Source organism: Vanellus vanellus (genome assembly GCF_965231255.1).
Source record: "Vanellus vanellus genome assembly, chromosome: 4".
NCBI lineage: Eukaryota > Metazoa > Chordata > Aves > Charadriiformes > Charadriidae > Vanellus > Vanellus vanellus.
In genome coordinates, this window is record NC_138909.1 from 26,168,682 (window position 1) to 26,240,770 (window position 72,089).

Here is a 72,089-nt window from a genome sequence, read left to right on the forward strand (position 1 = left end):
AGGTGGCTGCTGCTACCACCCAAGAATGGCTCAGGGCTGATGTGGCAGCAGCTGTGGCTGGCAAGGAAGCGGGGCTGTCACCGTCAGCCAGACTGGGAGTGACATGCCTCTGTCCCCAGGATTTTGCACACAGGAACCCAGTTCCAGCCCATCCCATTTTCTCTTCCCTCCATCTGGCAAAGTGGGTTGCCTCTGTCTTTGTCTTCTTATCCCAGGAGAGGAAAACGGTGGTTTGCTACACAGCTGAGAAGCCTGAAGCTTCATGTGTGGGGAGAGGGGCCCAAAGAGCAGTACTGGCGTGCAGCCTTCAGCTCCTGGGATGGTGCCTATGTGATCAGGACTGGCAGCACTTTAGACTTCCACAGCTCACATACATGTCCCAGCGACGTCCCCAGCCCATGTTGGGTCAGGACCTTGCTGTGCAAAATTCCCCGCACCTAGCATGGAGCTGCAGGAGGCCCTGGGATGGAGACCTGAAGGCACACGGTTGCTCTGCTGCAATTCAACGTTGGCAGTTAGTAGCCTATATCTATACATGAGCAGTTTTACACCTATGCATGGAGATCGTGACTTGTGATAGCTAGAGAAGGGAGATGTGGGGAGCTGGAGTTTGAGGAGGCTTGTAATCATTGCCACCCAAATCTTGATGTGGGAAAGCAGGAGGCTGTCAGAAGTGTTGGCTCTAAGGGAACACTGAACAATACATTTTTCTGCAAAACATTTTCTTCAAACTCCATTTAGTCCAATAGAAATAATTGCTAGACTTGTTACGGGTAAATAATGCCAGTAGGACTTGTACCATGTAACAGTGAATACCCGAAGAATAAGAGTCACCTCTGAGGTATCCTAGTTTTGTGGAAACTTCTTGACTTTAGCATCTCTGTGCTCATTTCACCATGCTAAAAATGAAGACAATACTTTTCCTTTTTTTCTTCCCCAGGAAAATTTCATTTGCCTTATACCCTCAGGAAAATAGAGATAGGAACAAAAGAAAGGGAAAACAAAATAAGCAAACAGAATTAGATTATTTTTTTCTTAAAAACTTTGAACATTTTAAAAACCAAACATTTTTCACAAAAAGGCTCACATCTGTTATTTATAAAATTCCATTTTTATGTGATTTTTTTTTTTACTGGCTTCCATTCAGATACCAACAAAACAAATCAGGCACAAGTATTACATGTTGTACCAGTAAGTGCTAGAGTCCCTGAAAGAATATAGCAGTGATTATTTTTTTTTCTAAAGATTTGGCAAGGGACGTATGTTTGGAGGAGGGATAGAAGGAAAAGAGGTAGCTTGAGAACAAAGGGAAGGGTGATTAATAGAGTACAACCCTTTTTATCTTCTTTGTCTCCAGATACCAAAAATATTCAGGTGAGTAAGGAAAATGGCAAGTACGCGTTACATCCCTGATGAGAACCTCAGTCAAATGAAACAGACTTTCAGATAAATCCATTCTCTTCTTCAGATGAATATATTCAAAAAGGCACAAGCTTGTCAGCTTGGGCACTAGACTTATTTTTAAACATTTATCTAGTCAGCATGCCAAGCTCCTAGATATGCTCATAAGCAAAATTCTTAAGCCCAGTGCTTTATAACTGCAGAACGGCACTGTTGTCTTTCTTGGGAAACACATTATTTCGGTCAGGTCTGCACACGGAAGCTGTGTCGCTTCGACCACTTGGGCATAAGAGCACCAGCACAAACGTTTCCCCTCTCCTCTGCGTCGTGACTGCCATTATACCAACATAAAGACCTCATACCGATATTATTATTCCTCACCAGGAAAAGGAATGAATTACAAGCACCTTCCCGCCACTGTAAGTGAATTGATACCAGAAGCTGTAGAGGCAGTTAAAAGACCCCCCTCATGCTTCCCCCCCCAGGTCTCCCACGCAACCGACACAGCTACACTTGTACAAAATCTAGCTATAGAACAGGCTTTCATGGACCCGGAGTCTTTACCCTTTTTTAATCCACTTAGATTAACAGCAGTGCACTGCTAATTCACATGGCAAAGGGCAAAGGGGTTTTTGCAAGGCACAACTTTTTCTTGTAGCAAAAATAGATGGAACCCACTTTCCTCCAAAGAATTGATTACTGGATGTCTTTGTGGGTTTTGTACAGCGCTCTGGTTGTGTAAATTAGGCGTAGTTGGTGAATGCGAAAGTTTAACCCCCCTTCCTCTGGCCATATGTGGGGAAGGAAGGAATTTGTGTTTAAGTTTAGGATTGTAAAAAATACAACAGCTGTATATATTTTTTTAAATATAACATTTTTGGTTTTACATGTAATACCAAGAATTTTAAAAGAAGAGAAATACAGAGCCCTTTGAAGTTTTCCTAAAATGTTTGTCACACTAAGAATCTCAATCTCCATTAAACCAGCAACACATTTCACTGAAAACAAATAAAATCATAAATTTGTTGCATTAAGGGCTAACTTTGTCCTGTTAACATTGCTGCTAGTCCAAAGGAGCCTTGGTCCATAAAGAAGTTTCATATGAGATGGACAACTAAATATTATGGATTTATTAAATTTTAAAGGATTATGTGCACTTTACATACATAACTTGTTTCGATTGTTTTTTTGGCCACTCTGGATTTTCACTAATAGAAATCAGGCAATTCGGAATCCAGGTTATTGCTGCTGCCTCAGTTGGACTAAGCTGCTAAAGCAATTTTTAGATACAACATGGTCTCTGATGTACTTCCTACCATTTGGTTACATCAGCACGACTTGTCCTAATGTGGTAAAGACAGGTGCTGCAATAATTCTAAGAGAACAGAAATATATATATATACACACACAGTGGCAGGTGTCACCAGAAATGATCGTAAGCTGGAGGGGAGGCACATGAAGGCAATTCGTACACATGTTCATTTAATTTTTTAAAATCTTCTTTAGTATTCAGAATTTTCTTTCTGGAAATTTTCTAAAAGCAGTGGGAAATCCCTCAGAAATTAAATGAAGATGCAAATATTTTAAAATTTCTAACACCGAGCATAAGTATATGAACTAGTCAGTGACATTATTCACAGAGTTAAAGTTAGGCTGAGGCTTCAATACTTTGCTGAAAGTACCAAACAAATTTTTCCCTGCTCGCTCAGCAAAGGAGTTACATCGGCGTTAACAAAAAGACTTTCTGTATGAACTGGTTATTAGTCACATTCTGTCGGTCTGTCAGATTTCGCTTCCTCCTTGCATGATGCCGCATCTACTAAATCTCCATTCACCTGTAGAGTGAGGCAAGTACAATAAACCAGGACCTGTTTTTTTTTTTGTATAAAGTATTACCAGAAAATCTCAGTCTGGAACCAAAAATAAAAACCCTGGTGGATTAGTAGAGATTAGAACTACAATAAGGTATTTTCTCCCACTATTCAATCAAATTTGAAGGTAGCTTTAAATGTGAACTCGCTTGCACTTGCCATTCTTTAAAATCTTCCAGTGAAAACTGAGATTTGATTTTCTTGACACCAAAATGTCAGCAGCAGTATAAGAGAGGCTGTTCTTCTAGGCTGTGATGGAGATGAGGACTGCATGGCCTTTCTTTTCCTCTTCCCTTCATCGGGCTCTGTTTCAGTTTCTTACCCTGTGATAAATGGCACTTAGATCCAGGCGGATCCTGCTGTATCGCAAGCAAGGCTTCTTTAAGCATAACATCGTGCTCTCTGTACCAGCGTGCGGCCAGAGCCTAGGGTAGTGCAGAGTGCATACCTCCATCCAGCCTCCTGAAATGCAGAGAGGGTATCTGTCCTCTGTGTACGTCAGATCTGGAAAGTAAAAAATGTTTTTTTTTTTTATAAAGCATAGAGCCAACATCGTCACCAAACATAACTGTGATGCTGTTAATTTCTGCTAATAACGATAACTTTGGTCTGATACATATCTTGGGGGGTGGTGACGTTATCTTGCTTACTAGCATGTAAACCTTTTCAGCTCCCGCTCTGAAAATTATATCACACAGTTGGTGCTCCATAGAGAGAAAGCTCCTCTTTAGCAGACCAGATGGCAGGTTTAGGGCTTTTAAAGGCTGTATCCAAAACCCACTAGAGCAAACAGACTCGGTCATCTTGCATCCAGCGACTCTTTGCTGAGCACATGAGACAAAGAGCTGGCTTCTGCGCTCACATAGATGCACAAAGCTGATCGTTTCAGCTTTGTGAGGAGGGATTAATTCCTGGTGGCTGTGTCTCGCCTGTGGGACAGGGGTGCTCCATATTACCGCACCTCGCGGAGGTTGTCCTGGTTCCCTCCTAGCTCACAGACCCCCTTCCCCACCTCCAGACCAGGCAAGGCGCAAAGCAGAGTGGTTGCTTTCCCACATTTCATCCCAACACAGAGTTAAGACGTAGCTGAGGCAGACAGCAGGACCCAGGAGCTAAGCGGTACTCAGGGTCAGACTGCATAAACACAGTCAGTATTAAATCTGTATTATTTGCTTTCGCTGCAGTGCCTCGGGTCTCTGAGAACCTTACTGTGCCAGGCACTGTACAAGTCCAGAACAAACTTACCCCAATATAGACTTTGAATAAGGACAGTATTGAATCATGACAGATTTAGAACACTGCCTTTAAAGATATAATTAAAAATATTTTGAAACCCTGACTTTTTTGAGCAACACCACCCCCTACCCCTTTAGAGGGAAGACCTTGTCAGGCACTAAATAAATGTTTACGGAAAGGTGTTTATGACTCAAAATTAAATAATGGTTTAAGATGGAAATGTTGACAGAACCTGAGTGCTAGCAATACTAAGAATCTTGATGCATCTGGGAATTTATTTCCTTTTACAGCCCATGATAAAAAAGAGAATAGTTCTGTCCATGTTTTAAAATAAAAGAGAAAGTTCCCAACAAAGGCCAACCAAAATGATCTGTAATCCCTGAAAACAGGAATCTCTACTGGAAACAGGGACAAAACCTCTACTGTAGATGTTTCAGCAGGAAAAACAACATAAAAAATCATCTCCATATGTCACATAGATGCCTTTTTCTGGTTTTGTTTTTTTTTTTTTTTCCTGTTGTTTTTTTTTTTTTATTGTTTCAGAAGTTAGAATTTTTAACTACTGCTATCTTTTCATTTCTCTGTTATCCTTGTTTGGCTTTTTATCTTAAAATATGTATTTGCTTCAGAAAAGTCTTCTTAATTTTGACCCACTGGTGGCCCGGCAAAGCGCTGAGTTAATACTGACTAATATTTCAAAATAAATTGCTCCCCCTAGTGAGATCGCAGCAGTACTGATGTCTAGCAGATGTGACTGAAAACTGCTTGAATGTGTTTTTCCGTACCACTCGATTAAGTGGTTGGCTCGTTATGGATTTGATTCTGCACTCTTTACTCAGACAAAAATCCAGATGATCTCAAGAGGAGACTTGCCTGAGCCAGGAGTGTATGATAAGGCCTTCTGCATTTAAGATAATATTATTTACAAAGGCTTATACCTCCTACACCATTAAAACCTTCACTTAAACAATGCGCCAATTAACTAGCAGACCTTTGGAGAAGCATGCTAGCTTGCAGAATGCTAAAGCCTTTGCACTGAATAGGTTTCATACAAACAATACTCTTATCACCGTCTCCTTTGTTTCTTCCACTTGAAGATGTTTGAAAAAAAAAAAAAATCCAATTAAATGTAGACCTTGCTCCAAACGTGAACCTGATGCTTCAGGATGCTCCCCTACATCCAGCAGCTTTTAAAGTAAAAAAATATTCATATGGTATATTTTGTGGTGCCTTCAAAAGGCTCCTGAGCAAAAAGACATTAAAAAGGAACAGCATTAGCATTCTTTTCAGCACCTTCTACCATGTTGGCATGGTAGTATCAGAAGTGAAGCAGAAGTAAAGCACTCATTTAATAAGGAAATGGGTGCCCTTTCTCTTTTCAGTTAATAGACCTACTCTGGGAACACTCAGGAATAACTCCCGGAGAGGCAAGGACCAGGGCGCTGGGACGCTTCTCTGCTAATTCATGTGAGCTGCTCATTATCAGTGTTACCCTGAAGCTGGCTACGCAGTCACCGCAAGTGCTGCAGACACCACCTCCCTCCCCAAACATCCATGCCAGGCGGCCCAGGGAGGCCATCGCCTCGAGGAGGCCCAGCCCAGCCGGCCTCACCTCCCAGCACACACGGGCAGCAGCTCCCCAAGGAAAACCGTGCTGGTGGAGAAGAGGAAAACCAGTAATTGGTGTCTCATTATGAGCCATCCCGCTCTCTGCTCCCTGTCGGCTGCTGGGCAGGGCAGGGGCTGCTGCTGGCGGAGGGCTTTGAGCCCATGCTGGCGGAGTGGCTGGCAGCAGACCTACTGCCTGTCCCTACTGCCGGGAGTGGGTTTTGGGGGGCTCTCGGCAGAGGTGACCCTCCAGCAGGGCCGACCCCATGCCGAGCACGGCAGCGCTGCAAAGCGACCCTGGCCGCCACAGGGTGATTTCATTAGTGGTGCAGCCTGATTTCATTAGCGGCATGATTGGATTAGCGTCCGATGAGTGGCTGTAACGAGAGCGGCCCCGGCCACCCGCCCTGGCCCTCCCTGGCGTGCCAGTGGTGCGGGGGATGCGACCTGCCGAAGGTTTGGGGGCTGCCCATCCTCACGCAGGGGGGATGGGGCGCCGCAGACCGTGCAGTATGGCGGCAGGGCCTTTCTTTCTCCTTCCCGTGGCCTTGCTACATGGAGAAGACACAAACACTTGGCAGGCTCCCGGCCCTGCAAGTGAGGTCTCCCTCATGATGGCGGCCTCGGGACGTGTTGTGCCGGGAGGGGCCATCCTCTCCCTTGGGCTGAGCTCATGCCCAAGCGCTGCCGCCATCCCCTCTCCACCGTGGTGAGGAGGCAGAGCAGGCTGTGGGTGACCCTGCTGGGGAAAGCCCAGGAGGGGAGCTGAGGCAGCGATGTCTTTGGAGATTGTGAAGGGAACTCATTGCCTGATGTCTGGTGTGAGGTGAAGCCAGAGCCACCGCAGGTGCTTGTGAGGGCGCACACAGCTGCAGGAGGCTGCCATGCTGCAGCAGGGCCCAACTCAGCTGTCGCCCAGAGCCCAATGTCAGGGCCGAGCCCCACCCCGTGCTCTCAGGGTGAGGCTTTTTACTTTAAAAGAGAAAAACAGTGACTTGATTGGCCTGAGATGAATGTCTGGACTCAGACTGCATAAGAGCGAGGCCACCCCACCGGAGGAGGTAGGTGTGAGGGGAGGTGGGAGACATGCCTGAATACAGGGGTCTCGTGCTCCAAACACTCGTTTCTGTCAGGGTGAACTCTGCCCTGGCACTGGGCGCAAGGCTTTGTTGGCCATAGCCCATGGAAAGTCAGCTGTGCAAGGGAGGCCTGTCCCTCAGGTGGCTTCTCCTCCCGGCTCGCCTTCCCGGCTGCCTGGGGGAGAGGGGCTGCACCACCTGCGCCAGCCACCATGCTGCCACTGCTGAGGGGACAGGTGCCCGACGCCTGGCTGCTGTCCTGTCTGGGACACCATTTCCCAGCCTAGCTCTTGGTCTCCAGCCTCCCTTTTTAAGGCTGTGAAAGTGTCACTGAATCGCTGAGACTATGGACAGTCATGACCACGAGGCTGGGTCCGTTCTGTGTAAGCAAAGCTTGACTGGCTGGAGCAGTTCTCCGGAGGTCTGAGCACAGCCATGTCTGCGGGAGAGCAGCTGCCGCCGGCAGTGGTGGATGACTCGTTCTTCTGTAAATGAAGTAATGACTTAAAGGCAGGTGCTAAGATTTCTTAAACAAATATTTCCTAACTTCTTTTCAGCAAGGAATAAAAGAACATACGACTCCCAAAAGCAATGGATTAAAAAAACCAAACACAAACCCGTTTTCAAAATGTTGAGGGCTTTGTTGCGGGCTACTGGCAGGCCTGAGGGGGAGAGTGCCTCTGGGGAGAAGCGGCTCTGCACCAATGGCCCTGCCGTTCCCCACCACACCTCCGGCAGCGAGAACTCCTGCCGTGGGCCCTCAGCATTTTGCTGAGCGCAGCGAGTTGCCCTGGTGTGATCACGGGCAGATGCTTGTTTCCACAAACCCTCAAAGCACAAGTGTGTGTGTGTGTTTGTGAAGAAAGTCAAGTTTGCAAGAAGTAGCGTCTTTCTAACACCTCAGTTGCTATCGGTGAAGAAAGCTAACAAGTACCTGACTTAGGGTATTGTAAGGGAGTTTATAGGCATTTATAATTTCTACAAATTACACATGCCTGGTTTTGCTAGGAAGCTTTTTTTTTTTTAAGTTGCAGACAACTACTTGAGGTAAAATAGTCATCATGCCAGAGTCCAGTGCACCTGCTGTGTACAGGCGTGTATGCGACCTCGTCATGACTTTCTTGAGCTCTGAGTGTGTGCCTTCTTGGTCCTTTGTAGCAGTGCCCACTGCTTTTTGAAAGATAACTTGCATTTTCAGCAATTTCTGATGACTCAAATGGTTAAATGTAATCATGTCACATGTGACATGTGACATAGAAGCTTATTTTATGGGTTGGGCTTTTTTTATTTATTCCATGCTTACAAATTTTAGCCTTAATGATTGACATTTATTCTAGGTTAAGTAGTCTTCTGCGACGTAAGTCTGTGTGCTTAATGACTGATGCTGTTCATAAGATCTCTAAGGCAATTTTGTTTTTCTTTTTAAGATATATTACAGTTAGTTAAGGAAGTGTTTCCGTAAGCATGCACGCTGTGTTAAAGCGCGTGTAATTAAATGTAATGGCTACCAACTGTCACTAGAGGCTGCTCTTAATACACTGTGGAGAAATAAAAATAGGGAAAAACTTCACTGCACGTCCTCTGTCTCCCATAAAGGAGATTTTTTTTCTTTCTTTTACGAGAGGAAAAGAAGTTCATTACCATGATGCATCTGCATGGTTACCCTATTTATTTCCACTGCTAAACCATTCGTTTAGCCATAAAATCATTCTAGCTTTTACAACCCTGTGGGATTAGGCAATACATGGACAAACCACATTTCCCAGACCACCAATATTCATTTCTTAGTAGTGCACACAGAAAATAGATCAAAATGTTTGAGTTGCATTTTAAGAAGTATTTGAGCAATAGCTCCTAATTATAGTAGGAAGTTTATGTCTTACTTTAACATATGTTTCTGGAGTAATACATTTCCCACAGTAAAAACTTAATGATACTTCACTAATATGTTTTCTGATCCTTGCTGCTTTCTGTCCTTAATCTTCCCCATCTGACTTGCCTTTGACAGGTTGCATTCATCTCCTATGTAAGGAGTCCTAGCTAAAATAATAAAAATCCCTTCAATAATTTGCAAAGAACTCTTAAATATTGTGTGCAGAACAGTTTACATCTAAACCAGGTGTGTTTAAATCAAAAAAGCATAGGCTGTTTGTGTCACTAGGACATGCGCATCAACCTGCTTTGGCAACTTAACTGCCTCTCTGTTTACGTGTTCATTTGGACAGCCCAGAAGGTACACCAAAAATGTCTTTTTCCTGAGTAAACCCACCCATCCATTAAATCAGAATGACAAGTTTGTTTTGGCCAAATGAGGTGCTCTCCATTCTTTCAAAATGCAAAGATGGCGAAACATGTCTTTCTCTGCTCTGTTCTCTTCTAGCAGTGCACCTGCAGACATGAGTAGGGGACATGGGGAGCGGTCTGGCCCAGGTGCAGAGCAGAGCAGAGCAGAGGGCGCTGTATGTTAGCTTAGCATCATGCTTGTGTGAACGACATCCTTCATCCTAACCCTGACTTTTCTGACTGGGCCACTTGAGTGCCAGCTAAGATATGCTGTTTGGTGTCTTACCTGATTTCCTCCTCCTGCACTCTGATCTTAGCTGTGGCTGACCTTCCCCTCAGTTGTGTTGTTTCAATGCTAATTATGCGTTGTTGGCTCTGCTGGCTGTTCCGTTTTTGTAATACGTGGTGACTGACTCAATGTTCATTAAAACCAGTCCCTGCTTGCATCAGCCTTTCTCAAATTGTGCAATTGTGTGCTTCTGTTTTGTGGCTAGGGCGATACCTGAGGGCGTAGTTTGCTCCGGTTCACCTCCTAGTTTGTGCTGGTTCACTTTCATGCCTGGAGCTTGTCTTTCCTCTGTTGCAGTCTGGCTGGGGAGCTCAGCAGCCCGTATGCGCAGCCAACAGTAGTGTTATTTCGGGGCATTCACTGGGGGAGCACGTTTTTGTTTGTTTGTTTTTCTCCTGAACTAGGGAGGAGGGGAGCGAGTCTGTGCAGCTTGAATGAAGCTTTGTTTTCTGCTGAGGAAATGAAAAGCTGAAATCTTGTTTGGCCTGACACAGAAATGTTCCCTTTCACAGGACTGAGCCTTTTGGTTTGGAGTCCTTGAGGTGGTAAAGTAGAAGAAGGGCTGCATTTACAAGAGCACTGGAGGAGAGGAACGCCCCTTATGTGCAGCGGTTGGAGACCTTGTGCAGGAGGTGGAAGACTTGGCGAATTATTGTTTCTGCTGGAGAGAATTTTAAATCACAAGTCTGCCCTTACAGTGATTGCTCAAATCACTGGAATGGTGCTCCTCTAAATTTCTAATTACTTAGGTCCTATTAATGCAGATCTGAGCTTATTAGCAGCTTCTGTTGAAGACATCCATCTTTACTTAAAGTAATAATAAAATATAAAGGTCTGGCAGTCCTGTGTTCTTAGGTGCTTATGTGAAGCACCAGACTAGGAAGTTTGGTTCTAATCCTGGTTCTAATTTGGTTCTAACCCTGGCTATTATTTAAGTACCACAGGAGAATTTGGAAGACCCGGCCCAGTATAGTCATATAGAAGAGTTCACGTGCATTTCTGTGGAGAGGGCAGAACTGAGTGTTGATCTGCTTGCTTTCTTTGCAAGTGCTCCAGGCCAAGAAAAAGGGGGGTGATGACTTTTCATCAGTGATTTTGTAACTTCAGGTCCATAGTGTTTTCTCCAGCTGAAGTTGCTTAATGAACCTGGGTGGGCTGTAATTTCAGTTCACTGAAGGTGACTATTTGCTAAAATAAATGAATCAAATCAGTTTTTGGCTGCCCCCCAGACACCTGGAAAATCTGCTGCTTAGACTGCCATGGCAAGTTTTCTGGTTCATAAGAACTTGACCTACGGCTTAACGCCTTTTTTGCCATAACGTGCAACTTTTACTCTGGCTAATAGCTACATTGACTACCCTCCGGAGAGCATCCTGCAATTGTTTGGTTTCAGGCTCTCTCTTTGCAAAGACATAAAAAATACCCCCTAGTTGCAGACCTGCTACAGGTATGAGCTCTGTAGCTCTGTGTTATGCAGTTCTTGGCTGGAGAGGCTTTTTTGCCAACCTGTGGTGCATGAATGCATTTGACAGCAGGCAATACAGACCGGGAGCTCTGGAATGGCAGAATCTCATGATCTGCGCTTGGCGTTGTACTCCTTGGAAGAAACCAAATCGGTGACCAGTCTCTTGCTTACTGCAAACAATTAAAAAAAATTGGAGAGTGCTGGAAAGGATATTTAGAGGACACCTGGCCATTTCATCCATGTTCAAAGGAAAACTAACATTGATGGTTTAAGCTAGGGCAAAGGTTGTATGGTGGATATCACATATATAACTGCAACATCTATTTCAAATTAACTTTTGATTCTTTTTAAGAATAATGACCCTGTATCCCCTTCCTTCCTTTTGAAGAGTTAGGCTCCAGTCCTCTCTCATGTCTGGATCTCTTCCTTTCCCCAGCTGCCTGGTTCTTGAGACCATCCATACACATGCTTCAGCATCATTAAACCACCAGCAAGCAAATATCAGCTTGATAGCAGTCTCTGGACATCAATTTGTGAATAAGAGAGGATTGATATGGAAAGGTTTTCTCTGTGTGAGGGATTACTGAAACAACTAGTGAGTGCTACTTAAGAACTGTGTCTCTCATATACTATGTCATGATCATGTTTTTCAGGATTTTCTCTTCTCTCACAACTTTTTAGAATATACGCTGGGAAGCCAGAAAATCTCAGACTTGTCTGAACCAAGTATATTTCAGATGCTTTTATAACTAAATTTTTGTTTTTTTCCAAAGCACATTTTGGAAAAGTTCAGATGTCTGCGCAGCCATATGAGCCACCTTAGTACCTGTGAGCTGGAGAACATTTCCTTATTCTCATATAGCTATATCTTTCTGTACCAGTTTTCCACACACAGGCATACATTCAGCTGCCATAGGTGTAGATGTGAAGTTGGAATACCTCCAGGTGAACTGCCTAAACACTTGGGACAGCAAACACAACCTTGTTTGACTAACTTTCAGAATTGGATACATATAACACAATAGGAAGTTTTAATCTGGCAGTATGGTATTGCTGCTGACAGCGATGGGATGAGGTCCTATCCTTGTGACCCGGTTCAGCTAGTCTCTCCTGTGCCCGTCACAAGCTAACTTTTCCCCTTTCACCTTGAGTCCCAAAAGCAGCTGGAAGACATCATCACCCAAAATGATGGCAGCCAAGAAATGGCACTGGTCATTGTGGGAAGACTGGAGAGATACTTCCTAATCATGTCGTATTTCAACAGTGAGACATACCATACATATATTGTATTTTTTTTACATGTCTGCATGCTTTGTAGTGATCTTAACTGCTGTTTTAGAAACTGACTCAGTTGGGGAGTTGTAGACACCTTGGTATTTGCAGTGGTGCTATTCCATTTTTTGTTCTGTCCAGTAATACAATGTTTTCAGTTGTTTCTTCACCTGAATCATCAAGATAAAGCATTTTCATGCGGCTATCAGGTTTACAGCCTCCTGGGGCCCGTGGGCTCAGGCACTATAGGACGCACAGCTGTGGCTGATATGAGAAGGATTTGCAGAGCTAGTGTAAGGCAACACTGCAACAGTCACAAGTGGCCCCTCTTAAACTCCACCACATCGCAATTCGATTACTCAAAGAGTTTCTCCACCTTACTGCGTGCAATAGCTTTTGCTGTGGTACAATAGGAACAGCAGGCCCTCAAAAAGCTGTGTGGATCCAAGGGGCCAGCCGGTTCTGCACTGCCTCACATGGCTTTATCAGTGGAAATTCCTTCCTTGCTGATCGAATGACCGAGGGAAAATTATCTCTTTTTAAAACAGTTCACATTTCTTTGGATTCGGTTTCAAATTGGCATTCTTAAGCTTATCACAGACCATTTGTAAATGCTCTAGTTCCTGACCGAAAGATTTACCATGTACCAGATTTGTTATCCGTCTAGGACAAACAGTCTGAAAGAGGCACATGCCATACAGTACATTGTCCATGAACCATTTAAAGGTAGCAAGAGCACTGCATAATCTATAGAACATTATTTAAAATTGACAGAACCTTTACCCTACCGTAAAAGCAGCCTTCTTCTAGGCTTTTTGGATTCACTTCCATGTTCACCTACCCAATTAAGATCAGTGTAGAAATCCAGCTAACCTTTCTGTAGCATCAAAAGTATCCAAGTACTAGTCAAATACCTCTCTGATCCAGTGTGGCTCAGGCACAAAAGCTGCACATGGTCCCCTCTTTCTGAACAGAGCGAGAATTAAATGACAGGCAGCAATTGCTTGGTTCGCTATTTAAATCCCTTTCTCTTCTCCATTCATTCAGGGTCATGAGCCTAGTAGTTGTTCAGGCTTGTCCTTGGCTTCTTGCTCTCTCTTTGCCTTAGTGTTATTTTTCTGTTGTCTCTCTCTGATTGACCCTTTTAAATTTTTTCTACTACAGCAATACACGATGCTGCCAATATGTGCCCTGTCTTGAACAGTGATATGTCTGTGTGATTTGAATGAAGGCTGCTTTTGATATAGCTTTCCAGCACCACAGAAAAGCTTCATTACTTCTTACATTTTCCTTGATGAAAGCTGACTACTGTAGCCAACAAGGTTGGCCAGTCTAATCCCACTCAGTGGTAGTAGGGGCTACATGTAACAAAGGATAGAAATCTCTTAAAGTAACTACTTAATCTTGAGTCCTTCCCACAGTACTCATGCTTTTCTTTCTACAGAAAAGTGTGGCAGAAGCCTATGAATAGTTAGAGAATCAGTTCTTTCTGCCAAATTTCATTAAAACTTCTCTGAAAGGGAAAACAACTGAGCTATGTGCTTGAACATCTTCACATCAGTTTTGCATTGTTGCACATAATGGCTAGCTGGAGTTAAAAACTTCCAATTAAAACGTACAGCACTGGCAGCACACAGAAAATTTTTCTGAGCTACTTATACTACTGTATAGTCACAGTGATACAATACGTTGATAGTATTACAGTGTGGTGCTACCAAACCAGTTTGTGACCTTGAAACTAAGAGAGATGGTTTTTGGCTTCTACTTCTTCAGTTCACTCATCAAAACTGTAAAATTTTGAAGGCAAATTGGCATGTGTCCTACTGAGCAGGCAGCCTGCTCCCCATGCGCTGAGCTGCTGGTAGTTTGGGCGTGGGCAGCTGCTTCACTTTCCCTGTCCTCTGTGTGTGAACCTGAGCAAGAAGAAAAACTGGAAGAAACTGCCTGGCCCCTTGCCACTTCTTTACCTTAAAGAGCAGCTGGTATCTGTAGCAAGTTGTAACTACTGTCAGTCAAAATCCTGTCATGTTTTGTTTGCAGAAGGCAAATGACTGACATGTTCCTTTGACAGGGCAACTGACTTGGTCACCAGATTTGTCTGGGCTTGTTGCAGCTATTTGGGTATCTAGGGAGAGGCCCAAAACGGTACCAGTCCTGAATCTCCTGGGGGAGCGGGGTAAAGTGTTTCCACCTGGGAGTACACGAGCTTCTCTGGAGCCCCCTGTGCCCTACCAAGGCCCAGAGGCAGGCAGAGCTTGTACCCCAGGATTTCTGAACATTAGAGCCATCTCAACATCTCTAGCTTTCCCTTTGAATAGCGTTGCAGGATGAAGGGAAGAGAACTGCTTTTCCATGCTTCTGTCCTCCCATCCTGCTGCAGAGTTTCCTGACGTCTGTGCCTAATATCTCCCAGGGCTACCTACTGTGAGGTGCTCTGGGGTCCTGCTCCCAGGGAGTCCAGACAGAGACTGGCTTTAGCTGGTTCCCTTCTGTTGCGCCTTTCCTCTCAGGAGACCAGGGAGAAGGCAAGAAGGATGGGGCTGATGCTCACGTCTGCTATCTGTACGGTGTCAGGACACAGCACATGGAAACTTGAGAGCTCCAAGGCACCCCAGCTCGCAGCATGGAAGGGGCAGGCAGAGCGGTCCTGCTGCCTTCTCCAGCATCATAGTGGCACAGGGACTTAGGACCGAGAGTTGTTTCTCTGTACTGCCTGTACTTCTGCAGTAGACTGAATTGCAGCAGTGGGACTCATCTGCCCCCTCTGCCTCAATTTGCCTTTATTTTTTTTGTATTTTCTCAGAGGAGAGAATAGATTTTCCCCCCACAAAAGTCACTGAATCTATATGGATGGCATAGCTGGGCTATGTAACAGCTGCTTTTCTATATGCCAGGCAGTTTTACCACTTTATTAGAAAGAGACTGAGATTCCCAGGTAGATTTTTTAATTTTATTTTTCCCTAAGAAAACAGACAGTAAGTACTGTATGTCTTGTTTGCAGTGACAGCTGCCACAAGGTCTTCTTTTGAGAAGATTTAGAAGTAAGACAAAAATAACCAAGATGACCCCTACCCCAAGCTACAGAATCCCAACAAATAACATTGAAAAAGAAGCTGATAATATTGATCCCTTGTGTACTGGTACTCAAATGTCAAAAATCAATGGAAAGAGAAGCTTAACTGGCCTTTCTGTAGTATCAGAATGCAAAGCTACATCCCAAATGTAGTATTTTTACAGCTATAAATATAGGGGACAATTTTCAGACAATGTTAAAATTACTACTTAATTCCCTTTCCTTCAGGCGAAAGCTCCTATGAGGTGCACTTGGAAAGGAATCCCTGAGTGTACTACATATACTTCTGTGCTAACCGAGAAGTAGCTTTTCAGAGTGGTATGTGGAAGGAGTGAGACCAGCTTGATCAGCGAGGACCCCAGTTCTGTCATCACTTATGCCTTGAGTAACTTTAAACATTTGTCCTGTCTGTTCAGGCAGATTCATCTCTCAAAAAATAAAGCTATTCCTGCACACAAGTGCTGGCAGGATCTGGGAGCAGCAACTACACAAATATTGCTCTGGCATGGTCTCCTGAGTGTTTTGTAGAAAAATATTAGGCCTTGGTCCTCTAAGGTACCTAGGTGAGAAATCCACATTGCTAAATATCTCAGAGGATCTGAGTACCCAAAATGAGTGCCTGGTATTTTTAACAAAGTAAGACTTTAAGGGCCTGGCCGTGCTTCTAGCCATGTTCGTATTTCTTCTTTGTTTACTTTCAGCCATTCAATGTTGGTCTTCACCTGCTCAATTGACTGACTCCTGGGCAATTCTCCTGCACCAGCGTTAGGATATTTCTCAAAGAAATTTTGCATCTGGAAAAGAGAGAGAAAAAGAATTGATGTAAAGCAAATAATGCTGCTATCGGGCAAGTGGCTTCTTACAGTGACTTGGTCAAGGGCAGTTTTGGCTGCCCTTAAGTGCAGACTAGTAGCACTGGGATAGTTTTACAGTAACTCATACTGCTTTACACATTTAGAGGATTAAAAAGTCAAGTTTCCTGGCCAGTAGATTGTTAAATATATTGACTTAAAATGAAGAGAAGTGCTGTCACCATACCTGCCAAAGCTGGAGCTCAGTGTTGAAGGTTTGGGTAATAGTTACTATTCGACCAAGGTTTCTGTCATTGATAGTGAATCTAGAAAACAATTTAATAAATGATGTTTGATGCAAAACTGTTAAAAAAGAAAAGGCACAAGTAATTATCTGAAGCTTAAACTTCTAACTGTGCTACAATAAAACAGATGCACTCAGATTTCAGCATTTTTGGAAATACTGGAAAAATAGTGCTCCTATAAAATTTTTCTGCTGATCTCAAATACATTTACTAATGGAGTGATCTCTTCTGGGGGATTTTTTTTTTTTTTTTAAATTAATGACTTCTTGTCTCATGCTGGAAATCAGGTGTATTGCTGCTCAGCAATGGAAATGCTGTCCAGTTCACAACTCTTGGCTTGCGGGTGTGCCTTGCTTCCATGCCTTAACCAAGCATTTAGAAAGGAGAGGAAGGAGAGAAAAGTCACTCAAATAGGGAGGAGCAAAGCTAAAAGGTTTGCTATTACTCCATGGCTCATCTGTACAGCTGCTGCTTGCTGTTACCACTAGAAGGAATAAAAAAAAATTCTATACACTGTCTTCTTGTTATGAAAACAATAGAGTGGAGACACGAGTGACTAATTTCCATGCAATAACCAGACTTCTGTGGCCTTGGTAGAACTTTCTGTACTTTTAGTCACCATTTATTGGTAGCGATCATCTAGGGAAAGAATGGATTTCAAATTAGCAGCAAAGTACTTTCTCACAGCAGATGGATATAATTGTGTTGAATATGCTTTCAGCTTTTATTATGCAAAGGCTGGTGATTATAGCTGTATAGTGAAAATATAGAAAAGCATGGTGTATAACAAGATATACAGATGGATGTGGACCTAAAGTATCCAATGAGTTCATGAGCATACCTGTCCACTAAGTACTGCCAGTTAAGTCGTATCCAGTCCCAGGCCATTGTCTTCCCATAGATGTTATATGAGATGTATCTCAGGACTGTGAACACGTCTTGGGTTTTGATGAGGCTGGTGTTGTAAATATATTTCAGGTACCTAAGGGAAATGCCATAAGAATCAATGAGCACCTATCATGAAAGACCTTGGAAAGCAAATAATAAGTTAACACTTTCAGTGTAGAGTTAACTGATGATGATAAGAAATAATGCAATGCTAATGTCTACATTTCTCAAGTATTTGCCACCACAGTCTACAGCCCATTTCCAAGCAAAAATATTGTCTACAGCATTTTAAAGGTGAAGTACACTGATCTAAAACATAAGTATCTGTTGATAACTGTGTCAAGAGATAATTGTATTGAAAGAAATCTAAGCAGTTAGGCACCTTTTTTGAAAGTAAGTAGAGTTTATGTCTCTAAGTTACTTGAAAATAGCCAAAACCCTTTAGTATTTCTGTATTTCAATAAAGTAGTGAAAACAAGATTGGAGCAGTCAGTAGTCCAGCCCGTTGGGTAGCCAAGCGCCAAAAAAAGTAGTAGTTCAGGCTATAAAGATCTTATAGGGATCGGAGTACACACGTAGGTGACCTGCTCACACTGAAATCTGTGCTGTTTGTTCTGAAACTCTCACCCATACAAAATTAAAATTCATTTAGGCATAGTATGCCTGCAAGTGCTGCAGTTATACTTGCAGTTACAGCACAAATAGTTTTGACTGACAGAGTGGAGGGATCCCTCAGCATGCATGTTTGCAGGGACATGAGTAGCGTGGTCATGGCTTCACAGCAGCAGTTGCAGAAGAACACCCTTAAGCTGTTGTGTGCTGGAATTAAGGATTGTCTTCTTTTTTCCTATATATAAGGGACAATTTTCTCAATCTGTTTGCTCTTTCTCCATTCCTTGTTATTTTAATAGTAAATCAAGAGACAAGTTCTCCCTGCTTTAGGGGGGATTTTTTGATTGTCTGCAAATATAGGCTGATCTAGCTAATTAATTCACGTCTTAATCATGCCAGTGATTAGTTATCGAATGGCTTTAGATTATGGCTGTTGTGGTCACAAGAATTTAGGAATACAGCTGCCTCCTACCACTATTTTAATTACTCTTATATTTATCCTTCCTGAACCTCCTATATTTCCCTGTTTCATTTTGTTTAAACTTGGAAATCATCCAGGCAGAGACTGCTCCGTCTTATGATATTTAGATAGGGCTCTAACAAAGTGGTGAGCAGCCCCGGTGAAGATGTTTGCCGGCATCTCTGCCACATGATACAACTACATGCAAAGTTATTAGATAAGGTTGAAGGAGCCGGTGTGTCTGTGCAGAGCGGCAGCCTGGGGAGATGCTCGCCCAGTCTGACAGGTAGACCAGATTGGGGCAGTATCCAGACTCCTCATCACTGCCATGGTGGCATGAGTACATAGTTTCTGGTTCTAGCTCAAATACTTCTGCACAGCACTTCAGGGGGTATTGCAGCTTCACATGGATGCCTTCATAGGACTGTTAGTAACAATTGCTCAAAGTTATTTGCCTAATTTTGGCTACTTAGAAGGTACACATCTAGTCTAAGCAAACTCCCTCTGTAGCCAATCGAGGGTGACTGTCAACACCCAAAAGCAACTTTTCTAATTGATTTTAAGTCCCGTTCCTGCTCTGGGATAAACAGTGCTCTGGAGGTCCTGCCTCCCTTCACTGATTATAGAGGAAACATAGATGACTAATTTTCTCCTGAAGCTTAACTGTTAGGCAGCTAAAATTACACAGGGTGAAGGCACTGTGCAGAAACTGCCACATGTTTAGTTTTTTTCCACTAAAGGAGCAAGGCTTTTTTTCTACTATAGTGCAATCTCAAAGACAGGGTGTTAGATAACTGGTCTTGAAAATGTGTTGCATTCCTCATGCTGTACTCTGACAAAAATGACAACACAGGATAGAGGAGAGGGGAATGAGCAAACTGTGACCAGCTGCTTCTGTACTGAAAAAAAAAATAAAATTGTGTGTTTAAATCACCTGTCCAAAAGGGTGATGTTCTTCACTGATGCCAGGCCATACAGCAGCTTTTCTTTTTCTTGTGCTAATGAAGTTTCTTGGTATTTCTTGAACATGTAATTCCATGATGACTCGTTGCCTGAGTTCTGCATCCCATAGCGATATACCAGAAGTCTGAGATTTGCAGGAATACTAAAATAAAGAAACAGTACTTGAATATCCTTTCACCTTTCCTGCTTGAGATCTGTGACTAAGTCACATGCTGTGTTCTTCACCAGCCACAAAAGCTGTGAACACTCACGTTTGTCCTTGTAGCCATTGCTCAAATAGTTGAGAAGCGTTGTTCAAAGAGTCTATGTCACCCATACTGCAGGCAAAGTCTAGAACAGACCCACGAAGAAGCCTTTGAAAGAGAGAGAAAGAGAGAGCGATACTTTCCTACCGCTTAGTGTTATTTGAATCCATGAATAATATGAGAAGGAAAAAAAAAATTTCAACCTCTCTAAATGGCCTCCAGAATCAGTCCAGTGCAGTTGATCCACAATGGGTTTTACCAGGTAGCGAAAATATTCCTGAGGTAGAAAAAGGGGGTTGGTTACTTGTGTAGATTTCTTTAAATAACAATATATTTGTGTTCATAGTTTATTCTCCTTCATTTTTTCCAGAACTAACATATCTTAAATAAAAAGTAACACAAACATGCACACACGCAGTCTTTCCAGATCACCACAGCATGCCAAGTCTGAATGCTTGCAATACTGATGCGCAGGTAGGACAAAGGCAACCTGCTTCTCTCCAGCCTTGTCTGTGCTCCCAAATGAAGGCTGGGGTACCGCAAGGACACACTGCCACAACGCTTTTCCAGAGATAATGCTGAGTTCAGGAAATACTTATTTTAGTGACCATTAAATCATGTTCAGCATGTTAGGTCAACTAACAAGCCTTCATGCTAAGGACAGGTGTCAGAGATTTTGCTGCCCTATACATACTTCTTTATTGGATGCAGGACAGCCTTGACTACCAAATGTCTCTACTGTGACTTATGGTGATGGATTATAAGAATAATTAGGAATAATTTCTTTCCTCCAAGTGTGTAGTCCTGAATTGAGAATCCAGGTAATTCAGAGATCAGTACTAAGCAATTTTCAGCACTTTTTTTTTTAAGAGTACAGTAACAAAAAGTAAATACTGATAGCTCAGCAACACTGAAAATCACTTGAACTTCAATATTATTACTGTTACAGATCCTGAACTGTCAGATCCAGTGCTCCCATGCAGGAATGTTTTTTGCTTCATCACCTGAAACTGGGGATAGAGTTTTGTATCATCTTCAAGCATGTTTGCGAGGTAAGTTACAGATGAGATAACTCTATGCCAAGGTAAATAGTCTGTTTCATTTGTTAGGTATTTTGTGAGCTCCAGGGGAACAGAGTAATTCACGAGTCCAGCTCTGTGGAAGGAGAAAACATAACTTCTGTTATTTTAATCAGTTTGAAAAACTTGTTTCTCTAAAGATATTAGAACACTATTTACTTTAGAAGGTCTGAAATAATGAATTTTGGGAGGGGGAAAATAGTCTGTGGAATGTAACTTGGGAGGTGTTTTCCAAAGAGACCACTGAGGATCACTGTCGGTCGACACATAACCGCAGGAGCTCTCACTGCCACGAGGAGGCTGCTCACACTGTGCAGCAGCCCAGTGTGCCCAGAAGTGGGTAGCCCTCAACTAACTACATTAACTCCTGTCACACGAAAAGGAATTGCTATCCCTGGAGGCATCCTGAAAGGCCGAGGAGACTGAGACTTACAGTCAGTCACAGAAGGTCACCTCAAGTTTATCTGTGTCAGCATGGCTGGGTACAAGAGCTAGAAGTTTCCAAGCAAGTTTCTAAACAAGATAGCCGAGGTGGTAACTTCCTAATGCCATGCTATGCATTGTAGGCATGCCTTTGATTTTCTGGACACCTAACTTCTTCTGGAGTGCTTCTATTATTGTTACTTACATGGCAAAACCACCCCTTTTTAAGACCTGTGCAATTAAAGCCCTCTTTTTTTCTGTCACTGAACTGAAGGGTAGCATTTCTCTTGACTGCATTGGTACTGCAAGTTGCCAATGCATACTTGAATTTGACCCTTTTGGAGGACAACAGAAGCCAATAAGCAGTTAAGACTTATAATAAAGTTAGAATTTTTATTTCAACCACCTGAGTTGAGTTAATTCTAATTAATAGGCAACGGAAAGTGCAAAACTTGTATTGAAATCTTTGCAGGGAATTAATTTACCTTGCTAAAGAAAAGGCATCATCCAAAATCCCTGCACGGTCAGCAGCTGAAAAATCCTGCATGAAAAGAGGAAAAGATTGATCAAGAATTTATAGATTATTTGCAGATAAAACAGTCTCTACAGACCTCTGTAAGAGACCCACCATACAGGTTAATGTTATGACACTCACTTTGTGATTGCTGACCAGAAGAATGCTTAACACGGTCCAGTTTTGACTGTCATAATTCACCCGATAGAATCCAATGTGGTCTGGATTAACATTCACAAAAGTACTAGGAGATGATGGTATTACCATTCCTGCAAAACAAACAAACAGTGATCGGTTTGTGCATCTTATATGACACAGAACTCACTGAATATTCCTTGACTCCAAAAGTAATATTTGGTTTTAATGAATACCAAAATAAGATCCAGACCTTCATTTTATTTCTTTATCTTTTAAATTAATTATTTAAATTTATTTTAAAATTTTAAAATTTAAAATTATAATTTTTTTAAATGGCTGTCAGTAAAGATGTGTTATTATAGACTTTAATGAATGCCAGCACTTGTCTTGGAATAGTGAATTGTGGTAATTACTTGGACCAGCTAGTTTGTTAAATTTAAAACAGAGATCATTGTGACTAGGGTGAGGATGATGAAAATTAGTGTCATGGTAAAAAGCAAAAAATTGCAAAGAAACAGTTCTTGCAAATATCTCTTTTAAAAGGTTTTTCACTGTCGTGATTACTGTTAGTTTTAAAGTTCTCATATTTTATCCTCCGTTCATTTAATTTTTCAGTTTATTTCAACTAACATTTTAAGGGTTTTCTTCCCTGCACTCTTCTCTGATTCAATTTTTGTAGCTATGGATAAAGGAATTACAAAATAGGCCGAGACTTTACTCAAGCACTCATGTATAAGGAGTTTCCCATTTAAAATGAATCCTTGAAAAATGTTCCTTTCTCAGAAGCTTGACCTGGTCCAGGTGGTGCTGCTAGTTATGAAAGTTTTTCTATTGCCCATTGAAAGCAGTGGTTTTCAAGCTGTGGTTTGAGGCTGGCTGGAGTTAAAAGCACCTTTCTCTTTGGAGGACCCATACAAGGTATTTCAAAAGGCATTTTTTCCCTACAGTCGCTGTTTGCCTTACTAGCCAAGATTTTTACTGATGTAGAAGTAAGCACCTAATCATGCCTTTGTAGGCTTTGTCAACTTAATAGCCCCTTGCAGCCCACCATAAGTCATGTGGAAGCTAGAGGAGAAAAATTTCGTTGTGTTAATCTCTGACTTGTATCATGACAGAAGACTTTTTTTGTTTGTTTTTGCATGGATACTAAAAGCAACCAGGTTAAAAAAAAAAAGCAGAACAAAAGGCAAATTACATTTTAAAGAGATAACAAGTACAAGAAGAGAAGAGCCGATTGTGAAATTTCTGAAATTCAAGCATGTGATGAAATTTAAAAAGTCTGTAAAGTTTTTCTACACCCACCCCACCCCCCCTTTGGCCACTAGAGTTGTAGAATGAGAAATTCAGATTTGACTGCATAATAGAACAATCATCAAAAATACCCACGTAGGTATTTCCTCATTCCTGAAATCAGCATCAGAAAATGTTGTTAATCATTCGTAGCTCTTTTTTTTAACTGAACTCAGATTGCCAGTTTACCATGCCACAGAGGTGTTCATCAGCCCCACACTTCACGTCTTTTCTTAGACTTGACAAAAGGCCATATCTAAGTCCCATTGGTTTTAGTACATCATAATTAAGATTATGCTTAGATACTTCCTTGAACAGGTCTGGATTTAAACACATGCTTAAGCACCTTACTGAATTTGGTCTAAGTTGACATAATGTATATGTAGAGGAAATAATCATCTTATTGCAAAAATGACCACTAACTTAGCACAACCAAGCTGTGTGCTGGTTTGTGGATCTGCGAACTGAAAAGCATGAAAATGAATTCTGTATTTTATTTCTTGTTAAGGACATTGAAAAGCTTTATCCGTTCATTACTCTTGAAAGAGAAGGGGAAGTTTACCTGCAGAATCTGATGCGTTGTAGAAAGTATAACCTGTTGAATTCCCAAATCTCCATTTCACCGGTATATTCCATTTGTACCTGAAATTATTTAAAGGGAAAGAGAATCAAATGCCATTTGAAACCAAATGCTAAAAATAAAACTCCCATGTATCTTTTTGTTTGGTTTAATGTTTACATCTTGTTTTCTGAAGCCAACTGTGTGCTTATGTACCTATACATTTACCAAATATCCCTCGTAACAAAACATAGCATTTTACTAATAGCTGTTGTTTATATTGTAAAGATGTTCCTGTGCTAGGATAGTCTATTCAGGCAACAAAATGTCAACAAATGTCAAAATGGCAAGAAAATATCAACAAAATTGGTGTGGTATGATTGGGACAGTTATATTCCCTGAAAAGCAAAATAAAACCATGAAGTGTCTGAGCATGTTCATGCTGTAGAGATGGGGAGTAGCAGTAGCTTGTCATCATACTTTGCATTGATCAATAGTTCTCAAAATGCATCTGGTGGACTGACCAAGGTAGTGGAGTAAGATTTTGTCCAGTGTCCAATGTTGACGTATTAGTCAAGTTAATATGGTACTGTGTTAATTATGTGCCTGAAGTTAAGTCTGAAAGCTGCAGAATTTACCTGGTTCTTTTTTTTTTTTGTTTTTTGTTTGTGGAAAATCAATGGAACTGTTAGGGCCATGTCCTTCTAAATGTAATCTTCACCTCTTGGTGACTCTGTATGCTGGAGAAGGCAATAATTACCCATAATCAAAGAGAGATCATGTGAATGAATTTTCATTGTGCTATACTGTGTAGCTTATTACCACGGCTCTGGAACATGCAGCCCCACTAAGAAGTATCTTCATGTCATGTCTGATAATAATCTAGCAGGGTACAAAGCAATTAATTTAGTAAAAGGTGATTATATGTGGATGGTTGGTGTCAGTGTTAATGTTGATATGTCTAGGGCTTTGTGCAGACACCAGTTAATCTTTGCAATGCTGACTTTAAATAAGTGATTAAGTATCATGAAACCTTTTTTACAGATGGGAAAACTGAAAGACCTTAAGCAACCGCTGCCATACAGTCGATAGGACCTCTTGCCTTTTCCAGCCTCTTTTCTTTCTCCAAGACAACCCTAATTCCTCCATTATAAAGCACTGGGAGCCAGGAGCCAAATGTAACCTTACCTCTTGCTCTTCAATTCCTTGAATACCTTCAGTGGGTAGGTGCAGGCTCCTCAGTCTGGGGTATGCCCAGGATGAAGCTGAGACATTTGGGCTGGGAGGGAGCCACAGCACAGCCTGACCAAGGCCATAACCAGGCAGCCAGGGAAGTAGGACGGCAGAGCATGCAGTGAGCATACCTGCACAGCCACCTGCATAGGGCTGCTAAAATTATTAAGCCCTTCTGAGCAGTCAACTGCTGTTCCATGTTAGCATATTACAGTCTGTTCCAGGGAGATTTTTCTTCCATCTTAAATCCCTGGGTGACCAGTGCTACAGGAAAACTTGAGTTACATTTACAACCCTGAATTAAGTGAATGGTCATTAACTTCCAGGAAATACCGTAATGAAGGCTATGGTATCTCCTGCTGCCTCCAGGAAGAAAGATGAGCTATTGTTTTGTATCTTCTAAACAAAACTATCTTAACAGATTTATACACTTCTAGTTTTTAGTAGTTCTCTTATGGAGCTTACTGCAGTGGAATTTAGAGAGGTTATTGTTTGGCCAGAAGCCCCAGCTATGTATTTCTCCAAGAGAAAGCACATAAATGATTTAAAACAAACAAACAAACAAACAAACAAACAAAAAACCACACTGGTTTTGTAAATGTATTTAGTGAGGGGAACTTTATTTAGTTTTCTTTATATGTTCCTGAGATTACTCTTTCTGAGCATAAAATATATTAGCTGTGTCCTGGCAACTGCATATTGAGGATGTGCTCCTTACATACTATGCTGTAGCTACGTATTTGAAGAGCAGAAGTTATTGAACTTCCATTTCTTTTGAGTGCTGCCATGCAGGAGGGGACTCTTTCAAGCCAAACAAGACAGAAACAAGCAGGCAGCTCAAGAGACTATCCCTGCAGGGTTCAGAGAATAAGGCATACACAAGGCCTGGAGTATTCACTGCTTAAATCTAAACCCCGCACACAGACATGAAATGGACCCGTCCCATCTGGGGTAGGATCTCTTCAGGAGCTTGACTTTTAGGCAAGGGAGTAAGTCTGTCCCAGAATAGGTAATATCAGAATTATAATATGTATTACTGCATTTTATTTCTAAAAGTCATTTATAAAAACCATACATGCAGAAACAATTTCCCCTCTCACTTTGGGAATAGTGGGGGCAGTGCACAGCTTCGTGACAGGTTAAAGTAGGAACAGTGCTGGGATTTCTACTCAAGAAATTACAAATGGCAATGTACTGTAAGTTTTGCAGTCAAGCAAAAGTAGGATTCCTGAGTCTGCTACTTCAGAGCATAGTGCAATAAGTAAAGACTTTTAACACAAAGAAGTATTTTTGCCTAAATGGTCTGTAACACCAGCCTTCAGATTGCACAGAGCTGTAGCTTGCAGCTAGAGTTGCTTCAAAAGCTTGCAAACTTTTCTGCTTATGTTGGTAGAAATACAACATCACAAATACACAGGTAATGATATCATCCCGTCTCTTTTGATACCTATCCAAAACTGCTGATACCATGGGCCTTCTCATTGCTCAAGTTTTTTTTTCACTTTAATCAGTATGAAATAAAGTGGCCACAACTGTTTGTTCATTTTCTCCTTGTTCTTGTTCTTTGTATTAAAATAAGTAGTAGAAGCTAATGGGAAATTGCATTTGAGTAGATTTAGTTCCGTTTCATACAGGCAAGTTTTATTGGTTCAGTTGTATTGGGCTAGTTCAAGGAGCAAAATCTTCCTAAAATGGGTTAATTTTAATCTCTTTCATTGAAAAATTAGGAAAGTTGTATTGCATCAAAATTGGGTCTGGCTAAGAATATACACAATGCCAGCTCTGAACAGTTATTTAACTGGTTAATGCCATGGTGCAGCCAAGCCATTTTTCTGTGCAGGTGCACCAACCCTCAGGTAGGGTTCATCTCCCCTCACACCAGTCATCTGTTAAATAACAAATATGCTCCTATACAGTATTCCACCTGCCTTGAATAGGGTAGATGAACGTCTGCAGCTGGTTGTCTGGTCCCATAAAAGCCCAAGATGACTAACTTTGACTAGATAATTATCTTTTAGATCGCTAAAATTAAGCAATACCGTCCTGAGTTAAATAAGAATAAAACAGCTCTCGATGAGGATTAATAACATTTAAACATGAGTAGCTATTTCATAGTAATTCATATTTTTAAGACATGTAGAGAAGACCCTATATTGTATGTGCAGATCACTGTGATGTATTATATATCCTATACCATATATGAAAAGGAATAAACTATTGTTGTATAAAATACCTGGATCATGGTATCTGATTTCTGGACAGAGATAATTTTGTGTCAGTTTTCCTTAGTCTGGCAGACTATAACTTGCAGTTGTTCAACAGATGATTTGCAACCATCTGAGCTGCCTGTGCATGGGGGTAAGATCTGAGAGACACTGTCCAATTTTATTCTGCTGTGTTTGAGAAAGAAACCTTGAGACAGAGAGCTGATGCTGTCTGAAATTTGAAATAATTCTCTCTAACTTCCTGCTTGTTTCTTTAAAAAAAATATGCTGAGAGTAAGTTTAGCAAGACTGGGTATAACACTGCCTTTGTGTATGTCAGCTGGAGAAAGTATTTGTACAGTATTTTTACCTGCTTTGGATAGACATTTACAGCAGGGACTTACCCAAGATCAGAAGGAGGATGAGAAGCATTTGCATTGGGATCCAAGAGAAAACGTTTCTGTGTGAATACTGATTTACTTCCCATCTCCAAAACAGGGTAGCCCATCTGCCTAGTCCACGTGTCCATGACTTCCTTCACAGGTTTATTACTTGCCTATGAACAATGGGAGAAGGTTGCAGTGAAAATGCAAATCCAGTCCAAAGAGGAAAAAAAAACCCCAAAACCTCTGGTATTGAGAGGAAGAAGAGCAGGAAGGGGCAGAGGAAAGAGCAGGTTCAGTACAAAAAATACTCCATTAAATCCTTTTATGGTGCCTGTCACTGAAAGAAGGAATGAACTGGAAAATTGAACACGGACAGAGGAAACAAGAATATGTGGGCAGGAGACTGGACAGTAACATGGATGAGAAATACTGATGAACCTTTGAGGCCCCTTGCATGCTCTAAGGTCTCTCCATTTTTTTCTGAGGAAGTAACCAAACAGGACAGAAAGGACATAAAGAGACTTTTTAAAGCCAAAAGTCTCCTTGCAGCATGCCCCATTTTGAGTGTGAAGGAGGAGCCAGTATTAACCACCAGCAGCTGCACTAACGTAAAATTTGATCCATTCTGTGGACCATGAACTTCTGTCCTAGAGACTGGAGATGGTGAAAGCTGCCACTGGCTCCCCAGGCTGTCACCTGTGAGGGAAGGGAGCTAGGATCACTGTTTCCTTCTTCAGATGAGTAGATGACGTGAAGATGCAGAGCACTGGAGAGAGAGCAGGAAGAAGTCTTGCTGAGCAGGAAGAAGTTTGAGAACAAGGGGAAGATGGGAACTTGAAAGGAGATACAAAAGAGCAACTTGGGCTGTGTGAATGTCCACAGTCGTGGAAGGAAAGGAAATATCATCAGGGGAAGAACCTGGTAGCATGCAGGTGGGCTTTTGGGGGTAACGAGATAGATGGAAAGAAACAGCCCAACCTCAAGGAAAAGGAAAGATCAGAAAATGATGGCACAGAGAATGACCCAACTGGGACTCAGAAGCTAGAGATGGAGATAAGCACCAAAATTACTTGGGAATGGATACTATTGAGAGCTTTCAAACTGCTGATTCTGGTTAGAGAGAAGGGAGAGTATGGGGTGCATGTGTATGGTTGATGAGGGGTGTTTTCACCCATGAAATGAGTTTGTGTTTGGGGGGGGGGGATGTTTCAGTAGCAGGCTATTTATTAGCAAGGCCTCCTTTTTTGTTTCTTATTCCACACCCACAGTCTTATGCCAAAAGTGAGGAAATTATATATATTTGCTAGAAATAAGATGTTTTGGAATATACTGGGAGGCTGCCTAGCTTGTGATCTCTCATTGACAGAAGAGCTACAGAATATAAAAAGTTTGGGAAACTGAAATCAGTGGGTGAGATATGAAACATTTATTAGGAAGGGTTTGGGTTGCTGGAAAACATACCACTTCCAGAGCTTCCCAAAATTGTTGTGTCTTGGCATTCTGGAAATGGTGTTTCTTCAAATATGCCTAGAGAGAGGTAGAAGACTGTGAAAATACTACCAGGTCTTTCTTCTTTGCCTATGAAAACAATGCACATATTCAGTTGTACAAAGATACAGAGAGTACAGGTCAGTTGTACAGAGTATCTACCCATGGGCGGTAGTACTGTGAGTAGGAGGTTAAATGGATCAATAATCAGCTGACGAAGTTCCTTTTCTTTCCAATGCATCCTGTAATGCTAAAACTCAACATTTTCCATTGTGACTTGTTAGTATGAAATAAATTTGTACTTGAAAAGTTCTTTGTATTTTGTTTGAATGGACACCAGCATACCCTGTTGCAGCTTTCTGTCTAATGTAAGAGGTTGTTTAGAAGGAGGAAGCTATTTTGGGAGATTTCACTAGCTGTGGACTCAGAGTGGAAGTAGGAAAGTCTAGTCACCTCTACGTTGTGATCAAAATTACTATTACAAGGAATAATGGTATTCGGCTAAGTGTATCCTGTCCTGTGTCTTACCTGGCTGGCTAACGAGTGCTTTCCTACCTTGTTATCTGGATCCTGGTGATGTTTAGTCAGTAGATGGTGCTGTTTGTTTCACTGTTAGTCACAGCTACCTACTTTAGTGTTTTTGTAAGAGGGGGAATATGTCTCTTGTGTTCAAGGTGGCTGTATTTTCCAATCTCGTGGAACTGTCCTGATTGAATGTATGAAAGGAAAAATAAAGGGAAATACAACTGTCTTGTAGCAGCCCATAAATGTACTTTCCATGATGGAGGGAAGTAAGAACAAATGTGGTAAATCTGTGCCGTAACTCTTCAGAGACAACAGATGTCAGTTCAGAGGAAAGGGCAGACAACCTTCCTCTTTCTGGGAGGGCTCCTGTCTCCCATTTTTTCTTTCCATAATTTTGTAGCATCATGTTTTTTCCTCAACGAGAAAGGACTATGAACTGTGCAATCTCTCCCTTTTGTACTCCCTGTAACCTCGGCTCTCTAGGGCTGGGTGCCCCTGCATCAGGGCACAGATAAGCTTATGCCTGTAAAGAGTGTCCTTGCATAGCAGGCTTGGCTGGGTTGGAGGATTGTGGCCGTATGAAGCTGCAGACATACTTTACAGCTGAACAAGGGGATCCTAGCTGACAACAGGATAACAGGGTGGTGGAGGACATTTCTCCATTAAAAGCTGCCATGAATTTAGGTCCTCACTGGCAGGCTTTCAAATCTTAATGCAGTTTACATTCCTACTTCTGTGGGAGCATGGAACTTCTTCCCCTTGACATTGTCCACTGAGTACTGAAATGCATTAAATACTGTTGCTACTAATACCAGGACCTCTGATATTAACTTATAATAATAATAATGGCTTTGCTAATGTCATACGATGATGGGCTGCATTTCTGGTGTGTTTTGGTGCCACCCTTACCTGACAACCTTTCTGGAAGAGGTCTGGTGTAATCCAGTCTCGAAGCATTCTGAGGATTGACGCACCCTGAAGACAAAGGGAAAGGGGAGAAGGTCATTGCATGCTGCTCTAACGCTGGATTTCTGTTGACCTAAAAGCAACATGTGAACGAATATTTTATAAGGCAAAAATAGAAACCATCCTTCTGACTAAGGAAGTGGTTTTTCTAATTCCTTCATGGCACGGCATGCTGGCCTGCCAGAGCTTAATTGTGGATGTGAGAGTTGATCTTTAGCTGTGATCAGATGCCCACTTCTGACTTCAGCTGTGCTAGTAGAAGGGATCCCAAGCTCTGCTGCTGGGGGTTACTGTCCTGCCACTCTACCAGTCTGTGTGAGTGGGGCTCCCTGTTTCACTTTGAACAGGACAGGAGTGAGGGCAGCTGGGGAACTAGCCCCGTCCAGCCGCACAGCCTGATAGAGGAAGTGACTTCAGCTGAGCGCCCAACAGGTAGGGATCTCAAAAAATGCTGCAAGTCTGGCGCTTTACATGTTGAGGACATCATCTCAAGATTCAGAATAAGTTTTGCTGAGAACTGGTGTAAGAGCTTTGGCCTCTGAAGCAGGGTAGAACCGGGGTCAGAGATGTTATTTACTTGGGTGTCACAGAAAAAAAACAATTTGGGCCTTGAAAGAAAAAAGAAACAAAGGGAAGACCGAAGAGTAGGTGAGTCACATGGAACGAAGATCAGTATGGGCAAAAAGTGATGAAAAACAAAAGCAATGCAAACCCAATCTAAAACACAGGATATGATTTTAGGATTAGCATGTTTTCATCTTACGAATTAAATCAAAGGGCAGCTGAAAGCTGACATAAAATGTTATGAGTGGTTTAAAAATCCAGTTGTCCCATAAAAACAAGAACGTTATCTGATTTCTCTGTAAATCCTATCTCCCCTACTTACGTGTCTGAGAATAATAACTTGGCTGCACGAGTCACAGCAGAGGGACTGTTTGAACAGATATGCCTCAGACTGATCTCCAGACCATTGGTGCAGAGTCAAGATGGTCAGCAGATTACTCTTTTCAGACACAGTAAGTTAATGTGTTTGCCATGAAATATGTTAAAAAATGATTCAGTGAATTTAGAACACATATCCATTAGTAATGGTAATCATGAGGCTGCTTATGATTAATGGTGATCATAAGGCCACTTGTATGCACTAGGGTATCTCAGTTCCTCAGCTTTGTCTATCAGTCACTTCTTATCCGGTATCACCTCTCATAGACCATCATCTCCCATTTATATTAAAAGTCGGGGTAGAAATATGCACTTGTGTATGTGTTTGGGGGCAGCAGAGGTTTCTTTTGCTTTAAATTGCAATGTATAGTTAGCCCTTGCATCTTCTACTACTGCTTTTCAGTCTATTCCCCCTACTCCTGTCCCTCCTCTGTAGTCCACAATGGAGTGCATTTGAGAAAAACTCATGCTACCAAAATCACCGGTTATAGGAACCCCAGTGTTTTCATAACTTCCCTTAACTATTTGGGGAGGTTCAAGAGAGTGACCTTGATTTGAATAGCTGACCTTGTCTGATGGGCTTATGAGGGGAGTCTTTTATTAACACCAACATAATTTCTTCTACAGAGTTCTAGTAATTGCCAAGTATATGACAAGATTGTATGTGGCAGAAATGTGGAACATTTAATCCTAAGTTTCTTTAGCTGGGAAATTCCAAAAATGTGGGGGTCCAAGAGCAAATTTTTAGCAGAACTTATTTAAGTATTTGTTTTCTGAAGAGGTAATCAATGTTTGAACTCCAAAGACAAAAAATCTCATTGTTACTTTAATACAATCTTTCACACTAAGAGAAAGGATTAAACTGGGAAAGCGTTGAGATACAATTACTTTTTAAGAGTGGATTAAAAACAGTACATACATTAATTGTGTAGTCACCAGCTCTACTCCAGTACATCTTTCCTAGGCACATAATGCCCCACCGATCATACAGCAGTTAGAGGTTCCCTCACAGAATACACCACAATAACTCTACAGACCCTTAGGCAATTCATGAGAGTTTTAGGATTGTTTAAATCCTGTAATTGCTCTGGTAAAAGTAACAGAGAGCATTCCAAATGATGCTTTATTTGTTTAGTGATGAATAATATCATGAGGAGATTGTTTTTCTAAGAAACATGCAAAAGAGAAGCCAAAATAAAGCGAAAAAGAAACAAGTTAATTTTGTCACGCATTTATATATAAATACCAACAGTAATTTGAGCTAAGCCTACGTGAAGACTTTCTCATTCAAGCCAAATTATATCCCAAGCCAAATTATATCCCAAGCAGACTGTTCCCAAACAATGCATGAATCCTCAAGTGTTTTCGCTTAAAAAAAATGAGTTCATGTAGCAATTATCTAGGCACAGAGATGAGTAAAAGCTAGGGGTTTTTTTCTCCATTGTTTTTTCATACCATACAAAAGTGTGTTTCTTGCTTAGCTCACCACTAAAACACATTTTTGTCAAGAGTATTTGATTTAGCTCTGTATGTTTCTTGACTTTTGTTAGCTTGATTTAAGAACGCAGTTACAAAATGCAGGTTTTCGCATAGTTTATGATTTGACTGTGAGGCATTTATGATGCAATAAATACTGGTTGTATTGTTGGATAGAGGATTTAACAATTGAAAACAGAAAACTTGATGGAAATGGATGGATCAAGTCTAGCTAATAAAAGTAATATCTATGGATACACTCCAGCACAGCTAAAGCTAAAGGCGATGCAATATATACTTTATGTTTAGTTGATAATGGGAGCTTGGAGGGAAAGCAACAAGTAGGTTTTAATAATGGTGGATTTTGTGTGTTTAGTGGAAACTTGCTATGTCATCAGATAGGAAACACTGACAGAGTCATACAAGAAGCTGTCAACACAAACATGGTGATCAGGGTCAGAAGCAACATGGTCTGGGAGATGGCTGACCCAAGGCCCAAGGGATTCTTCCAGTTGGCTCCTATCTGGCTCCTGAAAGAGACTTTGTAGCACATGTCCCCACCACCACTGACAGAGACAGCCCAAGGATGAGCAAAAACCTTGTCAAATACTTAATGGGATGTCCTCTACCACCTCCTGGGCTATAGACTACTGTACTCCAAGTCAGTCTGTGCTCCACAGCTCTCTGTGAAATGTGGAGCTAACTTATCTCCCAATTTAGGGGCAATGCCAGCAAAGGTTGGTGGTAGCCCATCTTTGCTAAGACTTTGTGGGTGGCTGGGATAGTGTGAGCAACATGAGACAAAATGTTACTTTCCTGTTTTCACTGCCTGGTTCCGTGCCTTGCTTCCTCAAAATAGAAGTCATACTGCCCCGAAGGTGTGATGGGGAAGTGACAGAGAGAACACCTAGACACCTGCCCTTGCATCATCTGTCCTTGCATTAGATTATGAGGCTTGATATAACTGGGCTGCATCAGCACAAGGTGATGGGAGAGGGTTGTGCTTAGTAGCTGGTTTAGAATAATTTAAAACCCGACAACTCTAGTGCCAGAATCTGCTGACACTAATTTCCCTGCTCCTCTGCATGCTGTAAGCAGGTTTGCATGGCACACAGCGGCTGACTGGGGCTCTGGCTGCACTGCTCCTCTCACTGTCACTTTTAACTGAATTGTCACTGACAACAGTTGGGAATGTCCCAGAAAAAAGATCCACACAGATGCAGCCCAAGGGGGTTAGGAGTTATGGTTACAAGCTCCCCTGACATTTCTCTCCTCTCCCAAGCCTCCATTTTCTTTGTATCCAAAGTCACAAGAGGAGGATACCCTACCTTACTGTAGGATATCCCATCAAACACAGAGGTGATTTCAGCTGGAGATGACACATCGACCACAATTGGGTGGGAAGACAGCAAAGAGTCATCCTTCATTACAGGAAGCACGTCGTCAATTAAAACCTGTTCAAGCTGAGAAAGAGAAAGTGTTAGAATAGAAACAAAGGCAGGACTATATGCCTAACTTCACAAAATAAGTAGCTTGAACTGCAGCTTCTCCAGGGGGAGACAGTTGGAAATGGAATGAAATTTCACTTCCTCTGAAAAAGGACTTGCAAACTCTTACTTTACATCTGAGAGGGGAGGGATACATTTTTTCCTTAACTAAGATAAATTACCTTTTGCAAATCCTGTTTTTTTGTGTGTATCACAACACAAAAATACTCTCAGTAGGCAAAAAAGGAGTTTGTATTACAAATTTCAGCAGTGTGACAATATCTGCAAAGCATTATGGGCTCCTCTTGCAAAAATGGAGCTGGGGAGGTAGGTAAGGAGGGAGGAAGGGAAGGAGGGATGAAGGAGGCAGACTTCCCCATCCCAAGGTTTATAACTTTAAAAAAGTGATTATAATTTTTTAAAAAGATGAAATGATCGGCAGTTAAAATTCCCTGACTTCCTTATCAATATTGACCAAAAAGACTACATTTCTACTTAGTTTTCCTCTTCTAATACTCACTAGGGTGATAACACTGAAATGGCTCTAGATCTTAAATGAACATGGTGTCTAGATACAAAAAGGTCTTTTAAATTTTAGGCTCAGTGATTAAAATTTTGTTTATGTAGGCAGCACAACAGATCTCCGACTTCAAAGTGTAAAAGAAGTGATCCGGGAATGATTTTGTTCTCAGCCTTGCATAACATGGATGAGAAGAGATATTTATGGAGAGCAGGGAGGGAGGCAGGGGAAGCACCAAATAGGCACTGTCTGCTTCTAAAGACACTAGTCTCAGGGTCTAGTAGATTTTGACAACAGGCTCAACCTATGCAAAACCTACCCTGCTTCCTTCCACCGACATATGTTATATATTTTCTGGTAGCCAGAATCTCATTATTGCTGGACAGTTGGGGGAAACATGCATGCTATGCGCCATCACATCTGTTTGGGAGGTGAGGAAGGAGAGAGCAGGAAACCTCCCTTTATTCACACACTGTTATCATTCCTCAGAATATAATGCATATTTAATGTTACCCTCTTTGTCTGCAACCCCCTTAAAGTGACTGGAGTTGGTTTTGCTGCACAGTTAGCACTGTGAGCCATCCACTATCACTACCTATCTTTGTGCTGTCCGGAGTAGGATTGTCTGAGTTGGAGCATTTGAAATGACACCTAAAATGCTGGCAGCAGCTGAATGGGGGTTCTGATATTTTCCTTGATGAATAGCCCAAGCTGTGGAGACAGGTCTGGGTTCCCAACCCTCACTAGATCGGATAAGGATCCTAAGACAAGTCCTGTGATGAGACACTGCAGCCCAACTAAATAAATAAAGGGGAATCTCTGTCTTCCAGGGTTAGACCTTTAAACAATCTTGCAAAATCGCTAAGCCTCTTTCCAGAATCCACCTAGGTATTATTTGCCATAATAATAACCAAACACTTGACTCACTTATTAAAAAAGAATGACTCTTCCCTCCAGACTAAAACTTTACAAAGTTTATTTTGACTAGTTTCAGACCATAGCATAGGTAGGTGGAAAAGCTTAAACCAACTTTTTCTTTAACTTGCACTGCACTATGTTAATTTTCTATAAATATACTTTAAGTCTTCGTTGTCCTTGTATAATTTTTACTCCCTTCCAAAATGGTCCCCCCAGCCCCACCAACCCTCCACAAAACAGAAATAATTACCATTTGCCAATCTGGTTCTGCAGCATTTACTCCCAGGAACTCAAAATAACTGGCAAATCCTTCATTTAACCACAAGTCATCCCACCAGTCCATGGTCACAATATTTCCAAACCACTACAATTATAAACATTGAAAGATGTAGTGTTAGCTAAACAGTAAATGTACATTTCGGTACCTCACATCTCCGCGTAGAACATGCATTGGTTCACATTTCTTCCTGTTGCCAGATGAAAATTATCATAATTCTGGGGTTTAAATAGGAATTCAGGCCTTGCCTTGTGTTAAAGCACCACTTTTATTATAAAATTACATATTACTGGGGAGATTGCTAATGATTCATGTGCCACTGAAAATATTTTTAGTTTCTTCCTCTTGATTTGATGATTTGTGCTTGTAAGGATATGTTTTCATACAGCCTCCACAGTGTATAGTTGTCCCTATTTGCTTGCCCAAAAGAGACATCTGCACATGCAAATTAGCTCCTTTAAGACATTTCAGACAGATATTCATAAGCTGGCTCACAGTCTGGACCCAAGCATTCTGAATTTTCATGAGAAAAATTCAAAGGCAGTATTTCTGGTACTTTAAAACTATAATGGGGAACTGTTTTAACATGGTATTTTGCAATCAAATTGTGAGCACACGTAGAAGATCCTGAGACGGAGTTAATGACAATATTTTCAACATTAAAATGTTGTTACTACACATTTGAAGCACTGTAAAAATGAATCGTGTTTTAAAATGTACCTGATGAACGAGCTCATGGGCTACCACAGCAGCTACTCTCTGTTTGTTGGAAGTGGCCGACTCGTTGGGATCATACAACAGGTTTGTTTCTCTGTATGTGATCAGCCCCCAGTTCTCCATAGCACCTGTCCCAAAGTCTGGAATAGCTATTTTATCTACACGGAAAGAAAGAGAACATGATTACCACTGTATCCTTGAAGCCACTTAGCTTGTGCCGTTTCACAGCCTGTTCTGCTTACCATTTGTGGTTCTGGCTTACTGCTGCGGACTGCAGTCTATAACCTGTGTTTGAGAAGCAGGGGACTGGCCTACAGCAGCTGGTAGCAAGTGCTCTGGCTGTGTGAGATTAATAGAGCTAGGATCAGTTGCACTAGCTGAGGATCTGTCCTGCGAGGTGATGCTATGCCACCTCCTGGGAGCGTGTGTATCATACATTAGTTAATTTTGGCTCCAGAAATTAATAGTATTGTCTGGGGATGTGCTGTAGGCAGTAAACCTCCTGAAACTATCTGTAGCATAATGAGGCATGTCATTGTTTGTCACACCGTTTTATTAAAAATATTTATTGACATGTTAACTGAAGTAAATCCCCCATGCAGTGAACAACATCTGCTTCTACTCCTGGTAATTTGTGGGGGTCACTTATTTATGGTCAGTAATCAATACAGGTTTAAATGAGAATTGCGGACTCAATTGGACTAGCATTTTCTTCCGCAAATAATGACCACAGCCTTTCTATGTGGGTTAGCAGAAAAATACAGATGGATTTAAAACTGAATAGAACAAACAACCCTCACTCCACCCTAACAGAAAATAGGAATTACTTATTTTAATTTAAACAACTTGATTACAGAGTCAAAGCTGATAGTCTGGCAAGGGCTTCGCTGACAGTCAAAATGAGGATCAGAAGGAGAACGGCAATGCCAGAAGCCATAAATCAATGTGAAATACAATATTTAAATAAACCATTATGCAGAAACATATTTGAGTCATCAGGTTTGATCCAGATGACTTCTAATACTGAGGGAAACACACAGTAAGTCAAGATTTGTGATCCAAAAAGTAGACATTCTGAGAAAACCAGTACAAAATCTGCAAAAGCATCTACCCTCTGATACTGCTGACCTGGGATTCCCATTCCACACTGTGGGGCAGACAGGCCCCTATCCATACGCTGAGGTGGCAAAGTCATCAGGCATTTATGGAAATGAAAGTTTGAATATGAAGCATAGGTAAGATATAGTCCCAATTATTACTGGGGACCAGTGTGCAAAAGAACAACATATTGTACTGGTTTCCCTAATTCAGTTGTCATTGAAATACAAACAGATATTTACAGCAGACTCAGATGATGTTTTAAAAGGAGGTAGAAATCTTTTGTTGAAGTAGTACAGGTTAGGCTGATAGGTTAGGCTGATAGGTACATGTATGAATAGGCAAAAGAAGATTTGCACAGCATTGTTTGTTGTCTTCAAACTTTTGTTCCCCCCCCCCCCTTACATTGCTTTGACTTGTTTGTAGTTATTATTTTTCCATCCTTTTAAGTTGATGAATCTAACTGAATTACCTCTTTGGAGGTCTTAGGAGGGGGCATTTCCAAAACTCTGATTACATTCCCAACTTTAGTAGTTCAAACTGCACAAATCTGATCCAGAGTCCAGATAGTCCAAGCTAAACGATGCCCAACTATGCTTCTTTTTCTTTGCTTTTTTTGTAACCATGGGCAAAATTTGATAGTGTGCCCACTCTTGTTTAGCTCTGGGTCTTTATTTAGCCCGGCAGTAGAAACTACAAATTATATGCTGGACCACATTCATCTTTCTAAGAAGTGGATACACACCCACTTTGCACTAAGGTTAATAAATAGTATGACATACTCTCTGGCAGTTTACATCTCCACTTATCTCACTGCTGACTTTTGTCCAGAAGTTCCCATGGAAGTGGTACATATTTTTCTTCTTCTGGCTCTATTTTAGCTCACTTTAAAATAACCATGTCAGGACCAGTGCTTCACTTCAGCAAACTGAACTGTGAGAACTAGTAACTAAACTGTTACTTAGACCAACCTTCCCATCATGAAATTTAAGACCAACTTGAACTACATGGGTACAGTTTTAAAATAACATGAAATAATATCAGCAGTTAGCAACCAAATGCTTTCATGCTGTTTTCCACCAAAGCACAGAGATCTGTAGAAGAAACATAACCATGACAGTGAATTAACAAAATGAAAAATGTAAGTACTAATAATCACCTAGTTTTGGAAGAGAATAGCTCAAATTAAAGTACTCTTCAAAGAAGTCGAATACAATTTTTGTTACATTTGCTGCATATTCTGCTGTATGTATTTGCAGTGGCTGGGCATAAACTCTCAGCTGTAAAATACAGAAAGACAATTAGAGGAGTCTTCAGATAAATGAAATTAGAAGGTGGCAAGCATTGAAAAGTCATTTAACATACATACCTATTAACATTGCAGGTTTTCTGTAAGAGACTGGCTTGAACACTGAATTCTGTTCCCTAACACATTTATTCAATAGAGTTTTTCAAATGTTGTACATAAGACAGACCAAGTCAACATAATCTGTGCATGCTTTCCACCATATGCCTAATTTATAAAACTGACAAAACCCATCACCAGAAGCTCCCAGTGGCCAAGCTTGGAGCAGGGCCTGGGTGTGTACCAGCCCCTCCTTCCCCAAGGACTGGTTTTCTCAAGAAGGAAGCCTCGGCAAGCACAATTGAAGGGAATCCACTTTTTCTGAGCAGTTTATTGATCTGGATTGATCCCATCAGACCAATCTTTAGGAGCACATCTGTCCTGAAATGCGTCTGAAGCCCATAACACCTTTTTCTCTTCAATTTCTTCCCACCTTTCATACCTACTATTCTCATGATTTCCTCTTGACCTTGTATGTTTGAAGATCTCAGACCCTTTGAAGATAGTGCGTTTACAGATCTGTAACTCCTCCCAGACATGCTGGCCTGTGCACATTGAGTGGCTGTTTGCCCAGGACCTTAGGCCATACAGCCACCCAGTCACAGCTATGGTGCCTGCTGGGCTGCTGAACCTCTGGAAATCCCTGGTAAAAATCAGCTCTCTCTCTTCCCACCAGCCAGATCCAGGAAAACTCTCATATTTGGTAGCCCTGTGTGCAATGAGTGACCATTTCTGTGCTCCTTTTGCGTATCTGAGCATGCTTTTTTTCCTGAACACAAAAAATAGTGTCTTGAGTGCTGTCCCTGAGGCTTGGTGCCTGGGGCTGCTTTGACTATTACTGTCAAGCAATAGGAAACCTCAAGCCCTGGAGGACTGGAGTCCTTATGGCACCTATAACCACGATAAGGAGGCCTACAGCTTGAAAAAACTTTTTGGGGTGTTATCTCCACATTGTGAAGACAAGGGTTGACTTCAGAATTTATGGAGTCTTTTGGAGGTCTTTCCCTCAATCGCTTTGTCCCAAAGCTCACACAGATCTCTGCCCCAGAGCTGAACCATGGCACTGGAGTGTCCACTGGCAGGAGCTGCAGGCAGTTCTCTTCACTGTCCCTCAGTGTGGAAAGTAAGAGATCTTTATATGGGGTGAAATTTCTGGCTTTAGGAAAACCGATGCATCTCATTTTGCAGGCTCTGTGGCTCTTATGAATGGGCCACATTCTTCTGGCTGTGTTGGTGTGGCTTGTTTACTCCTCAATGCTGTCTTACAGCCAGGAGTTTAGGGTCCAAACTGAGCAAAGGAGCCAGCCTACTCTAGGAGCCCTCTTGGAGCCTGACAACACATTGATTTCAATACCATGAAATTATACTTCCTCCAACAAGAGGGGAGGATGGGAAAGTGGTCAGAAATAAAGCTGGAATGAAAAAACAAAACCAAAAAAAGCTTATGAAATTCAATCGGGAATCCATTCCAGCCAGGGGATTTCCCTCAGGGTTAGTTTGCAATTACAATCTGCAATTTCCACTTCAGTAAGCTCTTTACCCAATTTAGCAGTCTTTGGTCCCCTAGCTGATCCATATTAATGGTTTCCAAAACCTTCAGCGTGCACTAGAACTGATTTTGGGTTTGATTTAATAATCTCCTCTGTGATTTTCCAAACCAGACATTCGGTACCTGACAGGTAATCAGCTCGGGAGCATCGTGTCCAGCTGTAGACACATTTCCCACCATTGATTCCATTAATGTCTTTCTTATGGCAAAGGCCTTCAGAGCAAATGGCAGAGTTTTTAAATAATTTACCACGTCATGTGAGCTGTATGCTGTTGCTGTTGTTTATGAAAGCAATATATGGATCACGTGGATACTTTCTATTGCGTGAGGGATTTATTACTAGCAATTTATACAGCAAACTGTGGAATGTTCTTTTCAGCAGTCCGAGCATCTAAGTACCTCATTGCTCGGCTGGCCATCTATTAAAAACTCTAAAGATAGCCTGGTTTTCCTGCAGAAAAGGTAATTTTTAGTGATGGAGTTTATGTGGCTCCCTTAATTAAAAACAATCTTACACATATACTTTATATTGCTAAAACTATGTCCATGCTAAGAGAAAGGAAACGGTTATGATTTTAACCTCACTTAAAAAAAAATTTTTCTAGTGCAGGCAAGTTCTCAGGCATTGTTTAGTGACTAGCATTGATAAAATATGTAGTAACCAAGGCCTGAATTAGAAGATGTTTCTTCAGGCAACCTCTGTACTGACACGAATACCCCTGCTTCTACACACGCACGTTTTAATTAAAACGTTTCAGTGAACACTCCCTTCTATTTACAAAAGCTACAATCAGTCAGGAACATTGTGGGATTTACTGCTTTGCTTGGGGAAAAAACCCAAATACTGTCCTCAGAGCCATATTCTGGTGTGTGGCATGGACAAGCAGAGAATGTTAACTTTTGCATCTAGAAAATTAAGAGTTCAGCATTTATTTATTTTTTTCTCCCACTGCACTACGTTCTACAAAAGCTGCACAAATTCTGATTCTTCAAATAACTGAACTCTAGAGAATATCGATCAAGGCCAAATAACCGAAGTCCTGTCCCTGATCGTGAATGGTGCAGCCGTGGCAAGGAGCATCTGGTTAACAAAATTGTGTGGCTGAGTGGCCTAAAACATTCTCCTGTTTTGCAAATTACTCAGCCAAACAGCAGGGATCTAAGAATATGGCATCGCTATCTCAAACCAGGCTCCGTTTGCTTGGCTAAGTGTAATTTAGCCCTAGTTATTTGTCAAGAAGTAATATAAGCGTACAGCATGACGGTGGTGAGGGTGTAGAGGAGGGAGGCCTCAGCACAGCGCTACGCCGGGAAGTCTTTGATAAGGACTGGATCAGCACTTTGGAGATTTATAAAAGGCAGATTTTCACATCAGCGGACAGCCTTAAGTAGGGAAGGATTTGCCATGCTTTTTCAGATAGAGAAACTTGGGAAGAGCTTACTTGCTAGGGGAACAGTGGTCTGGCTGGGGCTTTGCTCTAGATTCCCTGTCTATTGGTGTCACAGCCTCCAGAAGAGGAGGAAAGCGCTGCCAGCTCAGCGAAACTGCAAGTCCACGTGGGGAAAGGAAGGGGAAGCAGCAAGAGCACACAGCCCTGGGGTGATCCTCTGTCTCAGATGAAAAAAAGATGTGAACCAAGAAATAATTAACAGTGGGTTGAGCATCCTAGACTAGATTTCAGCTAAATGAGGAGTTTATGTTGAGGGGAAAATTGTATTTAGGCTTTCAGGTTGTGTTTCAGTGTAATGTCTTCTGATGTCCTTATGCCTGATCACCTTCAGGAGATTTGAATCTAAGTGAGAACTGGATTGGACTGCCTCTTGCACCTAAATAAAGAAGCTATTTTAATTTTATGGATTTAGATTCAAACGTACTCACTTCATTAAAGCATCTGCCAAATATCCAGCTGTTTAGGCAGGCACTATCACTTCTATACTTGTTTGTAAAGAACTTACACTGGGCAGTTGCCTTTAGTCACTGTTGTAAAATAAAGAATATTGGAGCCAATACATAACGGCACAGAGCATTGTAGTCCTATGTCTCCATGACGGTAAATAGGAAGACATCAAGTGCATAGGTTCACACCGTTTAACCCACAGAAAAGTATTTGTAGTCGTGGCCTGTAAATCTCTTGTACCCTGGACTTGTACATTCCCTCAGACTTTGGGCTTCAAGTCAGGGATGAGGTTGAAGAAATAGTGTTCCTTCCTCACCCATGTGCCTGTATGGAAGGTACTGACTGGGATCTCACCAAGATGGGAGACAGGGAAGGACTGCAAAACACTGTATGTGAAGGTCAGAGGGACCACTGTGAAGACCTAATCTGATAAAATAGGCTGCATAAAATAGGACAAAAGAAAGGGAAAAATATGTTCCTGTTTGTATTATAAAAAGAGATGTTTCTTTTTTTTTAAAAATGCAAATCACATTATATCTGTCATCTGAACCATGTTTAGGCTACAACAGGACTTACAGGTTTTCCGCTAGCGGACATTCTCTCCACCCACTTAAACTGGTGCACCGCAAAGCATACCAAGTAAGTGCTCATGGGAACTGACTTCTCAAAAGTTGTCCGAGTCCAGCCATTGCCCAGCTTTACGGTTTGCTGCAGAGATGGAAAAATAATTAATTTGATTTTTGGAATTGCAAACACATGCAGAAGACGGTACAATATTTCTATGAAGGCTGCAACTACATGGGAATGATAAATCACCTCTTCAGGTTCACCTCTTCTGGCATCTCGTTGCTGATGGCACGAGAACAGACAAAATGGTTTTTTTTTGCAATACCGCAACACATGAAACAGGACTTTGTTTTTCTGCACTAAATAAGTTTACCTGGTTCTAATTTTGCATCAAGGGTTTGAAATTGTTCACATGCAAAGGAATTTTGCCAACAGGAGTTTTCCAGTGTATACTAGTGTGTTTTGTTCCTGAAATAGTTGCATAAAATAACATCACTTTGGACAAATCAGAGAAGACACTGGATTGTCTCCTCTCTTTAAATACAGGCATCATGTAGGACTCAGGGATTGCTCCTTAGGATAAAGACCTGTCTAATGAATCTATCCTGAAGTCATTCAGATACAAATCAGCACTACTAATTGGTGGGTTGTTTAAATGTACATAAGGTTTAGTGCTGATCATAGTTTTTTATTTTATAAATCTATTTAAAACCATTCCTGATACTCCCAAATATCCTTAATTCTCAGCTGAACTCTATGACCATACCTGCAACCTGTTGTATGTGATTCATCCTCTATATATTTATTTCTGCTATTCATTATCTGCTGTTTCCTGTCTGATAATTTTCTGTGTTTCTGACTGGATGAGTAACTTAAATAGGACAAAAGCAAACAGCATATAAAAGACACTAAACTTCTACTAGAGATACAACACTTTGTGAGATTTGTTTGTTATAAATGCAATATAAATAAAGCACAGATAGTGAATGTTACAGGTGATACGATTCCATGAGCAAAAAAACCTTTTCACAGATATATTCACAAACCCCTTTTCACAGAGGTATTTGCAATCTACTTTTCCATTATTTGACTCATTTTGACTCTATTTTTATATATTTTGTTCTTTCAACAAAGTCAGAATTTCTGTGAAAAAAAAAGGCAATAAGAAATTCACTCCAGTGAAAAATGCAAATGAAATGTACAGGTTCCTGATTTTGCTGAGCTGATTTTGCCATGTTGATTATAAAGTTCCACACCACCAAAACTACTACAGGACGTGTAACACATGATGTGCCTTGCATATAAAAATGATTACATTTCCATTTGTTGAAAAGATTTCCCAAAGACCTTTCACTACTAAGAACAGAGCTACTGACCTTGTGAGCGCACCAGACGAAAAAGGGCCCTGCTATCATCCGTTAATCAAACCTAAGAATGAACTCAGAATAATCTACATTTCCGTGCCTGTACTTGGACTTTAGGAAATTAATTAAGAAATGGTAGCTAGCCCTTTGAAAGCTTATTTTTTTATGTCCATACTAGAGGCAAGGTCCATGTGTAAAGGTGTAAAGTAAATCTCAAAACCCACTAAGTCTTGATAACGTCTAGTCTTAAACTCTAACCTTCGCTGCCGGTACCCTCACTTGGGTGAGGTGCATGAGGAAAGGTGCAGCAAGCACTTTCCTTTCATGTGTTGTTTGTCAAAGTGCCTGGTGCTCTTTTAGGTATCATAGAAATATTTTTAATAACGATAGGTCAGAGCTTTAAATTTGCAAAGAGTCTGGGAGGCAGCTGTCAGATTGGTAATAGTTCTCTCAGCTGCTAGGGGATAGTTAAGGTTTGGGGGGCCCTAACTAAAACAATACAGAGTAAAGCAGACCTTTGTTTTCTGGGTGGGGGAGCGATTGGGAAGATGCAAATGTCAACAGCCTGAAGGCTGGAAGATCTTTTGCATTTTTTCTTTTTTTTTTTTAAAATTATTTTTTAAACTTGGCTCTTTATCTCCCACTTCAGAACATATTCATTAGAAATTATACATTGGACTACGCATTCAGTTAAACTATTCATTAGAAACTCTCTCTCAGCTGAAAGCCATTCAGTCTTCTTCCAGAGGGCCCAGAGACAGATAATTGATGCCATTGAATTTCGTACAAAACTTGGAATTTGACCCACCAGGTCCAGAAATAGATTATTTAGGAAATTACAGTCATAGTGGACTGACAAATGTCCACACCCGTGAGGTGACAGATGGGATTTCAGATCCTGTATTATTAAAAATAGTAATCCTAGACTTTCTTGCTAACAGGATACTTTGCCATTAGATTGTGATCAGCAGACCCTTGCTGTGGAACGTTACGTAGTTTCAGTGATTATTTTAGAATTCCCATCTGGGAAGCAGCTGTCTTCCAGAGTATTCCTTCTCAGAGTCCACCTGGTTTGACTGAAGAACATGCTATTACCTATTTATAGTTAGTAGAGGATGCTCATCTAGAATATCTGAATAGAGGGCCAGCTAGCTAAAGACAGAAGAGTTGTTTCATTTCTGCTTTGGATTTGGCTTTGTATTGCCATGTTATGTGCTGGTGGACCACTGGGAGTCCTAACCAACAAACCAACAAACCAACCAACCAACTAGTCCTGTTTTATGGAATATTTATTAACCATTAGCTTTACAGCGTCTGGGCAGTAGAGTCTGTGAATGTGCACAGACCTTGCCATCCATGCTACCTTTCCAGTGGCTTTACAGAGCCATTCCACATAGGCAGCAGACTTGGGAAATACATACCTGTACCGGCATGTTTGAAAGTGCTTCGTACATGTCTTGATGGATGATAGATATGTTGTAAGTTGCCTTTTTGTTTGGCTCGTCAAAGCAAGGAAATGATTTCCGCGCATCTGTTGGCTCATGATCAGTAGCTGCAATGCTCCTTAAACAAACAACACATTGGCAAGCCTTCATTATATACCTTTTAAATCTTATTTGCATTTTCTAAGCATAATGTTCTAGCAATTTCACAAACTAAAGTCAAGTGCAAATATTTGTGTGTACTTGTCCATTCATAAAAGTACGTAACCTCAGAAATGCACAAGCTGACATTGTATAGGCATGTGTAACACGTATATGTCAAAGTCTGTCATCAACATTCTCTGTGTTTCAGAGCAAAAGCTAAAGCCATTTGCTTATCATCAAATATTTTTAGGAATCAGGCAATAAGATACGAATGACCCCTCATGGATGGTAAAAATTTAGCTCACCTTCCTGATGAGCTTTCCCATTGATTTTTGTGCCTAAAGTAAACTACTGATGGTATCATCTGAAAGGAAATTAAGGTCCTGGTATAGGGATGTTCGTTTAAGTCACACCCTGTGTTGTTTACCTGTTGGAGCACATCTTGGGATTGGAGTCTTGAACACCTCCTGAGAAGACACCTTGGAATTGTGTAAGTGCCCCTAAAATCTCATCCTGCTTGTGCATTTCTTTTTCTGCAGTTACCATGTACAGCTTTCTGCTGATGCTGTTATGCTTCCCTGACTCCATTAATGAAACTGCTGGAGAAAGCATGGAAAGTCCAGGTAAACATCCTAGTACGTAACTGATGCTATGCTAGCCATGTTGGGGGGTTTAGAAAGTCATCTCAGTTATGCAAAAACAACCGGAGGAGCTAGACAATACAGGTCACGTAAAAAAATAAGGTGAAGGTTATGAACGTTCATATCGTGTGCTTGCTTCTCACATCAGGCTCCCCCATTAACGAGCCATACAATGGCACAGCATATTCTTCAGTGATTGATGGTGAAAGGGATCACAGATGCTTCTTCAATTAATCTGGAATGTTGGGCATTTTCTGACAGCACTTCTACAGCTGCTCCAACTATATTAAGGTAGTTTTTCTTTCCAAAAAGTAATTAAAAGTGTACATCATAAATTACAGTTCTGCAGCAATCCTACAAGCTCACTTGACAACCAATTTTTCAGTGTTTCTGTTGCCCTTGGCATTCCCCTGCGACGGTTAAATACTAAACTGGTCATTAGGAACTGTAGCAACAAGGGTCATTTTCAAGCCTGATGGAGGTAATATGTCTGGGTTCTTACCATTCATGTTCATTGGAATAGTAACTCAAAATTTCATGGGCAGAAAGCCTAACGAACATTCACCTTAACATAACTTCAGGCTCAATAGAGTTTCTTTGGCTTGGTAAATTGTTTGATGTCACACTCTACTTTTTGCAGGATTTGAAAGCTATTTCACAATTAAGTTAACTTCAAGTCCCCAGGGCAATGCTTCACAGCTATTGCTTAAAAAATTGGCTATGCGTTTTGACACATTTATATCTTGTTCCTACAGACTGATAACACTGTGATATCTCTGTTGATTTATAAAGTGATAATCCTTATATCCTCATATACTTGTGGAGGCAGACAGACATCAGCAGTGCAAAACCTTAGCATTACCATTCCTATGGGGTAGATGATGAGAACTCCAGACTATGGCATGCATAGAAGTGGCACTAGAAACATGAAATGTTGTAATTTCATTTCAAACTGTATAATGTAGTTTTTAGATAAGATTTTCTTCACTACTTGGTGGCTTCTGCCCTTCTACTTGCTGTTGGTGTCCAGACCTTTAAATGTGAACTAGAGTTGTAAATATCATAGTAATAAGAAATGAAGATCTGGCTGTGGCTGCATCCAGCTGTTCCCAAAATAAAACACTGCTGCATTTAGAACCATGATGAATTTCCCTCCCCCCCCCAACCCCCCCTTTGCCCCAAACACAGGGGGTTAGTGCAAAAACTGCTCCCCTTGAGCTAATTAAAGCATTTTTCCTCTAGTCTTGCCCTAAATTCATATTCATTGCTTCTTCTGAGAAAATATTCTCCTTGAGGAAGAAATGCAGGAGTGCTACTTGTGTACTTTGTACACTAAAGAATATTTTGCCTATCCCTAATCAATAAAATCCTAAATGCAAGTCTCCCTGTTAGAGATGTGCCCAGCTGAGTATCTTTTATAATCCTCTTGTTCTCCTCTTACTGAGAACAGAGAGAATTCCTATAAAATGGAAGTCACACTTTGTCACTAATCGTAATGCAAAATCAAAACCAGCTGCTACGACACGTTTGTATTATTTGTAATATTAAGGAGACAATAAAAGAGGTTTTTAGCACATTCCTTGAGAGGAACTAATGACTTAACAGAATGCATTACACCAGGCAAGGACTCTTGTGCTCCTTTTCCTAATATATGAAAATAACACGATTGTAACGTATTTATGCTTACTGCATCATGCAAAGTAGGGAAGGACTGTTATTCCCCTCTCATCCAAGGGGGAATGAAATGCACAGAGGAATAGCTTTACCAAAGGACTTCAGCGTTTACAGCTGGATTCAGGCACCAACAGGAGGGTCTAGGCAGGTCTATGTCTAAAATCTGCATTCTCAAAGTTTCTGCTTTCCTGCTCCCTACCCCCCCCCGCCCCCCCCTCCCAGTCAATTTAAGTAGTTGTGTCCCCAAGATATCTCAAGATCCACTTCTAGGCATGTCCAAAAGCACCTTTGTCCTGACAGAGAATGTATGATCTGTCTGAACAGGATTCCCAAATGAGGTGTTCTTCTCCCTAAGCCTCCCGAGGATCCCAGACTTGCAGGCATGTTCAGCACACGTCTACCTGTTTTCCACAAAATGTGGTGGGAGATTTGAATCTAAGCAACAGCAGATCTTGGAGTTGTGCCCAGTTGGTAAACAAAAGGCATTATAGCAATGCTTTGGCAAACCTTTGCCCTCACAGATAGACAGCTGGGGAGTAGCTCAGCCCTCAGAATTGACTTTCCGGTGTTATTAATTCTCTCAAAAGGTCCCACTGCTTCTAACACTGCCCAGAAGGGATGGGGGAGTAGGTTAATTACATCTTGGCTCTCATTTTCACCTCAGCCCCCTCCTCTCTAACATCCAATCTTAATAGACTCACTTGACTTTTGCTATTACCTGATCAGATTTGTATTTACTTAAAGCATGACAAAAAAGGAACTATTTGGGTTGAAATTGTCGGCAGGTGATGTCTGCCTCAGGCAAAGGCGAAATAAAAAAGGTAGTCTTAATAAGTAATAAAACCCTTCCCTTGCCATCCTTCCTGACCCCATCCTATCACCTACCCTCACACTGCATAACAGCAGCTTGGCTGGTGGTTTCAGCACCACTTGGCTGGTGGTTGCTTTCATTTTGAAGCTGTACTTATCACTATCACATACATTGCCACTTCCACCCCCCCAAACAATCTGCCCAAACTTAACCACATGAGAAGCATTTCAGAAATCACCATTCACTCATTCTTATTAAAGTCCCTCTCAAGCCTAACAAACAAACCCACACGCTCAAGTGCCTTTCTGTATTGAGTGTTTTCAGACTGCTGGCTAGGATCATCCTTGGAATTGTAGCTTCTAGCAATCAAATCAAGAAGTAGGAGCCCTCTTGAATTGAGCTCACATTTTATGCTTTCTTTAGCTTATGAAATTGTCCTTTCTTCCTGATATCAGATGCTTTGTCCTTGTTTTCCTACACTGTCTGGATCTGAGGGATGGGCACTCACCTCTCCTGCTCTGTGACACAGGATACCTGTGTCCTGGTCCTGCTGTTGTGGTGTTGTGACACACCTGAGGCAAAGCATTTAATATCTGGATATCCTCCACCAATGAAAAGGAAGTAACACACCTCAACTTAGAAATAAGCTAAGAGGTTAAGCTTTAAAACTACTGTGGGGATGTTAGATGCTCAAAATATAAAACCAAAGTACCTTCTAAGTCAAAGCAATACTGAGGTGGTAGATGGAGGAAAACAAGAGGGAAAGAGCTGGCTGGGGTTCGAGCTGTTCTCTACATGGCTTCTTCCCAGATCAGATAACTATGTTTAAGTATGAAAAATCAATGCTTGCTTTTTCCTCTGCCTCTTGGATTTGCTGCTGCTGGTGTCTGTCACTGCTGCTACTCCTGGCATTGCCTGTCAGGGCTGAATGGAGCTGATGCGACTCTCACTCATGACATCACTGTTCCAGGAGGGCAAACAAGTGCCATGAAAACACACCGGTGTTTGTCTCCATGTTCCTGCCACAGGGCCTTGGAAAAGTCTAGCCAAGTTTATCTTCTAGCCATAAAGGCTGGAATGAGTCACTTCAGAAACATAAATATTGGAAAATGGATGAGTGTCCTCCTCTCTGTATGTTAACTGTGAAGAAATGTCTCTGAGCAGTGGGCAATGGCTTTTTCAAGCTTCCACCTTGAAGCAGTGCAGATCTGGGAAGTGGAATGGGTTAACTGAGCTGGCAGAGGCTTTGTAATCTTTCAGTTGGTATATTAAAAAGGAAGAGCTGGAGCACAAAAAACTCAAGTCAAAGATAACCTTCGCCGTTTGGACTTTCCTTCTCATAATTTAAATGAGCTGCACAAGGGACAGGGAACTTCTGGTTTGGATATTCCTCAGGCTTACAACATCAAGGAGGCATGATGTCAGGAAAAGTATCACAAGAGCATTTTACACTGAAACTGTTACCTTGAGGAGGGACAGGAAAGAGTGTTGAGAGCTGCATGCTATTTATTGTACCACGGAGATAAAAACAGGCCTCGATTACTCCAGCTCTCTGATGGAACCATTCGTAAAGCTCAAGGGTAACCTGAGACCAGTAGAGTTTGAAAAAGTTTTTCAGAATAATAACAACAAACCCCTCATCTCTTCAGCCCATATTCACTTGTCAACAGCCAAGGGGTTTTGAATACAGCATCTTCCTTAGGGGAATGAGAAAATGAAAGAATAGCCCAGAAATGTCAGCAAGTTGGTGAGAGACCAGACTGAGAAGCTGAAACAGGAATAGAGCAGGCCTGAGCAAGGAGAAATGGAGAAGAAAGTTTAATAAATAAAAGAAAAACTGCTTTACTTGATCACTCCTCCGTCGGTGTAGGTGGTCCTATAAAACCCAACCAGGGAACCGTTCAGCCAGCCTTCAAACTTCAGGGTGAGTATATAGGGATCACTTTTATCAGTGACCGGGAGCTCTGCTTCTGCCTTCATCACTATGTACTGTTGCGGCTTGTACCCAAAGCAGTCATTCAGAGCAATCTGCTGTCCTGAGGATTTCCGGAGTGTGGGCATTTTTGTAATCTTGGTCTCTCGCAGGTGGAGCCACAGGTAGCTGGTAGGTTTTTCCAAAGCAATAGAAATACTGACTGACCCAGTGTAACTGTCATTCTCCATTTCAGGCTTTATTTCCAGATCATAGTGAATAGGTTTGACATAAGTCGGTAGCCTGAAATGTCTCCAGTCTCCATTCTCATCATTTTTAGCAGGACAGGGACCCAAATCCACTGGGGGAGGAGGGTTCGTTGGCTGATCTGTTCCCCCTGCAGGGGGGGTATCCTCCGGCTGAGATTTAGGTCTGCTCAATCCCACTCCAAGCCCCACAGCAAGACCTACAATGACCACGACGACACAGATGACAGCCACATGCTTTGTCTTCATGCAGTACCTCTTGGACTTCTCATCCTCAAAATCCATGCCCTCCATCTGTGCTCCCGGGTCTGTTCTCAGAGCAAAACATTAACTGTAAAAAAGCTTATTAGTCACTTCAGCACTTGCATTCAGTAAACTCAGCAGACTTGGTTTGTATTTTAATTGTGCAGCTATGGCTGCTCTCTGCCCGTCTCCCCCACCTCTCTCTCCATGAGACACTCAATTAATTAAAGACAACATGCATTTGGAGGAAATGTGAATGATCAAAAGGAGCGCAGCTGGGCTGGGAGACAGAGGGAACCGACACAGAAGATCATTGTTCCTGCTGCGCTCCCCTTATAAGCAGTGCAACCCCACCCCCAGCCCCTCCTGCTCTGGCCTGAGTTAAATATAAAACAGTGCTATGTTAATCAGCAGTTAGGACATGATCAGATGCCAAAGCTATGTCAGCAGCTTTCAGAAAGAGTTTGCAGATAGAGGTGTAACTGCTCCAAATGCTCAACCTTTGCCGCTACCTCTTCCATTTCCCCCCCTGCTGCATCTTGTTTGGGTTTTTGAGGTTTGGGGTTTTTTTACTTTTTTCTCTTACTTCCAAAGATTTCCATGAACTTCCACCCTATAGTTTGTGAAATGACATCTCCAAAGTCTCAAAAACCCAGCAAAAATCACATACATCTTTCAAGGCCTTTTCAACGGTTTCCCCTCTTTTCTTGGCTCATTTACCTTTGCCGAGTAATTTGAGGCAGTCACAGGCAGAAGAATACACAATGGAACAATAAATTTTGATCACTGACTTCAAACTTTAAAACCTGTCTAATTTCTCTCCCCCTCTCATAGGGCCAGTTTTCCAGGAGATTGTTCATAACCACGCATGCAAACTGGTAACCTGGGCTAGCATTGCCTTTTTGGTTAGCACAATTACAGTGCTGCCTGTGAGCCCTGGCTGTGAGGGACACTTCTAAATATGCAGTTATATGATTTATGTACTAAAGATCTAACTTAGCATTTACTGCATGTCAACACGATGTGGAGCTTCATCGAAACAAGTTTATTGAATAGAGCCTCATTCTGCTTGGGGGAACTTATTGTAAGTAAGGCCTTGCTAAGCCTGCAACCAAAATGTTGCTAATGCACTATGAAACTGAGTACAGCAGGAGTCTTGACCTTGTTTGATGCTGAACTACAGGAAAATAGTGTAGAATAGAAACCCCCAGTCCTCTGATCTCTTAACCCTTTTTCTTCACTTATGGAGCCCACTTGAGTAGATTTTCAATCAGGCACATCAGTTTGGCTTCATGCCTCCTGTCATGCCTTCTGGTTTAGTTTATTAGGAGACAGATTAACATCACTCTTCATATCAGTTACAACTCTGACTACTTAGCCTCTTTTTTTTTTTTTTTTTTTTTTGAGATGGATGAAGTTTCACCTGGATGGATTGACTTAGGCCCTAGAATCAGTCAACACATGCTCCAAGTGAGATCCACTGAACCAGAGAAGGAGCTTTTACAGGACAGACTTCATCCATTCTTTTTGGAAATAGATCTGCTCACAAGCTTTATAAGTCTCCCTTGAAATATTACCAGCCACCACAGGGAACTTTAGCCACCCAGTCCACATCAGCACTCTTACGGCACAATACTATTTTTAAATAGCATCTTGTTTTAAAGGCAATGATTTCCATCAGGAACTGAGAAAAGAAAAGGTCTTTTTTGCAGAGCATCAAGTTAACTCTTACTCAGATATTTTCAAAAGTGAAAAACTAATGCAAAAAAGAAATCGAGCAGAAAGCTAAAAATCTGTTTCATATTATGTCTGTTTTTATTGTTTCCCATTTCTCTTCTGTGATCAAAACTAGATATGACATGGGAAACGAGTGCCCTTTAATGGATTGGGTAAGAATTTAACTTCTAGCAACAAAGCCAGCATTGAAGATCATGGTCTTAACATTTAAAACCATTTCAGCTTTTCTTTTATTCTGAGATTGGACAGGACAAGGAAAAAGAGAGAGAATAGATTTTAAATAAGACATCTTAAGCCAGAGGAGGCCATAAGTGATGAGATATTAAATGTGTCTTGATTCCAGGCATGCTTTTAATGTCACTCCCATTTTCATTCTCCTTAACCATGAGGTTTTCTGTTACATTTTTAACCTGAGATGAAAATGCTGTTTGAGCTTATAGACTGCAGAGCAGGTTATTTACTGTAATTATAAAGAGACTTGCTGATTTCTTCACTGGTAACAATTACCTCCTTCAGGAAAAGCTAGAAAACATATGTGGATGAGCTGGTCCCAAACAGCAAAAATATATGTATTTCTTACCCTAAGCCTTAAAAACAACACTAGCAGTAAAAGCCATTACAAGCTAATGAGAAGTGACAAACAAATTAGTTCAACAAGTAGCATAGATTATTGGTGTCTTCTGCCAGTCAAGAGCAGTAATGCAGTTATACGCAAGCTGTAGCATTGATCTTCCCTTTATAAAAACTGGGGTACAAGCCTAGTTTCAGCCAAAAATTGGTATAATGTTATATATAATATTATATATATATTTCATATTATTTATATTTTTCATATCAGAAGTATGCTTTGTTCCTAGCTGACACCACTGGGGTCAGCTAGCAGTGCTAAGAAGCTGGCTTGCTGCTGAGACAGCTAGGGACCAATGACCCCAATATACATGTCAAAGGATAAGACAGGGCTTGAACTATTAATTCCTCTACACAGGAGCAATAAAGAATGACAGAGCTCCCAAAGGCAATTCCAGTGCTCTCCATGCTTGGCTGTCTCTAGGTAGAAGGGGGCAGGGATCAGAGTCTGCCTCCCCAGAGAGGAGAGCACGATGGCCTTCATCAACAAGGTATAGATACTTTGTCTACCCTCTCCCAATGGGCATAAGATGATGAATCCCCATATGGAAAGTGGAAAAAAGCTCATCCCAAGCTGCTCCGGCTTAAACCACAAGCATGACTGCAGGCAAGTGCTGTCCAAGCTTGGAGGGGTTTAAAATGTTTTAGTTTAATTTCTAGAAAACTGAAAAGAGATTAAAACAATCTCATCAGTGCCCTGGACAATGCTAACATCTGCTATCATTTGTTTGGTGTTTATTTTTAATTGAAGCAATTCACCTTAAGTTAGGATTTAGTTCTTAATCTGCACCAGAATTGCCACACTAGTTTAACCCTGCCCCTCTGACTACCTGAAATGGAGGGGAGTACAAAGTCACCCTGCTCTGTCAGGACATTGCTGGTGGGGACATGTACCTGCTTGTAGGAGCAATACCCAGATATCTTTTCAGACTACTGTAGGAATATAAATGCATCCTAATTTTAATCCCCAAATTGTATGCCATTCATATCCAGTATAATTTCCAATTTTAAGTTCGGAAAATGGAATAAAATTTCCACAAGTGACAGCCAGGATCAGCACTAGCACAGCCCTGCTGTAGGCATTCAGGGAGAAGTCACATAGTACCAGGAAATCCTTAATTGAAGCTGACAATGAGAGAACAGCTGCTCTGGAAAGCGTCAAAGACATGGAAATAAACGAAGTATATTAAAAAAAAAAAGAAAAAATACTCTGCTGCAACTCACAAAAAATGAAACTCCTCTAAGCCAAGTCCATCTTTGGAATAAAGTGAAATACTTACTGGGTCTATGCCAAGGATGTCTTTGGCTCCCTGTGTCCAGGGACATTAAGCCAACGTGAGGGCAGTAGAATCTAAGGACCTCTGAGTTCTGAGCTGCCCCTGCTACGAAATTTAGGGATACCTTAATAAATGGAGCCTCTCTGTCCCCATCAAGAGGAACTGGGTTCTTTTTATGCTAAACTAATGCTCCTCGTTAGATTTGTCATTGCAAAAAAAGAAGGCATGAAGCAATCTGCTGTAGAGCTGCACTTGTAGGCTTAATTTGAGAAATGTGAAGATGGTTGTGGTGTTCTATCAGGTCACAAATGAACTGTGTCAGAAATTATTCCCTTGTCCAGTGTTTTCCTCTGTTTGTAATGACTGATTTTGTCTCTGTCTTTGGCATTGAACACCCTCTAGCAATCATTAATCCCCTAGTGTTCACAAGTTTCAGTAATTACTGGCTTGCAGTGGTCCTTGTTCCACTCACAATCTTTTCTATGATAGTTTTCAACAACAAAATAAGTCCTTTTGGGTTTGTGTTGTTTGGAAATGCAAATGTTTTGAACTGATTTGAGAAAGACAGTCAGGATTTCTTCATAGTTGTTTCCCCATTTAGATCTTTGAAATCTGGCCCCAGCTGTGGGGTACTGTTGTCTGTGGTGCCTCGGGAGGACTCCATTATTTCCTGCTGCAGACTGACAAGCTCTATATATAACATACTGGTTGAAGCGCAGTACAGTCCCACCACCTATTGTGGGTTCTGCTGTGCTCCCCCAGCAGGGCAGTGCTGGAGGTTTTATTTATCACTCGGGTCAAGGCTGAAGGGAGTTACCTCAAAGCCTCTTCACAAGGAAGTACTGTGAGTTACCTTCAGTAGAGACTTTATTTCATTTCTTTCTTTCCTGTTTCAAATTCCTGGATGAAGATTCTGTGCCTTGAAATGTGAATGTCACCTCTTATACTATTTGTATAAACAAAGCAAGTCAAACGGTATTCATTTGCTTTGCTATATCATATATCACATCATATCATTTAATCTTCTAGGGCATTGCCACCAAGATGAGCTTGCTTGGATTCCTTCATTCTAATCATTAACCTTTAATACAAAACCAGAATAGCCTGGATCCTGGTGAATACAGTTCCAACTTTCCAATTCTAACATCTTTTATTATTTTTACATGTTAGTACCCTATTTCTTGTCAACACTGGTTATTAAAATAGTTACAGTTTATGGCTCTGCACTCGAAGTCTAGTTTCCAATAGGAAATTTCCTTCTTGTCTTTAAAAACATGCCTGAGGAGAGTTCTACTGTATCAACAAAATACAATTTAACTTATACAGACATTTTTTCAAACTCATTCAACATACACCTTGTTTAACAACTTCCTAAGCAAAAGTGAGAAAAGCTTTTCCAGTGTAGTCTTTAGGATATGTTGGGACACCTGCAGGCCCACAGGAAAACAGAATACTGCAGTTTAGAAATTCAGTGGGAAATTCCTTGATGAACTTCTGGAGGAATTTTATCCTCTTAGAATGAAAAACTTACTTTCCACTCTCTTCACTTTTTTTTTTTTTTTTTGTGAGTGAGGGTGATACCTTAGAAGACCTCCTCTCTCCACTTGCAATTCAGGGCACTGCTTTTAATCTATCTGATATGAGTTGCAGTTCCTTGGGGTGCTACCTCTGCCCTTGAGCACTGCTGTGTCATTCGGTACTCAGTTATATTGATCCGTTTCTATGTGTAGATAGCAGGGCATAAGAAGAAAAGCATTTTGATGGAGGAGAGGTGTAAAATTTCCTTCTTACCTTGACTGGCCCCAGCCTAAAACTGTTAACCTTCAGGGCAGGCACATTTGTACTGTTTTCTCCTTTAGAAGCAGGGGGAAGTTCAAAGGCCAAATAAATGAAAATGAAGCATTAGTCAGCCCAGTAATGATGTCTGCTCAGCATGCAGTGATAGTACTAAATCCAAGTATGATACCAGCTTCATTGAGCGTGTAATGGAGATTACTGTGGAAAACAGTATCTTCATCTGAAGGCATGTTTTCACTTACAGTAAATTGTGGGTTTCTCATCTTATTGGAAAAGATATAGTGGAAATAAAAGAAGGCATTGAACTAACTGGCAAGACAAACAGAATGGAAAGATCTATCATCCCTTTAATCACTAAAAGAAATTAAGACACTGAATCTTGCTCTCTTACAACCATGCGCACTGGGAGCAATTCCATAACAGTCAACAGCAAAGTGCCTGAGAACCTGAAAAAAAGAGCCATAGGATATGATAACAGTGTAAAATAATGGGTAGCTTTGATTAAGATAGTTTACCTATCCCATAATATAATTGCAAGGAAACTCATAGAGCTTTCAAAGGCATTAAATTCAACTCAGATTAGAAGGAAAGCTTTCATGTTAATCTCACATGTATTTCACCTGTGGCATTCATAATGAGGGGCCATATATGCTGTTTATGAAGCATCTAATGTAAGACACTGAGAAGTAGAACAGTGGACTGAGAATATTTCTGATCTGTTCTGCTATATAAATTCATGTGGTCCTTTGCTGTTGAAGGTGCATCAGAAATCATGCCAAGTCACAAAAAATAATTGCTCTCATGATTTCCAGCACTAGAAAAGTCCCATGAATGAAACCAAGTTAATGGAAGAGGAGAAGACAGTTAAACATTTTCCCACATGATATCCCAGTCTCTAAATTGAAGAGACATGGACCACTTGGTGGATAAAGAACTAGCTGGACGGTCGCACTCAAAGAGTCTTGGTCAATGGCTCGATGTCCAAGTGGAGAGCAGTGACGAGTGGCATTCCTCAGGGGTCAGTACTGGGGCCTGTACTGTTCAACATCTTTGTCAGCGACATGGACAGTGGTGTCGAGTGCACCCTCAGCAAGTTTGCTGATGATACCGAGCTGTTTGGTGAGGTAGACATGCTGGAGGGGAGGGATGCCATCCAGAGGGACCTGGACAGGCTGGAGAGGTGGGCCGAAGCCAACCTCAGGCAGTTCAACAAAGCCAAGTACAAGGTCTTACATTTGGGTCGGGGCAATCCCAAGCACAAATACAGACTTGGCGGGGAATGGCTGGAGGGCAGCCCTGAGAAGAAGGACCTGGGTGTGCTGATTGACGAGAAGCTCAACATGAGCCAGCAATGTGCGTTTGCAGCCCAGAAGGCCAACCATATCCTGGGCTGCATCAAAAGAAGTGTGGCCAGCAGGTCAAAGGAGGTGATTCTGCCCCTCTACTCGGCTCTTGTGAGACCCACCTGGAGTACTGCATCCAGCTCTGGAGTTCCCAACATAAGAAGGACATGGACCTGCTGGAGTGTGTCCAGAGGAGAGCCACGAGGACGATCTGAGGGCTGGAGTACCTCTCCTATGAGAGGCTGAAAGATTTGGGGCTGTTCAGCTTGGAGAAGAGAAGGCTCTGGGGAGATCTTATTGTGGCCTTCCAGTACCTCAAGGAGGCCTACAGGAGAGCTGGGGAAGGACTTTTTACTAGGGTATGTAGCGATAGGATGAGGGGGAATGGCTTTAAACTGGAAGAGGGCAGGTTCGGATTAAACATTAGGAAGAAGTTTTTCACTCTGAGGGTGGTACAGCACTGGAACAGGTTGCCCAGAGAGGTTTTTGAGGCCCCGTCCCTGGAGATGTTTAAGGCCAAGCTGGACATGGCCTTGGACAACCTGGTCTAGTGGGAGGTGTCCCTGCCTATGGCAGGGGGGTTGGAACTCAATGATCTTCAAGGTCCTTTCCAACCTAAACCATTCTGTGATTCTATGATTTTTGCTCAGTTGCACATGTAATCTCAGGGGAATTCTCTGTCAACATGTATTTAGGTTACTTCCAAGTCTGTTACCTCTGCATTTGCCCTTGTTTTCATTTTCTTGGCCAGGATGATGAAGCTGAGAAAACAATTGCAGTGGCATAAACTGTTTCATTTACTATTATATAAAAAAAAACATTTTTTTCTCCCTTTGTAAACAGGATTGTAGTTATATTAAGGCATTTGAAAATGAATCAAGAGATTGGGGGATGAAAGTAAGCGGACAATTATATATTTGGCTTCCTTCCCTTCCCCTCCGTTGAATCTACTTGCCTGCAAAAGGGAAATAGAACAAGCTATGTCTTTGGGACTTCAACCACAATTACTTTGTCTGTTTTACCCTGCATAGAATATCTTTTTCAAGGACTAGCTCTGTTTTCATCAGTCCTTACCTCCTCACAGCCACTGCCAACAGCTGCTGCTCTGGGTGGGTAGAGCAGGAGATAGGCAGAGATCAGTTGACTGATTCCCAGGCAAGTTCCTAAATCACTCACAGCAAACCCTTTCACAAACAGGTGTGTATGTCAGGGGTGGTGAGGTATACGCACTGGAGTACCAGCTAGCAGGTTTTCCTGAAAGGGGGTGTCACATTAGGAGGAGGACTCTGACACAAGTAATATTTATTTCAATGTTATTTGGGAGTCATGTTCTTCAGAGCAATAATCAGCCAAATGTTTTCACACAGAAAGAATAAGTACGTGTTTCTACCCAAGGATGAGGGCATCTTTATTCTTCAGGCATATAGCATGGTTTTTTGAGCTTGTATGCATCAGTATAGGTTGCCAAGAGCATAAATGAACAGACCAGCAAAACTAAGCACTCGCTAAAGATTGCACTGAAGAAAAAGCAGCACAAGCAAAATCAAAGAAACGCAGGAATTTCAGATCTTACAGATGATCAAAGCAATATTTCATCTTCCTTTTAAAACCAGCTGAAGAGTTGCATCTTTTATATCCAACACCAAATGGAGCCAAAGAGGCTTAAAGTTGGGGAAATAATCAAAAAGTGTCTTGGGCTACCTGGATACAATTCAAGGTAGTTTTTAACCCCTTGACCAAGACCTTCCCCACTGATAATCAGACGTCAAATGAGATTGGATCTTATGCACCAATTTACTTTTAAATTTGTAGGATCGCTGCCTCTGCTGTCGGTTTAAGCACCGGTGTTTTACAAGATAAGCTACCAGATGGGATATTCTTGTATAGCCAGGTATTTCCTGCAGAACCTTCTTTCCCTTGTCACTTTGATTCACCTTTTTTCTTTTCCTTTTCATCAAACCCCAATGATAGACCTTAGCAGGAATGTTCCTTTACTAAAAAGAACTTCCTTCTGAGAACTTCTGGCAGTAGAAGCCACAAAAAATACCACAAACCTAATAAATCAAAATGAATAAAAGAGACTACTTTTCAGCCTCTGTCCTAATGTCTCTTAGAAACAATTACTACTACTTGTATATGCTGTTTTCAGGCTATTTCTGATTCCTTCTGAAGTCAATAATAACATTTCCATCCAATGCAGACAGACCAAGAGCAGAGAAGTGCAGGCCTGCATTTATTACTACACCTGAGGGGAATGTTTAGACATAGGATGTTTGATACTTCTTCCTCATGGAACTTTTTTCTATTTATATACTTAGACTAAAGAGCAGCCTGATGGTTTTAGATGGAGTAGAGGCTTGGTCCTTGCCCAGAGAGTACACCTGCTGGTATTAGACACGAGAAAAAAGAAGGGCACTAAAAACTGGAAAGGGAGAATAAAATGAAGTGATAGAACAATTCCATTTGCATAGCCATGCAGGTAGGTATGTATGTGCTATTCATATTGAGTATTCGTAATCCAACATATGTAATTGATTTTGCATGAATATTTCGATATTCACATTACATTACAGGTTCTCATTCTGTCAGCTTGCTTCTCATAATGACACAGGACTTTAAATGAAGTTCTTTTAAATGAAATAATTCCATAAAAATATCTGCTCAGCTGAGAAGAGCACTTATTGGACTCTCAGACAAAGCAATCTCCAGCTGAATATCAGAACTCATATCTATGGTGCAATCAACAGTGTTTTTCAACTGAGTCAGTCTAAAGATTAAAAAGTCAAAGGACAAACTGTTCAGCATAGTTTTACAATGATCGTACTTTAATTTTCCAAGAAAAGAAAGTTGTTTCTGAAGTATATACTTAGGGTAACAATAAAGCAAGGTGCAATCTATTTAAGTCCCCCTCACACCTTTAAGTTCCATGTGATTTTTAGAATAGAAGTACCATCTTTTTTACGAAGATACACTACTACAGTGATAAAAAGAAACAAAAAGCTCTCTCAGAGACAGAACTTCAATAATTTTCTTAAGTTTATATAAAAATTTGTGCAAGTTAACTATGACATACGGGCATCTCTATACAAGATCTGAGTCTGTCTACTCTGGTTGGAGGGTCAGCTGTTTCCTTCCAGAAGCTATGCCACCCTCTTCCTTCCATCTAGTTTGGTCTGTAATATCTCTGTTATTGACAGAGATGTTCAAATCTTCGGACATGGCCAGTAGGAGGGAAAAAAATGGAAAGGGACCTAAAGCTAATCACAAGTTTTGGAGAGGCTCAAACCTACTTTTTAGTCAACTACAAAGTTGTTAATGTAAAAGGACACTGAAACCTATTTCCACTTCCCGGCCCTTCCTGCTTAATAATCTTACTGTCCATTATTCCAGACCAGGACAGATACCTGAGTCGCTGATATTCTGCGGATAATTTGCCTAGATTGCAAAGGAATTCTTCTGACTATATGGAACATTTTAACGGTGCTGTTTTAACACCACCAGGTCAAACCCCCTAAATGTTCCAGACCAAGAAATAGAAAGGGCTTTATCTGCTTTGCCAAGGTGGGGTGTGGTTTTCTTCACTCTTGTGTTCCTCCAAGTGGTAGGTGCACATTTAGTGCTGTTGAGAAAGCAGAGTTCATAGCCTTGCCTTCAGGCAAACGCACTACAGTTTAACATGCTGCACAAGCTGTTGCTTATTGTCCTGTGGCAATATTTTGGCACACACTCTGCTGAGACTCCCAGATTCACGTGAAGCATTTAAACAAGTGGCCCAGTTCTTCAAGTGCTTGCTAATGAACTTAAGCATCCAACTTAACTCTGACCCTTCAGAAAAAATAAGTAAATAAAAAATGACTCAAATTATAATTTGATTTAATATTTTTGTGAGGAAAAGCCAAAAAGAAGATAAGCAGTAAAAGAAAAAAAAGTCAGCACCTGCTTTCCAGGGTTATCCTGAAAGCTTATATATATTACATGCTGCAGCTTTGTGCTCCTGGAATCCTATCAAAAACGGTGTAATACCCCAGACTATATCTAGACTTGCAGGCAGAAATACAGCCTCATTTTAACAAAAAAAAAAAGAGTTCTGGCTATGCTTGTCTGATCATCTGGATTATTGCCATCACCACACTGAGCTGGGTGTCTGCGCTCACATCGTGCCAGCCCTTCCCTGCAGTACAGCGAGACTCAGGACTTTCTGTCTCCTGCAATATACTGAAAAAGTCCGTCAGAGAGGAAAGTTGTTATGTTGTTTCAGGTCATGCATGTGACCAGCAGTGGTGTCCAAGCAAATTCTCTCTATGGCCTATTAGTGCCTTTTATCTGATGACTGTAAGTGCAGGGCTCAGAGGAGGACTCTGATATCTGGCTGTGGCATTCCACCAGGAAATAAAATTCAGCACTAATCCCGCAGCCTCACCCAGGCCAGAGCACCCAGCATAGCAGGGATTAGAGTGATTCGCCTGAGCAGTGCTAATCCCACATTCAGCCCTGTATCACAGCCCCTCTGAGTAGGCAAGTGGGACACTGTCTGTCCCAACAAAGGATCCTGTCTGTCCATACTGTCTGCTAACCAAGTCCTTGGGAACTAGCTCAGTTCAGACAGACCATCATTTCTACTGTCTCTGATTCATTTTTGCAACGCTAAATACAGTGTCTCCTCAAAGCCTTTGCATTCCTCTTTTGGGGCCAGTAAAGACCCTTACACATCAATGCCTTGTGCCAGGGAAAAATTCTAAATTTCAGTTTCTTGGGTGTTTTCCAGCACACGTTTGCAGCTTTAGGAGTGTCAGAAATCATTGGAACAAGGGAAAGAAAGTGCTTTTGTGCAGCAAATCACTAAAGCCGCCTCCCCCCTGGGAACAGCATGAACTAGTCTCTTAAATACAGTTCCAAATCCCTTGATCTGCTGGGATTTACAACCTCACCCAGAAAGCAAGGGGTGAAGCCAGGCAATGACCGAGGAGCAGAGGAAATGGCCTCAACTGGTCTGAATAAAAGGGCTGGGAAGAGAGTGGTCGAAGAAGGTAGTGGCTAAAGGAACTTGTTTTCTAGGGTGAGGCCTGATGACTGAGTGAGATATCTGTGTATATCTGCTATGGAGGATGGATATATGTAAAAATATTTCCCTGGATGGACAGTTAATGAGGCAACCTGGTTGTTTTTTGTTGGTTTATATTTGGCACCTGTGTGACTCAATGACAGACGTATAACACTTCAGATTCAATTCCCTTGTGCTAATGTGCAGCTTCTCGTGTCCATCTCCCGTGAACAAAAGAGCAGCCAGGACCAGACCTGCGTGTACGCCTATCCCCAAAGCTGTGTGATTATTTCCATACTTTAGATAATCGAATAGCAAAAGTTGTGAGCTAAATGACCTGGCAGAGATGGAAATGTGGCTCTGAGGGATTTTTGTATCAGATTATGATTTACTTTCCAGATCCAGCAAGCAGAAACCCATGCTGCTTTCCTGAGCTGCCTATCTTGAAAAGTTACTTTTGCTATCCTCACAAAGACAAGCTTCCATTGTCTTACTCTGTAGCAACTTCATTGCTCATTTATAAATAGGAACAGATGTTTTGCTCACATACCAATAAGGAACAGGTGTGGAGAATAAAATTATTTCCTCCTGATTTAGTATTGTTTCCCTTTCTTCACATTAGCTTCACTGTGAAGATAATCCATTCCTCTGTTGGCCAGCCACTCAGGCTAGAGTGGACGAGCTGGGCTGTGCTCCCTCCCATTCATGCTGCCCTGAGAACATCTGGATTTAACACTCCTGTTCTCTTCAATGCCCAGAAATACAAACCAGATGACTTTTTGCAGCTGTCTGAAGGTGGCAGTGAGGGAACCTGAATCAGTATGCCTGATTATGCAAATGGTGTCAAGGTACTGTCCTGTTTTAGACTTGTGCTGGTAGATTTGCAGTATTTTGAGTATAGGCATCCACAGCTGTTGGCTCTAAGAGCAGCATGTTGCTTAAATGGAAACTGGGTATTCATTTTCAGAGGGATTCCTGTACTATAGTACTGCAATTAGTCTTCTAGTTAAAGAGGGTAATAGTTTACTCAGGATTTACCAGTATGTTTTGAAATGATAGAAATTGTTCTCTCTTATTACATGTAGCTGGACTTTATTCTTTCTTCAGGAGCAGCTTTAATGGTTGCCAAATTACACAGAAATAGCATTAGTGTTCTCACATAAGGAAAGTGGAGCAAGTATAAAAAATAGACTGATATGAATTTTTATTACCACAGAAAGATTTTTAAAAGTGACCTTCATCTAAATAACCTCTAAGTTGTATGAAAAAAGCCCCAAGTTTCAAAAGCTATTCTGTTTGGGAGATTACCCAGCACATGACTGTTAACTTCTGTGCTTTAGGTGCATCCTTCAGTAATTGTTTTTGTTAAAAAGAAACTATCAGGCTAAAAGGACAGTCTCTTACTGCATCTAGATGACCTCCCTCAACTCATGTAAACAGCAGAATGATAATGTTTCCCTGCCTTCCCATTCTGAATTTAGATGTTTAATATTGCTAATACTTAAGGTGCACTCGGTCATTCTGGTTCTGAAATGTACTTTTTATGAAGTGAACTGTGCTACTTCTTTTTACAACCTGGCTGTTTTTAGAGCCAGACTCCAATGTTTCATTGCTACATAACTTAAACTGTGTTATTTCTTGTGCCTGGTAGCTGTAATTTACTTCTCTGGAATGAAAAAGGAACCTACTCCATTAAAATGCTCAGCGCTGACATACACAGGATTCATTTGCAAGACAATACACAGGCACCCAAAAGTTTAGTCATTCAGATCCTTCATACTTATTCTGGTGCCATCCAAAAGAAGTGCTATGGTTTCTAGAACATGACTGTGAGATCTCAGTTCACACTTTGCTGACTCTGTTACTGTTGTGGTCATTTTTCCAAAGTGGTGAGAGAGACGCTTTTGTCAGTTGCTTTCTCATCTCATCTGAAGTTGTTCTCCTCAGCTCCATTATGCCATGACTGTCTTTGTTCAATCTTTGAGTCCTGGTCAACAATATACCTGTATAATACTTCTTGTCAAGTTCTTAATTTCTTCTTTCTTGGTATTTTCCAGCAGGAAATGTTAATGTTTCTTTCAAAGAGCTTTCAGGAGGGAGCACTTGCAGGAGAGAGGTGTTTAGTAGCCTTTCTCCATGCACAGGGCTAAAGTACTATCTTTAGTGGCAGTTCCTGCATGCTGTACAGTAAAATGATAAAACTCATATTCTTTAGGGAGGACTTAACAGGAAAAGCCTGCAGGCTTTTCATATCAGACTACACAGCAGGTAGTACCGCTTGCCCTGCCATGCAATGCTGGGCTCCAGGCTGGCAAAGCAGGCTGGTACTCTAGGTTAGCAGATCAGAAATGTCGTAAGTAGATTAAATTTTTACTGGGGGAAGAAAGATGTCAAATGAAGAAAGATTCATGTTCACATTGACCAATTTATATGACACTGAATGAGAGTATAATCCGAGCAAGGAGTAGAAGGAAAGAATGCCATGAACAAAGGTCATGTGCATTTCATAGGAGCAACATGAGACCCTTATCTTTCACTGCCTTAAAGAAATAATGAAGCTACTTAACATACTTTTTTTTTTTTTTAACTTATGCTAATGATGATTACTACAGTGCTTACTTTTCATATTCTGGAAGTTTCAGAAGAAATCAGTTTACTATAAGTATGTTGACAGTTATTAAAGAAACATCACAATTCAGGAGACCTGAGTTCAGTTACCTATTAAAAAAAATCAAATCCGATGCTCCTATAAGATATTTTTCTGTAACAGATGTTACGAGTCTTCAGTTTCCTTGATGAGAAAATTTCTGGATTAGTATTTAACCTCTGCCCAGCCCCTTCACTGCCTAACTTTCTGTCAGAAAGAAGTGTACAAGAGCTCCCATTAACATTATATACAGAGGAGCTATTTGTGAAATTGGTAAAATGATGCGACTTTTGAATTAACACTTCTTTCCACAGCACGTGTAGCAACATCATGAGATGTCACACCCATTACTGGTAGCTCAGCACATGGAGGCTTCTGCTGAGATTAGATATTTTTACACAAGGTACTTAAGAAAATCAATGACAGCTGCAAATTCTTAAGTAGTGTTAACTGAAGACAAAACAATAAAATGTTATATTGTACAATAAAACAGAACATAAGAGCATAGCCTTGGAGTTTGACTGTTTGCTGAAAATATTTCTTCAACCTGGAAGCATCTTAGCTTTAAGATTGAAATCCTCCCTCCTGCCCTATTCCATTTCTAACAGAAGGTTTGCAAAACTTTCCATGGCTACAAAACAGATATTTGACATGTTTCAGACTGGCACTTTTTCCTCAAACCCTAACTATTTCCTTGGCTTCAATTTTGGTCTTCAGAGTAGGCTGCTTTGCTGTCAAGGAAGAAGCTGTCTTTCCTCAAAAGGAAAGCCACGGACTTCCTGGTCATAGCACCAAAAACTCTTCGTGCCTTGAGGAAAGTCCCCACCCTTAAAAGTGAGATTTCTGACAGGGCAACATATGGTTGCCTGCAATGATGAGGCAGGGCTGGGATCTAGTTGGGAAGTCAATCTACAGTGTGAGAGTCCTTGGCCAGGCACAGGCCGTGGCAGAGCTTGAAGAAGGGAGTAAAAGCCCAACCTGATCCTAAATAGGGCCCCAAGGGGTGTGGGTGTGGGTCCCAGGTGAGGCTGGTCAGGGCCATAAGGGCCTGTTAGTGCACTCAGGGCCTGACACAGAGGTGCAAAGAAGGCTTTTGTTTCTTGTAAAACATTGAAATGGTAGTGTGTGTCGGGGCAGGGGAGTGGGGGTGAGATTCAATGTTTCTAATAGTACCAAGAGATCTCGAAGAATAATTTTGATGAGGACTTTTTTTGATGAGGAATAAAAAGGGAAGCTTTGCCAAAGTGCTGATTAGCATGATCAGCAACAATGACTTCAAAACAAGGAAGGAAAAAATAAAGTTGCTTGTTTAGCAGCAAATAGGAAAGTGCTTAGCAGGAGACTCCCTTAAGAAATTCATAGTACCTTTAGCCAGGCAGCACCTGCCAAGTTCTAAATTACAGATGAGACACGCACCAGAGATAAGAAAAAGCAAGGTTAGCGAAAGGCATGATGCACAAATTACTTCGATACCTACTTGAAAAATATATGACAGTTATAGCAATTTCTGCATGGCTATTGTATATGTGGAACAGCATTCCAAAAGGATTCAACTCTGTAATGACACAGTGAATCGGGAACCTAGCATTCCCGCTTTAGTGATGGTTTGTGGTGGGTTGGACTACACAGCACTCCACAGAGCTGCACAGGGACACTCAGGCCAGTTCAGAATGACCTGGTAGGCAGAGTTACCTACCTAATATGCTGTATTGTTCCTGTTTCAAATGAACGACCTTGATTATCCACCTGTGTGGCACAACAATGCAGCCTGGAGAGATGTGTCAGAGTGGGAATAAGAATTCGGGATTCCTTCTTTGTAGCCTTGCCATCATTGAAGGTCTAGAAATTACCACAAAATGTGCTTTTGATTTGGTACTGCAGGATAAGTAGAAAGAGTGAGAAATCGGGACTATCCATGGAGCCGAAAGAGCGTGTGGATGCACATTGCAATTTCTATTGGGCTGCAGAAATGGCTGGATTGGCTGAAAGAATAGCTGCTTGCAGGGTACGCCTCATCAGGGAGCCTTGGAAGTTGTGAGGATGTTGAAACCATGCGGAAGACACAGGCATCACAGAGCTGCTGTGAGCGCACCACAAAAATAGTGACTTAAGACATCTGTTCTGGGAAAAAAACACCCATATTTAAGCTCTAGAGTGTGTTAAGACTTCAGGGCCACAGGAAGAAAATGTGCACAGGTGGAGTAGGACCATATACCTATTAAATTTCATGTGTGGGACACACAGGATCTGTATGGCGTGCACTATATTAGCAATGTGGCCTGGAGAGGAGGGAATTGTTCAGCTCTTGGTACCTGCAGGAAGCAAGGGCTGCATGGATCGTTCCTTTCAAAGGAGCTCTGTGGGGGCTGTGTTTCTGAAACCCACAGTGACTGCAAGGGGAGGAGAAAAAAAGATCCTGCATGTTCCAAAGGTTGCTTATTTGACCTCTGCTGCCTGCAGGTGTTGAATAGGGTGCTTCATTTCCACCTTGGATGTGAGACTGGTTCTTCGTAGAGTTCACTGCTGGCATTAGCCAAACAGCCATTGGAACAGAATCAGCAAGAGAGGGAAGATTCTTCCTGTGCATCCTCACTTGCTCAATCACATGGCAGCTGGGAATAGCTTGGTCTTTGATATCTGTCTGCTAGTTAATAGACAGAAAGGAAAGGTATAAGTAGTATTTACAGTGAGCATGAATACAAGCTTGGCCAGCTCTAACCTTGATAAAAAGGTTGGACGTGGTTGCCATTGTTAGGTAGCTCTTGCAAAGGAGCCTAGCTGCTCACATGACTCCCACTGTTAGAAATTAAGCAAGTGCACTAGCTGGTTTCCAAGGACACTAGACTTCCTTGACTTTTTGCATTCTTCAGACCCTTTCTTCCTGTTTTATTATTCATGTCACAAAAATTTCCCTTGTTCCAGTACTGGACACCAAACTTCCAAAGTGTTTTTTGGGTTAAACTCAATCTGCACAGTCAAATGTTTATACAGTCCCTTCTATTAAAGTCATTAGTGCTCAATCTCTCTTCTTTCCTGCTTATTTTCCCTTGTCAGAACTATTTTATAAGCTGCAATAATCAAGCCCAGTTTCATTAAGTCTGCAACCAAAGTTTTTGTTTCAACACCTCTTCTACTGAAAGGGCAAGGATGCATTGGAAGTCAAATGCTGATGCTCTGCTTTGGTTTCAGGGCTTCTGAGCAAAGTTTTAACAACACTGGGATTCTGTCATGTCAGTGAGAGCAGGATTTGTTATTCTGAAAGTGTTGGTACCAGGAGATGCCTGTCCTGTTCCTGGAGGCAAAATCATTTTCTTATAGTGTGGACAGAAGCCCTCATTTTCTACCTGTGCCTCTCTTTCATTCTAACCTTGAAGATGTTTGCAGGAAAGAAAATGAAGCTTCCATTTAATTAGTTATCTGATTGCAAGGTTTTAATGATCTTCCCTGAGACTAATTCCCTTTCTTCTAAAGCACAGCAGCCCTGCAAAATAGATAAATGTGTTATATGCCATAAAATGCACCAATGCCAATTATTTTTCATCAAAAGGGACATGATGTGCACATGATTACTTCACAGACATTTATATGTGAGCATTTTCTCAGTCTTGTGACCGCAGTAAAGATGGGTCAGATCCTGTCAGTTTATGCCACTTGAGATACAAAGTAAGTAGGAAACTGGTGTAAACACTAAGCCTGAAGTTCTTGTTGAAGTGCAGAACTGTCAAGGAGAACAAAAGCTAACATAGATACTTGATTTCAAAAGAAGAGGTATAGGTTCTTCACTGAAACTCGTCTGTTTTAATGCTAGGGATCAATGGGACCCTCATCTGCCTCCAACAGAAAGTTCTTTTTATTGTCTCCCCTCTGGAAGCAGCAGCTCTTACATCCTGATACAGTTCGTTTCCTCCACTTTGCCTGAAAGCATGCTTATAAGTAACTGAGCTCAATTAAAAGTTATAATATATAACCATGCAAACTTAATGACTGCCATCTTAGTTTGTTAGATACTGCAGTGACAAACCTCTTACAGCGCCACTACATTAGGCACATCTATATTCAAAATAACAATTAAGCTTTAACTTTAACTAATGAATGGCAATATCTCGATGACCTCAAGATTTAGACTATCAGTCCTGTGCACCTTAACATTTAATTGATACCCTCTATTGCTGAACTTACAGAAGGTCCCAGTGGTTGGGAAAATCAGTCAGGGAAAGCATTATCCATTCTTAAAGCTAAAGTGGTGGATGAAGCCACAAAAGGTCTCAGTCATAGATATCCTTTGAGCTTGGACAAACACCTCAACCTTTCAGGGCTTCAACAATGTCTAAAGTTTCCATGGAAATTTGTCAGACAAACATACATGGAGAAAATGGACTGGGACCTAAAGGTGTGACTATAAGTAATGTGGTGTTCTGCCATCTTGCAGATTTGTGGCTTGGATACCAGTAATCGGGCTGATATGACAAACAATTGGTTTAGATGTTGCTCTTTCTATACCACTTTTTTTTTTGGTAGCAAATACATGTAGTTAATTGCATTGTGAATACAAGCTTATTTGAGCAAGGAAAATGCTATTTATTCCACGTTTGCACACATGAGCTTCTGTGTGCGTAAGAGCATTTCTCTTCTTTTAAACTGCTCTGCTAACTTATTACCAGGTCCTCTCTTTGCAATGCATTTGATGGCAAAGACTCGATAACTGTTGTTAGTGCTCAGCACCTTGGAATTGTGCTGAGATACTACAATTGTACCTTAGTCACTGGGAAAATTGTTGCAACAGTATTCTTCCTCGTCTCTATCTAAGGAAAAATTATTTTAGGTTTACATTACCCTTACCTTTTAATTCTTGGATTTTGAAATAGGAAGTTCCTAAGTAGATATCTGTATTTACAATATCTATTTTCATACGATGCTATTATTTAAATTCTTAATTACTTATTTAACTGCAGTGCCTTACTGTTCTCATTTCCAGAGTGTCATAGTGTGATGCAGCTGAATGGCAAGAAATCTTCCCTTTTTATTCAGCCGTCAGCTCTCCTTTGGCTGGAGAAGGACTTCACACAGAATCACAGAATGGTCAGGGTTGGAAGGGACCTCTGGAGATCATCTAGCCCACCCCTCCTGCCAGAGCAGGGTCAGCTACAGCAGGTTGCACAGGACCTCATCCAGGCGGGTTTTGAATGTCTCCAGAGCGGGAGACTCCACAACCTCTCTGGGCAGCCTGTTCCAGTGCTCTGCCACCCTCAAAGTAAAGAAGTTCCTTCTCATGTTTAGATGGAACTTCCTATGCTCAAGTTTGTGCCCGTTTATTAACTATGGTGGGATGATACCATTTAACGTGCTGCAGCTGGCAATCTGAGCTTGGGGCAGAAGATGAGCACTGAGTACTGTTTGGTCGTGTGGCTGATAAGGGGCTGGTGCGAACTCCTCACCAGTGCAGGTCACTGTCTAAAGGGGAGGAAGATTTGTGAGCAGAGGTGAAAGCCAGAGAGGTACAGGGGCTGTTTGCTTCCTGCTAACAAAGCTGACAGTTGCTAATTATTAGTATTGCTGTGGACTAACAATGAATGTGCTCCTCTGTAAAAGGTGAAAGGGGGGCTCCCTTGAGAGATCAGATCACCTCATTGCCCTTGTCTGTATTTTATGTTCCTCTTGAACACTGACCTCTGTCCTGTGCTGC

At 41.4% G+C, this 72,089-nt stretch overlaps 1 protein-coding gene across 1 annotated transcript; it reads right to left on the reverse strand.

Annotated features, from left to right (window-relative positions):
• Positions 1 to 16,221: 16,221 nt before the first annotated feature.
• ENPEP (glutamyl aminopeptidase) lies at positions 16,222 to 51,988 on the reverse strand (the record flags this gene model as incomplete). Its single annotated transcript, XM_082482650.1, has 20 exons — positions 16,222 to 16,371; positions 16,616 to 16,694; positions 17,515 to 17,655; positions 19,568 to 19,738; positions 19,848 to 19,949; positions 20,045 to 20,118; positions 20,846 to 20,996; positions 21,829 to 21,884; positions 21,999 to 22,126; positions 23,848 to 23,927; positions 27,686 to 27,837; positions 29,129 to 29,194; positions 30,590 to 30,655; positions 34,393 to 34,527; positions 36,240 to 36,353; positions 36,987 to 37,141; positions 39,241 to 39,361; positions 43,450 to 43,581; positions 46,226 to 46,367; positions 51,363 to 51,988. 20 exons carry the CDS (start codon positions 51,986 to 51,988, stop codon positions 16,222 to 16,224), a joined length of 2,841 nt encoding a protein of 946 aa, XP_082338776.1.
• Between the last annotated feature and the right edge of the window lie 20,101 nt (positions 51,989 to 72,089).